Genomic DNA, 60948 nt, shown 5'->3' with positions numbered 1-60948 from the left:
ATTACATATTTCCTGTCAAATACATTTCATATTTTTTTGCCATTTTGAAATATTTCAACATTCAATATAATATATTAAACATACAACCACACGTTTTTGTACTAAATGTTTCACATTAATAAAACTACCATTTAGTCCCTATACAGGCTTATACCAATGAACCCTTTCATGCATAGAGGTCACTACAGTGGACAGCTATTGTTAGTGGCTGATGTGCAACTATGCCATCAAAACCCATGCACATGCAAGAAAACAACATTTGAATAGCTGTCCACTGTAGTGACCTCTATGCATGAAAGGGTTCATTAATTCTCCTTCCTCTTATTTATCTGATTTTGTTCACAAAATCCCCAAAACAAAAGCACTAATACTTTCTATTATTACATAGATTCTGCCTGGAAACTTTGGTAACAGCTATTTGCAGTTGTGCAGTGAGGAGCAGCCTGCAGTGATGGAGCCCGTCGGGCAGTCAGGGGAGTTTCCCTGTTGACAGCAGCAGACCTGACTGACACTCTCATTGAGCTAGCCTGCCAGCTAGCTAGCTAGCCGCATCACACCTATTGGCCGCTTCCAACCCAAGCTAACTACTCTGTCCTCCGATTGCCACCATGGATTTGAACACCATCTTGTCACAGCTTGAAGCCGACGACGAAGAGGAAATTGAGACGTTTCTGCGGCAGTATATCCGAGAGGTAAAGCGCGGCTCTGCTCGTCTTTATGTCAACCATAACAAACTGCGGCGCTAGCGTTAGCCAGCTAGCTGAACAACTAGCTGTGAGTTAGCTCCACATCTCACCAGCCGACTCAAATAAGGTGTTGGCACTGTCATGTGGGAGCTAATATTGTGTCGTTTAACATCTCACATCAAACCTATGAATGAGACAACGAAGACCTTGACACGATGTTTACAACACCCATTTCCTGGTGCTGATCATTACATTACATTACATTACAGTCATTTAGCAGACTTACAGGATCATGCTAATGCGCCTGTTACTGCACCTAGAGTTACATAGCTATATTAGCATACTTTAGCTATTTGTTGGAGGTATCTGGGAACTAATTAAGTCCTTTTCAAAGAGGCTTTTTTTCTGATAACGTCTGTGACATGTCAGGCTGTGTGGCTTGGTGTACACAATGAACATCTTCTCTGTTTCAGAACAATCACACTTTCAGTTTTGACCAGAAGGAGGAATCCCTGCGCGTTGTGAGTACTAGTTATCTGAGCAGTTGGTTATTATATGATCAAGGGAGCCCAGTGACGTTATTATCTGTAATTGTTATTATTTCAGAAGCTGTGCCAGAGTGTGTTGGCAGTTCTTGGGAGGAAGGTGAAGCCCAGCTGTCAGAAGACATGTCTGGAGACACTCCGCATCCTGTCCAGAGACAAGCGTGTCCTCGCACCTGTAGCCACCAGGGAGGGCATGCTGATCCTGGGAGGAATGGCGAGGCTGAACGCCGGAGAGGAAGGCGATGACAACCAGAAAATCTCTCAGGAAGACACCCAGTCAGAGGAGGAGGAGAGGGTTGTGGTGGAGGCCTTAAAGTGCCTATGCAATGTGGTGTACAATAGTCCTGCTGCTCAGCAGGTTAGTGTAGACATGCAGCTGGTTCATGGCCTTTGTGCCACCCTGCGTACAGCCCGTACATGGCACCATGAGGTGGGCCTCTTCACACTGCGCCTTCTCTTCCTGGTGTCTGCACTAAGACCTGATGTGAGAGGGGTTCTGATAAGAGAATGGCATGCTGTGAGACTACTGACGGAGGTCCTGGAGCACACCCTGGATGTGAGCTGGGTTGGTCCCTATGAAGCCACCCGTCCAGATCCACAGGCTCTGCCCATGCCTGCAGAGGACAATGAGAGAGCAATGGAGGCGCTCAAAGCCTTGTTCAACCTCACACTGTCTGACACTGGTGGCGAGGTGAGTGTGTTCAGGTTATGTGTTGTGATTATGTTGCAAGCTAGTCATTTGGGTTTGCTTTTTGTCTCTTTATCTTGCAAGTATGCATTAACAGAAACGTCCGTTTTACTGGCACAGTAATTTTCTTAATTACAGATCAGACTGTCCCACAACAGACAAATCATACCTATATTGAACTATTTCAGTGTAAATGTGACATAAAATAAATAGTATCTTGATTATCAACATCACTTAACATCATCAATTTACAATGTCAGGAACACAAATGCACTTTGTGATGAGCTGTGACCAGTGTGGCATTCAATGGGCCAGCATGAGAAAACTCAAAATGTCCTTTGAGCTCTGGCATTCCCAAGGCTGTGATTGAATAGTCAAAGATTACTTCCGTGTCTTTTCCTAACCACTTTTTCTTGATGGAAAACGTCATGAGGTCAAGAAAGTTGTGAAGGACAATTCATAAGGATTTAAGAAAAGGAAATCCAACTGCACTTACACGTTGGCAGACGTTTTTTGTTTGTTTAGCAACTTTATGTATAACTCATAGATGATGAGTAGGCTACAGTGACAAACTCAAATCAAGTAAGGATTCCTGTCCAAATCACAATCACATTTCTCAAGAAGGATGTTTTATTTTAATTTATCCATAGTGTACAATTTAACAGCTATAACAAATGTTTTGAAGGCTGAATTGTGCATTGCTTTAATTGTTGCTGCTGCAAGGACGGCATCATCTCCCTTCCTTTCGTAAAGGTTAGTGCAGTGTACCCTACGCCAAAGGAAGGGTAAGAAAGGTAGCATTGAAGCACCTTTCCTTAGCATTGAGATAATTCAAACAGCACATATCATTGCTGCCACTTAATTCTTCTGGGTGATTTCACTCAGGAACATACCTCAGCAAAAAATACTTTCCCCCCGTTGCATTAGTTTTTATCAAGCACTGAGCCATCACTTATTTTATTCTTTAAACCTGTGCTTTTTCTACTGTGACAAAATGTCTCTCTTTTATAGGCTACACACATGCCAAAAAACAGTATCATCTTATCCTGTAAATGAAATGTGAAGATATTTGGTACATAAGTTTTACATGTGGTTGTGATAGATCTCATTCATGATGTAGTTACCATGTAATAGTTTGTATCTTTGGCTGATTTCTGAAAATTACTGTCAAACATTTCATGCAATTTTGACTGAAGGGGACACATGACAGCAAGTGCTGCATCTGACACAGTGTAAGTCTGAACATCACAAAATGTAGTCCTTAGTTCTTGAGTTAGACCCTGCTCTCCTCCTTGACTGTAGAAATCCAAACTTCCTCTTCCTCTGTTTTTGGAATCTAGACTTAAAGCTTTGATCTCACTCCATCTCTTAGCTCTCCTCTTTTTGCTCGGACTGGAAGTGACCGATGTGCATAATCCCCTGTCGCAGTCGGGGGTTGTCCTCCACCTAGTGCTTCAATAGTACGCTGAACTAGTGCACAGACTCAATATGGACCTCCAGGATTTCATTGATGAAAGCCGAGGCAATCAACTAGGCCAGACACAATTTGCACAGACATTACCCAGGCTAATATCGTTACAACAAGGCCACTCCCACAACCATGCAACTATGCCCTGGTGCAGAATCAACACATTGGTATCCGACACACGCACACTTGTCTCACTGTACAGACTTTTATCTTATGCATAGCTGGTCTATCACAATTCAGTCACAGCAAACATAAGCTAGATATCTTACTTAAAAAATGTATGGACCACAAGTAATGAACTTTGCTTTCTCTTTGACATATTTCCCAGACTTGATTCATACCTCATCCATATTTTTAACCAAGTATAACCATGATGTTGAAACAGAAAAAAAATCCACCGCATTTTAGCTTGCACCGAGTGACAAATGGTAATAGAGTTTTCTAAACTATACAACATTAGTACTGCGGACAATTTGCAAAAGCGTCAACGATGTAGAAAGGCCTCACCAGGAACAAACGGGTGATATAAGAGGAAACACCACAATATGAATAAGTGTTTTGCAGTTTGAATTATGAATACTGTTTTGAAAAGTAAGCTTTTAAAATATATTTTTATTGAAAAGTTTGCATATGAAAGATTTATTGTTTATAGATTATTCCAGAAACCTCCCAAAATGCAGCTGTTAGGCTTCCAGGGGGTGTCTGGTGTTGATCAAGTATTCCCAAACTGGTTGTGACGCCTCACTGAATTTAAAAGAAGCTAATTTTGTAGTTGGGGATTTGCTTCCAGGTCCCTGTTCTTGTAGCTTGAGTTTTTTTCTGTCTCATTGTTTTCCTTTATCTCTGAACAATTGAACAGTCTGCATTGGAATTTACTTTTATGTACATCCTTGAATTAATAGGAGGATGACCACCAGTTCCGACTCATTGCGGCCATCCTGCGTCATCAGTTGATGCTGAAGACTGAGACCGAGGAAAAAACAGAGGAAGCACACAGGTAAGAAGTCTGTCCTTCACTCTTAATATTTTTTTATCTCTTTTAGTAAGCCTCACATTAAACACTGAATCAAGGCGCTCTGCGCTTTGCAACCTGTGTATCTGAATTGCATAGATTTTTCTACAGTCTACAAAGTGCTTCCCCCACTCAGCAAAATAACTTTTGTCCATGTTCTGTGTTAATCTGCTGTGTTTTGCATGTAAGCACTGCGAGTGGGGTAGGTGCTTACTGCAAATTAAGACTGATGGCACATGAAGCAATAGCAGACTGGGGTATTGTGGGAAAAACAGACATGTTTCTTTGGAGCTTTAATGGGTATTTCATCTTCTAGACGCTCTAAGCTGTCGTAATACTGCAGTAGTATCTTCTTCTCATGGTAATTTAATGCAGGAATGCCAAGAATCCCGAGGCTGAAATTTAAACAGTGTCATGTAAAAGAGACTGATGTTTCTCTTGACCTGTAAAGTCAGCGACTGAACTGGTCATGGGTGTTTGGCCTATTGACCAACCTAACTATTGTTATTTGTTTGAATGTGAGTATGTGACAGAACCAGTTTAAGTGGAGTAAAGCAGTGTGAATGGATAAAGTTGTATTTCAATAGAAAAAAGCAAAACAACATTTAGGCAGGTTTGAGGTGTTTTAAATATAGGTCTTAGGCGATTTCATCAGACATTATTGCATTATATTATAAACACAAAGAACGTATTTCTGTCAAGTCTTTAAACTTGATTTTCTAATGTTATCTTTATTGCCCAATGTTAACTACTTTTAGCACCGCTGCTGTTATGGTAAGTGAACGTTACACTTTGTGTCATCTGACAAATAGGGTCTATTATCTGTTACATTTGTTTGTTTTGAAAAAAATAGATGAATTAATACAATATTTAAATATTAATCAGACAAGTTTTTTTATGTTTACTTTGGGTAAATTAATTGTAATATAATTTTTTTATTGGAAAAATGTATTTAAAATATAATTGATCATTTAGTTGTTTGATTTATCCCAAAAATTTAAAAATGATCATCATATTAAACAATTAAAAAAAAAAAGTTAGATGCAGCCATATTTAAAATTGAGAACCAACATCAAATTAGTCTGCATCCATCACGCAAATAAGACATTTCAGATTACTGATATCTTCTTTTAAGGCGTAGCTACACACCACTTTTTTCTCCTCACAATTATGAGTTATGTACATAAGAAGAGCTCTGATATTTTGCAGTGGCAGTAATCACCATATAAGCTTTTTACTGTGCCGTCCAGGTGTTCCAGACACCAGCTTTTTGTCCATTCAAATTCACCATTTTAGAGGTTCTCTGTCCTCTAATATCTTCCTCATTATGTGTCTCTAGTTGGCTGTTGCAAGTTTTCTCACACATTATTAATGTAAATGTGCAGACTAAGTATATTAAACTCATTTTTCTAAATTTATTTCCAGCCATGCCATCAACCTGCTGAATAACCTGCCTGTGTCCTGCCTGGACGTGTTAATCGACTTGCCTGTCCAGGGCGGGCAAGAGATATATGGTGGGAGAAATATGGATGCAGTCCAGAAGTTAATAGACTTCATGGAGAAAAGGATGGACAAGGTAAAGTTCACCCTCTGTGGAAAATACAAAGAGAGCTGACTGTGGACACACTGAATATTACATTCAATAATGTTTAAATATTTTACACTATATGGCAAGTCATAATAGTGGAGTAAATGTACTCACTTCTTTTTTTTTTCAAGCTTACACATAAGCTAAGATGCATACATTTATATTTATATTATATTTATGGGTACACTCACGTGCAGCCAGTCATGGTACACATGTTTTTGTGACATCTTGCATTCATATTAAAGTATTTCTGGACCTGGTAGTCTTCAGATCAGAATGCAGCAAACAGGGAGGCTCCTTAGTCTGCCAGAACTAAAACACACTCACAGCTAGTGCAGCGACCGTTCGCAGCACAACATGACACAACGTTCATTCAGTTTTTAAACCACCAATCTTCTCTTTACCTCATTATTCTTCATGTTACCCATATGTGCTCCACTAATTAAAACGTATCCACAGCTTGTGAAGTGTTTGTGGTTTGTGTCACTCCAAGCAGGGCTCCAACTACAAAGAAGGTTTGACTCCGGTGCTCAGCTTTCTGACTGAAGGATCCAGACGCCACAGGGAGATCCGCAGATATATCAAAACTCAGGTACATTAACTGCAGACAGCTTTAAGATAGATTATCATAATAAAGTATGTGACATGTCTGATGTGTATAATATTTATCATTGAGTTGCTCTTTTAATGTGGAAGGCCAGCACCTGCCCTGCTGACTTTTTGAGAGAAGCACTGAAACCCCACAGGGATCCTAACCAGATATAATTACCTTATAGCTATTTAATAATGTGTGTGTACATGTGTGTGTTCATTAACCAGTTACTTTGTTTCAGAGGTTGGTTTAAGTGACAGAAAAACAATAATCTGAATTTTTTATGATGTCTACATCTTCAGGTACTTCCCCCACTGAAAGATGTAAAGATCAGGCCAGAGATTGGCACTACCACCAGAAACAAGCTGGTTCGCCTCATGACACACGTTGACATGGGTGTGAAGCAGACGGCTGCAGAGTTTCTCTTTGTCCTCTGCAAAGAAAGCGGTGAGCAGTGGTCAGGTCATGGGAGGAACATGGGGTTCAGCACATCAGATGTGAGAGTGAGAGAGCAGGAATGACGTCTCCAGTTGGGTGCAAATGATGAAGTAGTGAACTGCCAGATGCATGGTTGCTGCATAACTATAACAACAGCTCAGCTCATGATCACACATTTATATGTAACTGCACAACCTTTGGTGTTTGTGGTGTCTTGCAGTGGACAACCTGTTGAAGTACACAGGATATGGAAACGCAGCAGGACTCCTGGTGGCTCGAGGACTTCTCGCAGGAGGGAGAGGAGAGACCCAGTACTCCGAGGATGAAGATTCCGACACAGAGGAGTACAAATCTGCTAAACCCTTGTGAGTGCTCTGCACAGGTCTTAGAATAAAGCATTGACAATTCAGTGTCATAATGTTTAATATATCGATCTGTATACATTGATTGAGTATGAATCTGTCTGCAGCTGTTCATTAAATGAGCTGTATTCAACATTCTACACATTAATAAAGCAGCAAACCCCTATTTGCTTTGTAAAGATATAGTGGTGTAATGTGTAGCTGAGCAGAGAATGAAGTCGCTGTCCCTCTGTGTGTGTAATTATCCGAACTTCACCTTGCTTTGTCGACATAGTCGGTCTGCCGCGTGTGCATTTAGCACGTTAGTGCATGTGAGCCAATGGGATGCAATCAAAATACTCCCAATCTCAGATCTTGCTACTTTAAACTTCCTTATCTGCTTGTTCCAGCATCAACCCCATCACCGGTCATGTGGAGGAGCCGATGCCGAACCCCATCGAAGAGATGACCGAAGAGCAGAAGGAGTACGAAGCCCAGAAACTGGTCAATATGTTTGACAAGTTGTCAAGGTAAATACACAAATTACAAAGGACGCAAAGAGCAAATAACTCTTTAGGGTCTCCAGAATTTATTTCAGCAAAAATACCGTAAATGTTTAAAAAGTTATTTTAACAGGGGCACTTTAGTTTTTATTTTGATTGAGGACAGTAGAGAAATGACAGGAAATGGAAGAATAAAAGGAGGGACAAAATGCAACAAAGTTCCCGCTCTGAGAATGGTCAGAGTCTTAAACCCATTGGTCAGGAGGACATCCCATGTTCAGAACCTTTTAGGCCCCAACAGTATCCTAATCTTCACACATTATTATAATAATAATGATAATAATAATAAAATACACATAGTGATAAACACACAAAATAGTACCAGATTTCTTAAATTCAAATTAGAGTTGTAGTTCATGAATTCATTAATTTAAATATGTTGACAGGCTTTTCAGAGTTTTAAAACTCTACTTAACAGGGTCTGGCATCTGTACACAGAAATTCTATACAGTTTGATCAATAGAATTAATAAATAGAAATAAATATATATATATATATATGAAAAACGTCTTTGTTAACCGTCTAAACAACAAAAATGTTTTCACAAGGTAAGACACCACAGAAGTCTTTGCCCAAGAAACACAATTCATTATTTTTCAAAGCCTGGACCAAAATCATTAACTTTTTCAGTTAGAGCAACTTCCCCTGCTCAAATTATTAATATATTATTCATTGTTTCCTTTGCTAATAGTCATGCTGTATTTGTGTTGACCTTTCCTTAGTGAGCAGAGGCTCACGTTAGTCCAGCACAATGCCTGTACAAAGGTAACAGTGAGCTTGCTCCCTGCCAACCAATTCATCAAAGGAAGAATCTCTTGCCGTTAGCTGCAGCTTCAATTAGGCCCGGACTTCCAGCACGCCGCACCATTCAGCCGGAGTAAATGGAAGCTGCCGGCACGCCACCGCAGCATCATTACCACAGCTCCGTTAATTATCACCTAATTGGGACACACAGCCGGCTCGGCGGTCCTGGTTCCTTTATCTGCCACATTCAGGTTTTTGATGACAGATGTGTCCTGACTTTATTCTTGTCACTCTGACGAGCCAGTCATTGGCCAGACAGGGAGTGGGCTGAGACAGAGGCACAACTAACAACAAAGCAATTTGGGTGGAACGTGGACGAAGAGGAAGAGACACGGGTGAACAAATGTGCAGACATAAGTAAGCTGACCTCGTTATTGTTAAGCCAAATAGAGGGTTGAGCTGTAATGAGGCACGTGTGCCCAGAAGAGGAAGATTCCTTTCCGAGGCTGCAACTTCTTTCTTCTCGTCCTGATGATGACGGAGAGGTGCTTCTTCAGTACAGGCTCTAAGGAGATCAGTCAGAGCCCTGGAAGAATGTGCTCCCCTAACTGCTTAACTGGTCCTCCAATTAGCACATATTCGGCACCCCAACCCTGAACCCACCCCCTCTCACATCTGCCAGTCCTCTGTCACTGCTGAGTAGAAGAGGAGGGATTATTTTTACTCTAATTGGAAGAGATAATGTAACATGTTTTTGTTAGTTTTGTCTTGTTAGTCCTCATTTAACCTGCAGACTTTAACCAGTGATATAAGGCTGCGGAGTGGGGGGGCTCTCTGTAGGTTTCATCACTGAAAATATATATTTTTTCTAAACCGCTGAAATATTTCAGATTAAACCACACCACAGGTCTCCTGTCGAATTTAGAATTTAACCTGCAGTTTTCAAAGGATAAATTAGATTTAATTGGAGGAATCAGTAGGAATTACATGGCAATTTATATTTGAATCTCTTAATAAATGGATTTAAATCGGTCCTTTTTTATATCTGTGGAAGATAATTCTCAGATTAATCATTTTAGAGGGAGTGGTGACACAAAGAACAGGTATAATTGGATTAGGATGAAGGGGCAGCCGTGGCTTTGAGGAGATTAGTTTGAGCGCTGATCCTGTAATTAATCTGCCAGAATGAGGAGGGGAGGAGGAGAGAGGATGGCCAGACAGGGGCAAGTGTCTACAAGGGGAAGGGGGGAGGGTCCTTGAGTTTTGGATGTAAGAGAGTAAAGATGTAAAAGTAAAAGCCCTCTTAAGACTTTGTCTGTTGATACAAAGGGTCCTGAACAAAGTTGGGTTTTGTTTACATTAGAAATATTATTGATATGTTTTACCTTCTTATCGAACCTTTTTCTATCCAGCAGAGGGATATCTGATGTTTATCTTTTTGTGTCTACAGGCAGAACGTGATCCGGCCAATGGGGGTCAGGCCTGACGGGACGTTAGCACCTCTTGAAGAAACTCTCTGTGATCCACCTGAAGACTCAGGATCAGACTCTGACTAGTGCACGATACATTTAGGCCACATTTCCCAGGTTAAGCCCACTTGGCCCCAACACATCTGGAGCTGTGTCCTATTTCAAGGTCTGGACCTTTGAAGGAAGGTGCCCCCGACGGTGGGTCAGTCAGAGAAGATAACAGCTGGCTGAATCAGTCTGCCGTTATTGAGCAAAAGTAGAAGAAGTCAGTCAAAAGATCCACACGTTGTACCAATATCTCCCAAAAAATTTTACTTTATTAACTTAAACATGCAGATATCAGTACTATGTGTGGATCTATAGTCAAGACCACTTAAGGGTCGACCCCGAATAGTCAATGATTTGATCTTAGGAGCCTGGAGCCTTCGTTGTTATGGGAAAATGTGGTAGTGAATCAAAGGATCATTCATAAATTACAGAACATAGCACTATTAACTACTAACGATTCCCTAAAGTCAGCTGGTTGAGGTGCGTAGAAACAGCTGTTTGCGGCTTTGTTTCTCTCTCTACTGTTGACTGTCCCTTCACTGTCCCTCTTTTTATGCTGTGTGTGGTTTGCCACAATGGAGAAAACGAAATTAGGACCGAAAGTCCTGTTTACAACCAAGAAAAGGAAGGAGGATAAGAAACCATGTCTCTCCGCTCCGTGTCAGTCTTACATACAGCACCGCAACTACACACACACACACACACATAACAAACAGCGCTGTCCATTATTCTGAAACAGCAGCTAAACGAAAGTATCTCGGCCTATAATGTTTTTACTATATTTCTATAGATACATTAAAATTTAAACATAGTTGGATCAATAAGCAAGAAAAGAAAGACATGATTCTTCAGTTGACTAAAGATTTTTTTTGACAATGTAAATTCTAAGTCAGGGACAACCTTAAACTACTTTCACAGAAAACCAAAGTAATGGTAGAGTTTAGGATCTGCTTGTGAACTCCTCACCAGGAGTTCTAAATTGACAAAGTTTAAATACTGGCGACTGTGACAAGTTTTGTGATACCTGAGTTAGAATTTTAATGTTTTAGAGCACGAAATGCGGCACGACTGGCAAATAGTGGATCAGGTTGATGATAAATGTATCCATATAACTTCTATTTAGCTGCAGGTTTAAGTCAGGATTAGTTTAAGCAATGTATAATATATGTCGGCCCATTATTACGTATTCAGTCTAGAAATGTGACTTCGGGTGATCCAGCTCTGAACTGGGACACCGCTCATCATGTCCCAGGGAGCGCAGCAGAAAGTGCATCATGATGCACAGGAGGCCTCCGTGGTTACTGTTGCACCTTATTGTTGAAAAAAATAGAGGTAATAATATAATTATTTGCTGGATCATATGTATCTCACTGAAGGCACTGTTGTAATGGGTTTTTAAGTGTCACTAGGTCTGAAAATCATTCCTTCACCTGAGGTTTAGTTTTTCACTTCTTTTTAAGTTTCACTTTTTTTTTCCGCTACATGACGATTTTGTCCACTTTGTATTTCTATATAATTCAAGTGCACAATCTAAAAACACATTTAGACATGAAATCACTGAAAACTGTCCACTGTTTTAAAATCATGGGGCCTGTGTCCAGTTTGGATGGATATACAGTGTATTTAGAAATCAGGCAGTGTCCCTGTGGACAGATTTAACTTGCAGCTCACAGTATCGTTTCCATTCACATATTTTTATGCAAATTATTAATAATCATGTTAGAAAGGCTGGAAACAGTAAAATATGATAACACTTTTAAGTCTAAACTTTTTCATTTGGTTGTTTCTGCCTTTCTCGAGAAAGAGTTAATGTGATTAAAAGATTATGGAAAAGCTATTGCTGAATAAATTTTGACATTGTTAACATTTAACTTACATGACTTATGAGCTGTTTCCACTGTCGGCGTCTACTCGGATATTCCTATGGCGTGTTAATGCTTTAATCTTTATATGCGGACATCATAAAACATGGCCAATAGTAGCTGACATGAAAGAACAATTAATGCGTGCCCAACTAAAACAAATTCCTGTATACCATTCTCCATTTCCTCGTGTAGGTGGGCTAGATGGCCAAGGAGACTTGATTGGTTTCCGGTTCGCAAAACTCTTCTTCTCCTCCTTTTACTGGCAGATTAAAGCCTCGGGTAGCCTATAGAGAAAACCTCTGACCAAACTACGCTGTAGCCGAGTCTATTTGATACAAACCAGTTAATGGAAATAAAACTACGCTTAAAATTTTCTTGAAAATGTAGAGGAAACGGGGGCTAATTGTTTGGTTGTGTAATAATCAATTAGTCAGAAATCTTCTGAATTCAGGGCTTGGTGGTTTACTGTTGTGTCACTGAGAGTTGTTTTTTTTTCATTTATAATTATGACTATAAATAGAGAGATTCAGCATTTGTTGTGTATGATTGTGTACAGATTGTTTCTGCCTGTTGTGGACTCTCGACAAATAGCGTAAACTGCAATGATTGTTTTCTAATCCATGTTACTTTTGCCAAATCTGTATGCTGTTTCATTTCTCAGTGACTCATTTTCTTGATTTACTTTTTTTTGCAAATTTTATACGAATCCACAGCTTCATTTTCTGTATAAACTGATAAATATTTCTTTGTGTTGGTACAATTTCATTTTATGTAAAAGCTGCCAGTTCTGACAAAAGATGCACGGTTTGTTATAACTTCACAAGTTTGTTCTATTATTACAAATTGCTGATTTCAATCAAGAGAAACTAAATATTGCTTTTACCAGAGAACATGTGTCATTATTACTAATTATTATTAAGAATCTGTGACACTTCATTCGTTTAACGGTAAACGATCATGAGCTGAATTTTCAGCTGACCCGTGAATCACATTACCTCCTACTCACACACGCAATAACACAGTTAAGTAGAATAAAAGGAATATTTTAATTATCTGGAGTTGGCCTCACACAGGCACAAAAGGCTTTTAGAGTTACCTTCCTTAATTTCATGATTTAATGAACCTAATCACATTTTTATACATTCGCGACAGCCTTGGCGGGAGAAAAAAAACAATCATCTGTACGGAATTTCTTCAAATTTGGCACAAATGTTTGTTTCGACTCAATGATGAAGTGATTAGACTTCAGTGGTCAAAGCTTAAACATTAAGTCCTATTCTCGTGAACGCAGTATCTCGGGAACGCCTTGAAGGAATTTCATCAAATGTGGCGTTAATGTCAATTTACACTCAAAGGTAAACTGATTAGAAGTGTTGTGGTCAAAGGTCATTGTGCCCTCTCAAAACACATTTTTGGCCATAACTCAAGAATGAATATGCTAATTATAACAATTCCACACAAATGTCTGATAGGATAAAATGATGAAGGAAAGACATTCTGGACAGACATGGATGCAATCTGCAACTTGACTGGTATGCGAAGGCATCCAGCTGTGAGGTGGTAATTCTATTACGACTTCTTTATGACATACTATACTGTGTTTTTGACATATAGTATGCTCCTTTTAATAACATTTCCCCCGTTTATGACGTTTTTGTGACTTTTTAAAGGTCATTTTTTAATAACATACTAAACTGTTGTTTTGTATTATTACTTTTTTATAAAATACTGACTTTTTCAAATCTTTTTGGAACATACTATTCATGTACATTTTTATAGCAAAGCATTTTTTATAGCATAGCATTTTTTCCCAAAATATTCTACTATAAATTTATCTTAACACTTTTTATGACTTTTTTGTGACATACCAATAACCTTTTTGAACACTTTTTTATGAAATACAATACTATGACTTATTATGGCCAACTATATTATACTATGTTAAACTACGACCGATATATTTTGACATACCATAGTATGACCTTTTATACTATATTTCCTCAAAATATCTAGGGGTTGGAGCACCGTAAAGGAAGCGTCGATCCCCCTAGCCGCCCAGAGCCACCAAGCCTCAGCTGCCCAGCTTCCATAATGAACACCCAGCCACAACCAGGTTCTGCATCGGGGGTCCCAGACGACACCAAGCCAGTTCCTGGGTCAGGGGTCCGGCAGAAGCCTGTTCTGCTGAGCTGCAGCGGTCAAAAGTTCCCTTACTGCCTTTTCCTGGCCTCAAGTCTCTGTTGCCGAGTTCCTAAAGTGCTTCACTGCTTTGGAGAAGCTCCACACTAAAATTTTACTTTCACTTATTTTATGTGACCGGGTTCCACTGAAAGGTTAATAAACTGGACATAAAAAGGACAAAAGATTCAAATAACACAATACTTTTATTTAATATTGTTTAAAATACAGTGTTGTTGCAGATATAAAACATTAATAAGTTGACTGAGATGGGACATAAAAAAACACCTGAAGAAACATCAGGATTTTTGTTACAGGACCTCATATATATATTAACTAGTGTTCTGGATGGACCCTACCTCTATAATAAGTGCCTTAAATATGGTTGTTGAGAAATTGATAAACAGATCATTTGGTTTACGTATGAACATTTATAACCATGACACACTGCGGCTCCCAGATGAAGATGACAGATGTATTTCACTCCGACGAAAACATTTTGCCACTAGCAGAAAATAACCAAATGAAAAGTAACGGTTGTATACAATTACCGAAGAAAAGTCTTAGTGTGAACTCAGGAGAGAAGACAGCTTCTCAAACCTTTCCAGTGCCATCGTTTATGCAACATGCAGCTGCATCAGTTGCTCTGGCAGGATGACGCAGAGCTCTTACTGTCCGTCTCTGAGTCTGTCTCCTCGCCGCCGCTGGATGCTCTTTGACCTCCTGGTCTGGTCTTTGTTGAGGTTTCTATTCCACCTGGGGGCTCGGGAGTTCCTCTGCTCTGACAAGATGTTTGTCCGCTCTCTGACAGGCTGCTAATCAATAAAGGGTTGCTCTGCAGAAAGGGAAATGACTGCCATAGTCAGCTAAATTGTTTTAAAACAGGGCCCAGAGACCATTAAAGAGAAGCTCCACAGATTGTACTGATCAAAGTCTGTTAGAGAGTACTACTGAATAAGTGAACAAAGTTGAATAGAGCTTTTTGTGAAACCTTGTTGAAATCTGATACTTTGCCTCAAGAAATGTCAGTTTACTGTCATTTGAGCCTGAAGACTACAAGTTTGACAATGAAATAAGTGAAGTACTGTTAAGTATCTATATCTATGCCTGTAAACATCACCAGTGTGCTGTGGTCCCCACTTTACCTTTGGATTTCACAAAAGGTAAAGTTAAGAAAGAGCCTAGAGACTTATAACTAAAAAGACCTAGTGTTTAAAATGTAACCCACCAGTGTTTCCTGACTCCTCATCAACTCCTCAATCTCATCGTTCCAGCCGAGCATTTCAGCAAACCTCCGCACTGTGTCCTCCAGGTCACCAAGCTCCATGTGGTCTCCTCTCCGCAGTGGGACCTTCTCAAAGGGACCCACGGCGTGTCGGTTCAGGAGGAGACGTGGCACAGTGGAGCGTACCGTGTTCACCAGGCTGGCAAATGGCTCAATCTGAAACAATTACATTTTGTAAAGATTTTTTATGAGCTTATGGGTTTATCTGCTCAACAAATGTACTAGAACCAATTTATAGTACTCAATACAGATATTAACAAATGTTGACCTGTAATGAGGTGCCCATAATGATTAGCAGGTCTGCTTTGGGGAAGTCTTTAGTGTGGAGGAAATACTTCTGAGGAAGGTCTTCTCCAAAAAATACAACATCAGGTTTGACTGTTGCAGCACAGAATGTGCATATGGGGACGTTGTCATTCATTATGGCATGCTGCAAAACAAAGAAAAGGATAAGACGTTACTCCTGCATCAGATTCAGTGTAGAACTGTATTCAATTTGAATGTTTTTGAGCATGGGTTCAGACATACCTTAGCCTCCTCAGCAGGGTACGCAGTGTAGCACAGGTGACAGGCAGCCGTGGCGAAACTACCGTGAGCTTCCACAAGTTTGTCATCTGGGATTCCACATACTGTGAACAAAGTTATTAAATATAACAACGGACGTTAAGAGCAAACAAGGAGATTCATTTTGAGAAACAAAACGGACTAACATGGACAGGGTAGCTGTCAGTGCTACACAACTGCTGGATTTGGAAAAAGAAAAGCTTTGCTCTCATCCAGTACGTCTCCTGGTGTTAGGTTTAGGGACCTACTGTACAGAGGACTGCTGTCATATTTTCATTATATTGATGGTTATTAACTGTTATATTGTCCCTGATAAATATAGGTCATTATTTTCAGTGACATTATTTCTGTTTGGTTACATGTATGTTAAAAATGTCACTGTAGATATTTACTCAAGTGATGGCAATTCTTTTGGATCTATGTTTACATTGTGCAATGTGTGTTCGTACACGTAATAAAAAAACGTAGGCACTTTCAGCTAATCTGGAGTTTAATTTGATTTTAGTTTTCGTTCCTAGTAAGATCTCACTCACGTTTCTCCAGTCCGTCGATGTTCTGGGTGTACATTCGGAGCAGCAGGCCTTTGTGATGAAGCATGCGGACAAAGTAGTGTATGTAGTTCGGTTGGTGGCTGCCAGGATACAGAGCCTTTGCCAAGGAGAAAAAAGGTTGCGGGTCGTTGGAGAAGTAATCAATGTTGAAAATGGCTTCTGGGTAAGGGATGTTGTACTTCTCCAGGTTGGCGTAAAGACCTGTTCCTGGAGTTCTGAAAACGTAGAAATACAGGCATTTTGGGAATAATGTTGATGCTTTTATAAAAAAATAATGGTAAGTGTTTTTTTTATAATTTTTTCCTTGACGGTTGCTATATCCACTTAACAGGATTACACTTAAGCTAGAAAGACTTGTATAAAAGAAAAAAGAAATGTGAGGATCAGGGTGTAGAGAGAACAAAATCAGACACCGACCTGAAGTCTGGGATGCCACTGGCTGTGCTGATTCCTGCTCCGGCCACCACCACCACGTTCTTACAGCGGCCGAGCTTCACCAGTCGAGCAACAGAGGCTAGACCGCCCCGGGAAGAGGACTTGGCAGCTAATTCAGGCGCACTGCCACGACCAGGTCTGGACCCAGAGGACTGACCAGCCTGCACAGGGTCACTGCTACTTATGGACGTCTTTCCTTTACTGATGGGCAGGACATGAAAAATAATAAACATTTTGATCCCATATGGGACGGTACCTGACTTAATTACTTTATATTAAATAGTTAATGTATAACCAGAGACATCTTTTTTTTTTTTTTCAGATACTTGAAAATTAGGGATTGCACTGTATCAAGAAGGGTAGAACATTACTTGCTGATGGTCATACTCTTCCTGTTCAGATGTAATCTGTCTGTTAATCCCTGCTATGACTACCCCGGTACTGCATGACCAGCAACAGTTTAAGATAGATTTGGATGAAACGAGTTAAATATTCAGATAACAAAAGAGATTGGGAAAGATGCCTGAATGAAATCCACTCCTATAAAAGTGTCTCTAATAGGAACTGGTTCATTTATCTCTAAATCAGTGCAGTAAATTGAAGGCGGACTCCTCATCATATCACAGACAGTTGTAGCCTCACAAATAGAAAATAAAGTAAAAGTTACTGCATTATGTCCCCACCTTGTAGGTAAACTGTCCTGTCTGCTCACACTCATCTGACTGAGGTCCTGGGCCAAAGCAGAGTCTGTCTGCTTCCTTCGTTGTTTTCCATAGGGACCCGGCCCAGCGTCCTGGGTCTCTGCAGGGTTGGTGTTACTGGTCTGGGAGCTGGAGCTGCGTGTCATCCTGGTGACTGGAGACTGGGGGACTTTTTTATCCCAGCTGGACCTGGATCTGTTCATCCCAACACCTGTTGACGGCAATAAAAAACAAATAATTCAGCCTTAATTAAACATTAATTACTGTTTATAAGTTGTTTCTTTCCTAAACTAAGATTTGTGCAAATGACATTTGCTTTGAAAACTTTTTTTTTTTTTTAAGATTCTAAATGCCCTTTTTTTCTTCTAACTCCACTAATTGGATATTAAGTTGTTTTCAATGATTTGCTTTCCACTTGCTCTCCCTCCATCCTGTGTCCCATATTTAAAAAGCTGTTACACTGAAATTATCCTTTTCTCTTCACTCCCTTTGCACAGAGAGGAGCCGAAATGTTTTAAAACTGTCAACAGTTGAACAAAAGGTAATGGCTGCAATATATCTAGCAGCCCCCCTCTGCTCCGCAGCAGCTATGCTAATACAGTCCACAGCTGTGGCAGCTTTACTGTTCAGGGAAAGCGGAGGGGAGAGCTGAGGGGTGGGGAGTTAAAAAGAGGTGGCAGAGGTGAAAGGGAACCGTAGATTGACTGTGTGTCAACAAACCCAGCTGGGTGAGAAAAGAGGATGCCCCCTAACGGCCCCCTCAAACTGAGGAAAAAGGGGAGGGGGGTCTAGAGATAAATGATACAGAGGCGGGATTCAATAAAGATGGAACAGAGGAGTAGGAGAAGAAGAGGAGGAGGGGGGGCGGGGGTTCATTTCCAAAGCTATTCTAGGCCTTCAAACAACTTCCATGAGGAATGAGTGTGAGTGATCAGGGCCGAGGGAGCGGACAAGGAAACAAAAGAGCTACAACCCATAAAACATGACTGCTTTAGAGGGCAGCGGGGAGATAAGATGAGCTTTTTCCTCCAGAAGTACCTTATCGCCCTCCGGAGGGGACAAGAGAGGAGAGAGGGGTCACTGAAGGCTCACGGAGCAGACGAAGAAAAAAAAAAATAGGAGAAAATAGCAGCTTCTGGGACAATGTAGTCTCAAAGCTTTTCTTCAATTGCTCCATCAACATTTGAAGAAAACCTGTTATTACCAGGCTTAAAACTGATGTAAACCCTTTGAACATTCTTAAAAAACATCTAACATTCTCCACGCTACTTTTATTTTAGGCACTCAATCTTCTTTCACTTTGCCTCCTTAAAAGCTGAGGCCCCCACATTACTTCTGTTTTTCCCTCCCTGCGCATCCTAAAGAACTATTAAAACAGCGGGGTGAGGGTCTCTGCTTTTGTCCGCACTCCTCTCAAAAAGACACTGCTGAGTACAGGCAATAAATCACCAGCCTAGTTATTAAGGTCTCACACGGATGTTGTAGTGTAGCAGCAGATCCTCTAATGCGATCTTGAAAAGTTACAAATGCAGAAAAAAAGTCATGCACAGAAATCACCATCATGAACTAGAACAACAGATAAAGAACACAGGTGTATTCCTTCTTGGATATCATGGATTTACTAAATAAAAACTGGACTTGAAAAATGGGAAATTACAGGAGAAACTTAAATACCTAGAGAAATACCTAGAGCCAGTGTGGCTGCAGAAAACTGTAGTGGGGCAAAAGAAGCAGCAGGTTTTCAGTCAAAACGGAGCAGCAAACAGTAATGTTGGCAAAACGGCGTTCACTTCGACAACAACCTATCACTAATGAAAGCTGACAGTGTTTGATTTTTTTTTTAAATTTACATTAAAAAGTCCCATTTACAGATGCACAAAAGTGTATTTTTACGAGATCAAACTGCTTTTCAGTGTGTTAAATGTCCACTCCTTTAATCTGATAAAAGTCTAGATGTGATACTATTATCATTCTTTAATGACAAATAAATCCCTGTATGAATGACAAAAGGCTTAAAAAGGATTTGAGAGCCCCCCCCCCTTTATTTGGCCTTTCACACTGCTCGGTCTCGCAGCTCTCCCCAGGCTAAAAGATGAGTGTGTCCCAGTGCCAGACCACCAGGAGTGTAGCTGCTCATATGAGGGTTACAGTTATCTAATTAGGACAGTCCTACAACACCGGGCACACCTCGGTGCTCGCCATTACCACACCAAAAAGTCAGGATAATGGATAATCCTTTTACAACCTTAGAGGCTGGAAGCCAAACACCAGCTAAGAGCAGCAGGAGAAAACTTTGTGTAGAAACCACAAAAATGCAACAGGAGTTTCCCCATTGACATTTACCGCTCAACAAGTGGCAGAAGAAGTTTTATTACATTTCAATACCTATTGAAATGCCCATTACAATTTTCCAAAGCCCAAGGTAACATCTTAAAATTTGAAATGACTTGTTGCATTTTGCTTTGATAAACCCAAAAATGATTATTTTTTAAAATTGTTAAAATAATTTTCTGTTGATTGACCAATCTAAATGATAAACTTTTTGGGGTTAAAGTAACAACAACAATCATGATTTCAACAATAAATCCCAAGGACTGCTTATTGGAAAATAAAAAACAACCAAAAACAACAAAAAAGTGCTCAGTGATCCAGTTGCTATTCTGTTTACTTTCTTTTTATGTTAATTTAAATCAACCATGTAGTAAAAAAAAATATCTGAGCACCAAAGCAAATTTTTTTACACTTTGTAGACCAGTGCTATAAACCTATAAAATGCATTATTAAACTGAAATAAAGAGTTGAGACGTCCAAAAATCATATCCTTATTACTAGAGTTGAGTGAGTCCGTAACACAGGTGGGTTGTGGGAGAGTTTATTTGGGTCAGTAATGAATTTGCAGAATCTTTAATTTGTAGCCTTGTAATAACATTGAATCTAATATGAAGGCTAGCATACATTCTGTTTGTTTGGCTGATGAGAGGAAAAAAACAAGAGCCTGTTAACTCTGCCTGAATGCATTTCAGTCTCATTTATAAAGTACTTAACATGTGTATATGTTTTCAATAACACATGCATCCCCCCCATCCAATGACACAGGGATGGCAACAGGCAGCCTGGTCGCCATGGTGACCTCTTCATAGTTGGAGAGGCAACAGCTCGATGTCGTCCTTCCCCACCTGCTCACTAATGACATATCAGTCTGTGTAGCATCTTTGTTGGACTCTCAATTGACACAAAGCAGTGAGTCCTAATTTGTGTTAGTATATTGTTTGCTCACACAGAGGGGAAGGTGGGTGGTGGAGAGTTAAGTCTGCCCAGTGGGTCGATGGATAACTAATGTCTCTTCTTGTCCTGTTACTCCTCTGAGGACTTTACCAGCCCTAAATTAAACACTATTCTACTTATAATGGGGTGTGATTTTAACTGTGCAACCGTGTAGATTCATTGAGAGAACTGAAAACAGACACTGAAGGCACAGGTCTGCTCTCACCCTGACAAAAACCTTAAGCTGCCACCCATAACAGTAGATAATGACACACAACAAAACAAGCAATGTAACAGGGACAAATTAAAGCTGTCAAGTTAATTAAAGGTAATCAAGGGCTGCAACAAACTTATTTTTCATTAGCAATTAATCTGCTAATTAGTTTTTAGACTATTCGAGTAACCGTTTAGTGTCAGAATGGCAGATGTTGCTTGTTTTGTAAAGAACCATGATATTCATTGATAATTTGTATGGTATGAAAACAGGATAATAGCCACAAATCATTTGAGAAACAGCAAATGTTTGTAATTTTGCTTGATACACGCCTTTAACAAAAAAGTAGTTATTAAAAAAAAAAATTATAGTTGGGTTTGAGTTGTCAAATGACTATGAGGTTACAGAATGAGCCTTTAACTGTTTTAACCTTTTTTCTAAGATAAAAAGGGTCATTACTTTGCCTGCGAGCCAAAATTGTTGTTGAGGACATAACAGTGTTTCTTAACTATGTGTGACCAAATCTTGTTTTTTAACAAAACTTTTTGAAGTGCAGTGCTGAAAAAGACAAAATAAGTTGACTCGCAGTCAGTCTCAGGTCTTACAGATGATTGACAGTGAAGTTACACTGGCACCTGCTGGAACCGAAATCTCATTACACTTAAAAAACTGATACTCATTTTGGAAAACAACCAATCCCACATACAGTTACAATTATACACATGTGATAATTGTAACTGACTTAAATATGATTACACCATTCATTACACTCAAAAACATCAATACTTTCAACAATCTGTACAGTTATTATATTTCATACATCTTTAGGTTAGGCCAGTGATTTAGGAAGACCATGTGCATTTGGGACATGAGTACAAGCATTACTGGATCCAGTTATATTAAAGATCCCCTCCTGACACAGTTTAAGACATAAAACATTTTTTTATAGAATAATTGTTGTCTGATATGTTTTTCATCAACAAGTAAGATTAACTTGTTAAGATTTCTTAAGTTTACATCTTCTTCTATCTCATTGAAAAATCCAGGATCTGAATATGCTGTTTAATATTATTTAAAACGTTGAATAACTGGACACAAGATGTCTCCATTCTCAATGTATTTGCCTCCAGTTGTGTCACAAATCGTGCTTATGCCTACACGTCTGATATTTATGTCTGATATTTAAGAGAAACTTAACACTTTCAGCATGCAGCTTAATGTGAAAACTGTCCTCTAATATCAAACTCTGCTCATAAAATCTTACTGCACAATGAAGCTCAAAATCCAAGTGAAATAAAAAATAAGATAAACATATATTTCGGACTGGAGGGGCTTTAAACTTAATGGGATACACAGCAGCCTGTTATTAGAGGAAAAACAGCCTTCTGAGGTAAACAGACTCAAACAATCAAAAAATTGAAATAAAAATAATTTATAATAACAGGATCTAGGAAAACGCCTTTAAAGATGTATGTGGGCTACTGTGAGGAAAACCATTGTTCATTGTCACTTAAAGGCGGTGCCTATGATAACAGGTAGGTACAGATAAAGGGGTTAACATCATTGTGATTAGCTACCTGTCTTTCCAGACGGCGGTACTTTTGAATGCTGAGCAGACGACGTCGTCAGACAGACAGACAGACAGACAGACAGCAGACTTTTGGAGCCACTCGAGATGTTTCACATCCAAAAGGAAACTCGCTAAACTTCTTTATCACTAAACTGTGAGCTTGTAGCCCTGCAGCCGCTGCAGCCAGGTCAACATCTGATCCAGGAGAAATCAAGGAGTCTCATTCTTCTCCCATGCATGCACCTCATCTGCATGCTGTCTAACCCGGGAGTTTCACAGGAGGGAACTGTCACTCTGCTGTTATTTCCGGGTATGAAATAAATCGTTGCGAATACAGGCGGGAAGCAAGAGCTGGGGTCACATGGTGCTGTGTTTCCGCTTACCTAACCTCATATAGGCCTTTTTGTCATTATATGAAAGGCATATTAACATTAATTAATTTCATATTGTGTATTTATTTTTTATATAATTCATTGTGTACATTTTCTATAAAGTGTGTATTTCATTTTGTGACAATAGTGTGCAATCTTAGGGGGTATGACTGAAACAATTTCAATTCAAACCAGATTTATTTTTAGTTTAGGGGGTATGATTGAAATTTTGTTTCATATTTATTCTCATTATTATCTACCCAAGATCTTCCTTGTTGCCAGTGTTTTTGGTACTTTTTGTAAAAAGAAAAAAAAACAAGTTTAATGAAATCTTAAGTAAAGAGGTAAAAAAAAAATGAAACACCAAAGTATGGTTTACATTTTGTACTACCTTGTCATTTGCAAGTGCCTTCATCATTTCAAGTGTTGATTGTAGAAATAAATGTTATGAAAATACATTCTACATATCAAGATGTTTTTTGTTTCCGTTCTGTTTCTTAAATACTATTCCGTCACGCCTCCTAATGAAAGAGGCGATCTTTGATATAGGACGAACCATGGAGGGTGTACGTCACTTCCTCTTTGGAGGGGAGGATGTTGTTTTGGTGTTTTGGTGTTTTCTGTCCAGTGTCCCGCCAAAGTGATGGAAAAAGGCCTTTTACAAAATAAAGCTTTTATTTTCTGCTCACTCACGGTTTACTACACTGATACTTTCCACAGTTGTTCCTAATCACCACCAGGACGTCTACACTCATTCTGAATTAAAAACAATAGAATAATAAAAGGCAGAATGTAAAATACTGAACAATAAAAGGCTACTCCTATAAAGGGCTTAAATGAAGGCAGCCGGCAGCCGGAGCTTCATCCTGCGTTACCTCTGTGTGTTTTTATGGGTGGAGACTGAGGTCCTCCCTCAAAATATATAGTCAGACAACCAAACTCCATCAGCCTGACCACCAGCAGCTACATCACTAGAGGCCGTGTAGCCCGAGAACTGTTTTATTTGAGCGCACAGTCACGTCACATTGGACCAGTCTGATTACAAAGTAAGGTAAGTGCAACATAAGATAGTTTTTGGTGCAGTTTGTGTGCTGATAATCCGCAACGAGAGCTTACAGAACCACTAAATACTGAGCCATAGTATCTAGATCGATAGTGTGATCGGGACATGGAACGACTGATGACTGTGCACCGAGCAACGGTTGAACAAAAGCCGTTAAACCGCCGTTTTGTTTCTAGGGAGACGTGACGTGTCTCAGCGAGAAGACCGTTGAAAATACGTTGAACATGGCGACTAAAGGCAAAACAGCCACCAGTCCGACCATTTCTATCCCTCACAGTGACACAGCACCCATGTTGCCATGTTTATATGTTATAGTCATTCGACCACTTTTAAGCAGATATCTTGTTTTAACTGGTTGGCGTTAGCTCCAGTTAACGTCAACGTGAACGCTGTAGTTCGCCTACGATGCGAGACTCCGACGCGGTACCGCGGGCCTTCAGATACCTGCTTGTGTTGGCTCACCTAACGGGAGAGACGTGGCGATAACGCTGTTTACCCAGCAGCTGCCCGGCTCGGCCCTTTGTTCATTGTTTACTTAATAAACGCTACGACTGAAGGAACAACGCTGTCGTCTGAGCAGATTGCATCACTTCATAGCAAGGCACCATTGAAAATAACCCCATTACAAATGAACAAACAGTTAATTTAGGTAGTAATTTGTGTGGTCACTCCTGCTTAGGGATATGGAGTTTATTCCATCAAACTGTCAGTTCATGTCATTGTTCATTTTTCAGTTTCCCAAAGTCTAGAAGACTACTCATATATTTTTTTTGTTTGTTTTTCAGCATCAGTTGTCTAAGCTTAGATATTCAGTGTTTGTTGTGTGTTTTTAACCTGTTGTACAGCCCTGTGGCAGACCATGAACAGGTCTGCCTTGTTTTAGGATCAGCAGCACACCCAAAGCAAGCTCCTGTTAGTGTCCTTACACACACACATACACACACACACACACACACACACACATACACACATTACATTACATTACATTACAGTCATTTAGCAGACGCTTTTATCCAAAGCGACTTACAGGAAGTGTATTCAACATAGGTATTCAAGAGAACTACTAGTCACCAGAAGTCATAAGTGCATCTCCTTTCTTACACACACTCCTAGCTTTAAGAAGGCTTTCTCTACTGACTGTCAGCATTTTTTCTGACAGACGAGAGTGTAGCCTCGTCCTAATCATAGTGTGAACGCCAAAGCAGCTCATATATGTATGTACCAGGTAGAACAAGGAGCACAGTTTAAGGGATAAAATTAAATTATTGTTGCTTTGTTCTGCTGTTGCTCTCTTATCATACATCAGACATAAATATTCAGAAAGATTTGCAACAACAACACAGGCACATATATGTGACTGTGTGTAGATCATAACAGAAATTACATAAAGATGCCAGGAGGAAAACTATTTAATGTTACACAGAATCCCTTTCCCTATAGTTCCCGACACTGCATATCTCTGTTGATTAAGTCTCTGTTAGTGATTGTGTCATTTATTTTTGCAGAGAGATGAGTCAGGAGGAGCAGGTGACTGAGGACATGCCTGCATACCTCAATGATGAGCCAGTAGCTACAGGTAAGTTTAGTTGCAAAGGTCCTCTGACAAATTTCTGTCTATTGACCCCAATTTGTTGAAAGGTGTTTGATCCTGTTTTCAAACAAAGAACTAGACGTGGGATAAATTATATGGAATCACGATTATGGATTTTACATAGGGATTAGCTGTTTCTGCAGTAATCAACTTCTGGTAAACTTATCAGTGCAGATTCAATAGGTTAATATTCATATGAGGCTTCCTTTACCAAATACATTTTAACTGTAACTGTTCTGCTCTTTGGCATCTTATACATGGATAATGAAAATAATCGTAATTTGCAGCCTTACACGACTGATTATTACTTTTGAAATGTTTTTATACATTCATGCTTTTCTCTTTAGTTACCGATTATATTGTAGATATGGTCTATTGTAACAAGCATGCAAGCATCTAAACTGAGTAAAGATAACTGAGTAAAAAAATAAACAACAACTTCTATTATCGATTAATCATGAAAGTCATTATTCAAGCAAAAGTATTATACATTTCCAGCTTCTCAAATGTGAGGATTTTGTTACTTTCTTCCTTTTACATTATTGTAAATTGAAAACCTGTTTGGAGAATATCGGTCCTCTTAGTTATTTAGCAGCGAAATATTGGATCTTAAAATGTTGCTTTTTTTTGTTTTAAATCAGATGGAGACGACAACAAGGACCATCCGCAGGCGCAGCGAAGCATGTTAGGCAGGTTTGCGGGGGGCTTGTATGGCGCCACCAAGGGAGCTTTAGGTGCGACTGTGGGCGGCGTGACTTGGATAGGAGGAAAGAGTCTGGACCTCACCAAGACCACGGTCAGCACTGTAGTCGCTCTGCCTGGGATGGGCGTGGGTCTGGTTAAAGGAGGAGTGTGTGCTGTAGCCGGAGGAGTGACTGCTGTTGGTTCTGCGGTGGTCAACAAAGTTCCCATAGGAGGGGGCAAAAAGAAGGACAAGTCTGACTGACGGAGAGAGGAGGAGAGTGAACGCGCACAGCTGAGGTGTTACGGCTCGCACTGTGTTGTTTCCTGTGTTAAGCAGGAAAAGAGCAACAGAGGACTCAAAAGTTTAGTGTACACATTTTTGGTGAAGGGAGTCTTTGTTTTTTCTCCTTTTTAATGTGATTGTTGGTAAACCCATGTTCATATATGTAAGTGGCTAAGACCCACAAAGCATGAACTAACAAAGACTCTCCTGCTGTGTTGTTAAAGGAAACACACTATTGTCACCAGTGCCTGAAATTGTTCAAATAAAATGTCCATGTTTCATTTTTGATAATAAGTGACTGTTGTACTTGCCACATAGGTTAACTTTGATACCAGAGGAGAAATGCTCCTAAAGACTGTAAATGTACTTACATTTCACTTGCAAGACAATCATTGATCAATGGTGATCTGTAACTGACAAAGAGGTGTTTCACTGTCAACTGACATGGATCAGAAAATGTGTACATTGTGACTAAATCAGCTCTCCGTTCCGCTCAAAGATGTGATCTTTAAAGTACAGTCTAGTTTAATATCTAAACCCCCTGCTGACTTTGGACTGTACATATGTCACTGGTGAATTTTTTTGACAGTTTCAGTTTTCCTATGAATTCACATTGCCCTCTTGTGGCTATATTGTCACCTCAGTGGAAGGTGACTCATACTTTTGATACAGAATCAGATTTATTACAATAAAATATTGCATCACATTATGAACGCTAGAGTATTTTGATTCCAATCAAATTAACTTTCGGTTGTAGTTGTAATTGATTCACTATGAATAATATTTTATACATGACACATATTTTGACTAACTGTATATTTTGATAGTTACCGTGATATGTTGTTTAATGTTAACTCTCAAAACAAAGTATGTCAACCTCTCTCCTTTGGACACAGATGGTTCATAAGGGCATAATTCTCTCCCAATGTATCAAAGCATTAGTTCTCAACCGGAACTTCCCCCTAATGCTTCTCCATAGGAATCTGATGGCTGTAGTTTTGACATTAGATTCTGAATTTCAAGTGTCAAGTGCATTTCAATCAGATAAAACTGGAGTTCATATAATGAATAAAAAGCCTTTTTGTAAATAGTAAAAACTTTAAAATGCCATTCAAGTCTTGTATGTTACAGAACTAAGCTTTCAAAGCTTTTTTTTAATCAGTGTTGCAGGATGTTTGAAAGTTTACTGAACAATGAGAATTGTTTGAAACATGAACTTGTTTAAATAAAACATGCTGAAGGCTGTATTTGTATTGTGTTCAATCAGACACAAAACAAGTCTTATGAAACCAAACAGTATATTTACACCAATTTACTTCTGTTTTTTCTTTTTTAACATTTTGATTTCACTATGTTATATGGTTCTTTACCTTAATAATTCACTGTTCTGCATTGGACAAAATTGAGATTTGGAGTTTGAGACTTGAGATTTCTTTAAAACACAAACATCAGTGGCTTTTGGATAAAAATCAGTTCAGGAAGAATTTATTTGACCCCAAAAAAGATTCAGTTAATTTTAAGTGAAATGAAAATGTGCACAATTGATAATATGCTCGGTATACTGTATTTATTGGAATAGTGAAGTACAATTTGTTTAATGGAGGACCATTGCTATTTGCAGGATTAAACATCCTAAATACAATTAAAACTGCAAATATATCAAACATTTTGTTACATGAAGTAAGTACCTTACAACCCCTCACAAGATAAAGCTTTATCCTAACATCTATGGATTTAATCAATAAGCTGCACGTCTTCTGAACAATGTGAAACAGCTACAGTACTGGGGAGAGAAAATTAATCTATAAAATCAGATTTAGATCTTTTGAAATCTTTTACAAAATGTTCTCGGCCAAATACTTGAACTAGGCTCTGTGCTGTTTACTGCGCAGAGGCACCCATGTTCACTGGAGATTGCAGGGACCTCTGGTTGCTGTGGTTGAGGGACCTTCGGCTTATGATCACTGAATACATTAGAATATTGAGGATACTTTGGCTGTGGAACTGGTTGGACTTTAGGCGCTTGAGGATATTGAGGAGCCTTTGGTGGTGGTGGAAGGACCTGTGGTGCTTGAGGACGTGGGAGAACCTGTGGTGCCTAAGGAGGTGGAGCGCCCTTTGACATCGATGGTACAGGCTTCTGCCATCTTGAGTCCTGAGCTAACTAAGCACCCTAGCAGTGCTAGTGCCACTAAAGAGGTGGCACTCCAGCGCTTTGCCATTGTTCAACAGCAGTTTGACCTGGACAGTCCCCAAGTGTACTACTTATGTTTTATATGCTGTAACATTTATATGTGACCAGGCATGATGTTTTAAAACCCCTCCAATTACAACTTCCCAACTTTTCAATAGCTACTTACAAGCTTCAGGGGTGTATACTGTCATGTTTTTATATTATTCAAGGGGATGATTTGAAAAGTCTTTTTGACAAGATCAGACACGTGTCCTTTTGGATCAGGTCAATGTGTTAAACAATCTGACATTAAATTATTTATTGACAAGTCTTACATTTGGGTCACAAAAAACTTTTTAAAGGTCCTTGTGGCCTCGAGACTTATTTGACACCAAATGTTTATTTTGTTGTGCCAAATGGCAAACGTATTGATCTTTTCTCTGGCTCTTTAACAGAGTTTGCCTCTAATATGTGCCTCAGCCCAATTGGTTTGTTCATGTGTATACCTTGCTGCTGTACCATTATGGACCCATTATTTTTAACATAACCATGTTGCAGTTTCCTAAACAGAGGAGCTTTAAATCCACTGCAAAAACATGCTCTGAAGGTTAATGCCAGCCAAAATACATCTTAAAATCTAGGAAGACTTTTCTAGATGTATTACATAATAGATACATACAGTATTACATAACTATACTAGCTTGGGAAGTAACAAATGAAAAGGGTGAAGATCCTTTATTATATAGTTACAATAACTGGCAATTGTACAATCCATCCATCCATCCATTTTCATCCGCTTATCCGGGGCCGGGTCGCGGGGGCAGCAGGCTAAGGAGGGTCCTCCAGATGTCCTTCTCCCCAGCAACACTTTCCAGCTCCTCCTGGGGGACCCCGAGGCGTTCCCAGGCCAGACGAGATATATAATCCCTCCAGCGTGTTCTGGGTCTACCCCGGGGCCTCTTACCAATTGTACAATGGCATAAGGAAATAATTATGATAGGGTAATGGTTTGTAAATACTTGCAGCTAAATTGATTTAGACTACTGAATTAATTTGTTAGCCAACTTCACACTAGACCCAATGCTATTTTACTGATATCAATTCCACCGTTCTTTATCGTTTACTATCCACATACCTCACTGTGTCGTAGCCAACTGATTTATGGAATTATAATTGTGTCAGTTCTGACTGTGTGATTGGAAAAATATTTTTTTAACCAACACATACATTTTCTTTTGTTACCAAATTTTTATGCTGAAAATAATTGAATGTGCATAAACAAAAATTAATTCTGTCCAATACATGAGTATTATCCTCATAAGTGCAAAATAATAACCGTAGCTTTACTCAACCTTACACAATGTTCAGGAAGTCGACAGACAACCTAAAGATTGGACTAGGATAGAAGAAACCTACAAAACAATGTGGTTAGTTAATAATGTGCTCCACCTTGGCTTTGGATGTAATGCTCAGTTAATACAGTAGCTTGGTTAGCTAGATTGCTGACTACTAAATAACGACCTTATTTTGGCTGTTGCTAAAAGCCCGACATGATACACTTTTAAAATGAGATGTAACATACTCTGTCCAACAAAATCATGCATTCGATTTTGCCATAGTTTCAGACAGGATTCAGTGTGTCTTTGTTATTGCAATAGTTAAATAGCTATTTACAGAAACTATAAACTAGGCAACCTATGTGTATCTATGTTGGTCGACCTTTGTATTACTGTTCATATGACACTGTTTCTCTTTTGCATTTGACTAACTGGTTTCTCTACTGCACTTTTATTTCCTTTTTTGCATTTGTGGCATCATACTTACTAATATTGCACTTTAACTGTATTTCTGCTCCATTCCATTTGTATTTGACTTCGTTGTAAGTATTTTATTTTATATTATTCTTAAGCAGGTTTTATGTAGTTTTTAAATGCTAATTATTTCCAAATGCCATTCTTATGCTTTCCGTGTGCTATAAAGTTGCCTTGCCTTGGCCTGACTACAAGCAATGGCATTTCTAAGGGGATAGAGCAGTGCCCCATAATATTAAGCCTGGATACCTCTATAGCCCCTGTAACTGTGGCGAATATTTGCTCACATTTCCCCAGAGAGTGTAAATTGTAATTATCTATTTAATATATAATTAAAAATGGAAATAATTTATCATATAATGCAATCCAATGCAACTTCACAACTAACTACAACCTCGAACATTACCAGTTGAATCAACACTTTGCTGACATAGTATTAAAATAATAATAATAATGAGCTCTAAAATATGATTTATTAAGTGTAATTGTATTGCATTGATTAGATCATTATGGTGTGTCTAATAAACTGTTAAGCTTTTGGGGATCTTTCTGCAGTAAACCAAAACATTTCAAATAAGTACATTGTCATTTTCATTTCACACCACTAATAACTGAACCATCTTAATGTTCCAGATCTTTTACAAAATTTTCTCGGCCAAATACTTGAACTAGACTCTGTGCTGTTTACTCGGCAGAGGCACTCATGTTCACTGGTCCAACAGAAGCCACAACCTTCGGCTCAGTCGTCCTCTGGCGCTCATCCATGACAGCTCTCCCTAAAAACAGACAAACAAACGTGGTCAGACTTGATGGCATTTTGCTCCTTTAATTCTGCGGATTATAAATTCATCTCTTACTTTTTCTGAAGCATGATGGTTCACAGGAGTAGCCTGGTACAGGACTGCACACAACTGTACTGCAGTGAATGTACAACTAAACAAGGAAAACAGTGTAAGCAGAGCAATACAAAGACATTTTTTGATTCAGCAGTTTATCATCAGTGGATTTAATCATTACCTCTTCCTTCAGGGGTACCATTGAATTGGGGTCCACAAAGGTAAACATTTTGAAAAGGAAACGCCTGTAGTGACTGGGGAAGTCCAGACCAGAGGAGGGACCCACTGAAACCAGTGAGGACAAGTAGCGATCATCACTGTATGGACACCTGGATGACAAAAAAATAACTTGAAAAAAGTCCACTTTAAATATATAAAAAACGATGTCAGTGTTTTCATAGCCTTCATTTTCCTATCACTAATTGTAAATAGCGGGCCTGAGAAAATAGTTGAATATGTTGTCATTAACAGGGCAGTGTAAAATTAGTGTTTTAGTTACCCGTCTATCAGAATGTCCCACTGGGGCAGATTGTGAGGGATGGGGCTTGTGGTTACCCAACAGCGATCAAGAGTCAGGACAAGGTTGGGGTCTGTCTTTCCAAGGAGTTCAACCTCCACGTACACAGCCTCCCTCAGTATTTTGGTCACAGGATACATGTCCTCCGTGTAGAACGAGGAATAGGCCATATCAACTGTTAGAGCAGGGACCAGTTAGTATGACAGCCATCTACAAACACAGCAGCGCTGCCAGGCAGACATACACTTACCTTCATTACAACCCTTTGAATTGCATTGTCCGTTAGCCAACCTCAGGTGAACACTGATGGGTCCCATAGCAGCAACTGGTAGAGGAGGATCTAGTAACGGTAATACTTCTGCAACCACAGTTTCAACAGAGGTGCCGGTGTATCTACACTGGAAGAGCAATCTGAAAAGAAAAATTGGCATTATGTTGCTTGTTGAGATCTTTTATTTAGATATTACAAAATGATCACCTACTCAAAGTGGCTGTCCCTCGTAATGACTCCAAGAGGCCCGACTCCCACTTCATATGAGGCGGACATTCTGTTCTCATAGATTATAACTCCAGGCTCTTCCTATAAAATGTATTTTAAAAAAGGCTGGTAGGGTAACAACGTTTTAAAGTTGTCTTTATTAGGTGAGAAGAGAAAATCATGGTCTTACCATAACAAGGGAGCCGCAGGAGGTAACAGGGAAGTTGTAGATGGCAAAGCCTGAATTAGAGTCCACATGTGTACAGCCTTGACCTTGTCCCAAAAGTGAGATTGACTCAAGGTCAATGTTGGGTAGAGTGGCATCTCTGGCCACTACAACAATAAACTGGGCATCCATGGTGCACTGGACGGTCACTGGTGGCACAAAAACAGATGTTGACAAGCCGAATCGTTTAATATTACAGACCAAAGAAAACTGTTGACATGACAGTGGGTCCAGAGCTATTCAGTGAACTATTTGAGGTTTCACTTAGGGTACAGCTAAGCTAAATCAGCAAGCTAAGATACTCATTATGAGGTACGCATTTTATTATTTGGACCAAAATGAAAAATTGACCATAATGCTAATGATTACAATAGAATTCATTTCGGCAAATAATAATCGAAGTTAAACATATTAAAGAATCATTTAAACATATTTTCTATTGTGCTGAAGGATGCCCAATGAATTGACATCTTGGCCTTATTAGTAAAGTTACTGATATCATGAGCACATTATGGGACGTAAGTGAGTTAAGGGTTGTATAAGCTAAACCTTACTGCATTTTATCTTTGAACAAAAACAAATACAGCAAATATTTGAGTTACATAAGTCAAATACATGAAAAGAAAATGTCTACCATAGTGTTATTCTATCTGGGTCATTTTACGGGTAAGTAAAGTCGTCCATTAAGACACAAGGCAGTATTTACTGAAAAAAAAAGAGACAAAGAGACAATAAGAGCATCGACAAAAACCCACCTGCTTTTCCAAAGTAGCACTGCTGGCCATTAAAGCAGCAGCTAATTGCTTCACATCCAGCAGCAGAGATATCAGCAGATCCACATGGGACTTTTTGGCTCACTGCCACCTCACAACTCTGGAAAGAAGGCTGCAATGGCACACTGGGCTGGTAAATGGAAGGTGTCTGTGGCACTGAATGTTGATTTGGTTGCTGAAGTTGTTTCGGTTGCTGTGGTTGATATGGGTCCATTGGTTGCTCCGTTTTAGAGACCTGTTGTTCACCAGGAGACTGAAAATTGGGAAATGATCGTGGATATGCAGAATACTTTAATGATTGTGGATCCTGCGGTGGAAGAGGTTGGACCTGGGGCCTCTGAGGGTATTGAGGAACCTTTTGCTGTGTAGTAGGAAGTTGAACCTGTGGCCTCTGAGGGTATTGAGGAACCTTTTGCTGTGTAGTAGGAAGTTGAACCTGTGGCCTCTGAGGGTATTGAGGAACCTTTTGCTGTGTAGTAGGAAGTTGAACCTGTGGCCTCTGAGGGTATTGAGGAACCTTTTGCTGTGTAGTAGGAGGTTGAACCTGTGGCCTCTGAGGGTATTGAGGAGCCTTTTGCTGTGTAGTAGGAGGTTGAACCTGTGGCCTCTGAGGGTATTGAGGGTATTGAGGAGCCTTATGCTGTGTAGTAGGAGGTTGAACCTGTGGCCTCTGAGGGTATTGAGGAGCCTTTTGCTGTGTAGGAGGTGGAACCTGTGGCCTCTGAGGGTATTGAGGGTATTGAGGAGCCTTATGCTGTGTAGGAGGTTGAACCTGTGGCCTCTGAGGGTATTGAGGAGCCTTATGCTGTGTAGGAGGTTGAACCGGTGGTATCTGAGGGTATTGAGGAGCCTTATGCTGTGGTGGAGGTTGAACCGGTGGCATCTGAGGGTATTGAGGAGCCTTATGCTGTGAAGGAGGTTGAACCGGTGGCATTTGAGGGTATTGAGGAGCCTTATGCTGTGAAGGAGGTTGAACCGGTGGTATCTGAGGGTATTGAGGAGCAATTTGCTGTGGTGGAGGTTGGACCTGTGGCCTCTGAGGGTATTGAGGAGCAATTTGCTGTGGTGGAGGTTGGACCTGTGGCCTCTGAGGGTATTGAGGAGCAATTTGCTGTGGTGGAGGTTGGACCTGTGGCCACTGAGGGTATTGAGGAGCCTTTTGCTGTGTAGGATGTTGGACCTGTGGCCTCTGAGGGTACTGAGGAGCCACTTGCTGTGTAGAAGGTTGAACCTGTGACCACTGAGGGTCTTGAGGAGCCATTTGCTGTGGAGGTTGGACCTGTGGCATTTGAGGATGTGAGAGTTCCTGTTGTGCCTGAGGAGGTGGAGCACCCTTTGCCATTGATGGTACAGGCTTCTGCCATCTTGAGTCCTGAGCTTCTACCTCTGTCCCAACTAAGCACCCTAGCAGTGCTAGTGCCACTAAAGAGGTGACACTCCAGCGCTTTGCCATTGTTCAACAGCAGTTTGACCTGGACAGTCCCCAAGTGTACTACTTATGTTTTATATGCTGCAATATTTATATGTGACCAGGCATGATGTTTTAAAACCCCTCCTTTGAGGCCAAACAACCACCAATTACAACTTCCCATCTTTTCAATAGCCACTTAAAAGCTTCAGGGGGGTTTTATGTCATGTTTTTTTATATTATTCAGGTTGATGATTTGATAAGCCTTTTGACATCTTCACAAGATCAGTTGTATGGGTGAGACAAGGGGAGTAAATGCCCTGTCAAATCAGTCCACTGGGGTGACAGTTTGACATTAAAGTATTTATTGACAATTTAGGTCACAAAAACCTTTTCAAAGGTCTTTGTGGCCTCAAGCTTTATTTGTCACCAAACGTTTATTTTTCTAGTGCGCAATTTGCAGGTTGAGTCGGCAGTTTTACCTATAACTAAACATTCAAAGGTTTAGTAGATCCCTTCTTCAGAATCTGAAACCAAGTTTTGCCATACTAAAAGTGTGCAGCAGCTTTATTTGCAGTAATAGACCCTAATATTTGAATTGAGAATGGCATTGCTGGGAGTGTCTTCTGAAAAGAACATTGCAGAGCCTTCCTTCAGCTTGCTAGATGTTGTTTCGTTGGGAGTAAATGGAAGGAAACACAGGCAATCCAAGCTGACCAGTCAGAGTTCTTGCAGCAATCTAGAATCCATAATTTCTAAAGCGGTATCAACTGTTACGCCATATAAGATCAGTTTAGAGCGCAGCCGTGAGCTAATCAGTGGGACAAGCTCACATGCAATAACATGCACTAAAAGCATGAGCATCTGGCCTGGCCAAGTCAACAAAACAAGGAGAAGCTTGAGTAACAACACAAAGAGGGGGAGCACCACTCTGCTTAGGTAGACATTACTTCACTATATCTTTACATTGCAAATAGGTGTTTTCTGCTGTAATAATGTTTAGAATGTTAAGTACAGCTCCTTTTTTTGTAGGGATGCCTGACAACACAAACCTCTCCAACTGTTATTGGTTAAAAAAGGTTCACTTTAAAATCAGGTGTTGGGGAAAATATTAACCAACCTGAAGTTTATTGTGTTTTTAACAAATCCTCTTGAAAAGTAGTATTTTAACACTGAGTCACACTTACTTATATTCTCTATGCAAGTAGTCCAAATTATATTAAGACCATTTTTAAACTAATATGACATTTCAACCAATGCCTCTTAACTTCAGTTATGGTCTTAAAAAGTGTTGACAATTTTTTCTCCAGAGGCCTTCATCGAAAAGGTTGCTTTATGATAAGTTCCAACTATTCCAAATAACTTAACTAAAAGACTGTGCAGCTGTCTACAAGGTGTAATTACAGTATAATGTTGCATTTCCCCTCAATTTAAAGATTCTCTGGTGTCAGTTGCTAAAAGCATGAAGCAAAGTGACTGAGAGCAAGTGGACAAAGACCACAAGCAGAAAACAAAAATATGTCACCTGCTAAAGAACAGTTTATTTAATTTGTTTTACTTTTTTGATAACAGCAGTGAAATAACTATACGTTATGCTAAAATGTATCATAACAGTAGTGCAAATATAGAAGAGTCAAAGTCAGCAAACCTAGTCAGTAATGTCTGTAACTCATCAAGATCTATCTGAAAGTTGCTAACATTAGCACACATTAGCCATAATTATACCAGACCATGTAAGGCTTTAGCAGAAAAGCCTCTGAGTGTCTTGAATTGAGCAAAGGGTTGTATAGCTTTTCAACTTTTCATTTGTAAGAAACAGATTATGCAAGTGGAGGATCCTTCTAATGTCTCAGAGGATAATAGGTGGCATTATTGCTTTGCAGAAGTAGACAAATACAATAATACAAATCAAAAATCTACTTAAAGGCACAATGTGTACGATTTGGAAGCCTCTAGAGGTGTGTCTGCAGATTACACAAGGTGAAAACCCCTCAGCTCACTCCATTTCCAAGACTGCTGTAACGTGAGTCACCAAGTGCAAATCTGTGGTCGCATTGTTTGCCTCGCTCACAGGTTATTCTTACAATAATAACACTAATTAAGGGACAACAAAAGGTGGCAGGCGGTATCACGGTTTTGCACTCCGCGGCTCACGGTACTGCAGTTTCACACACACATTGGAGAACTACAATGACCTTCAGATAATGCAAAAACATAGTAGGCACTCTTTAGGGCCAGTGTTTGGTTTGTCTGTTCTGGGCTAATTAAAAACATAGAGGTACAACATGGTGGACTTCGTGAAGAGGATCCAGTTATAAGCCAATGTAAGGTTATTTTACAAAAAAACAACAATTTTGAGTAGCATGTGATTATACATTAATAAAACATACAGCCTATTATTGGATCATTATTATTGATGTATTGATATGTAAGTGGTTCTTTAATGTTGCTATTGGTCAAGGGGAGGCTGTTTTAATCTGATTGTCTACTTAATATACTTTTGGTAGTTTAATCTGAAACAATGGATCATATTTCATAAAAAAAAAATATATATATATTATTTTGGTGTAGCGTAACTCACCATTACCTCAAATATATGAGCTAATCTCACTTCTGAAGTTATTTTTTATTTTTCATTTTATTTTCCCCTTTCTCACACAAGAATGGCCTCGTTTCACAACTAAGGTGAAACAACTGCTTATTACAACAAAGCAACAGTCTAATTTCAGAACATAGTCCATAAAGTATCCGGGAGGTCTAAGAACCAGAGCCTCGACCGGGAGTTTAGAGGGGACTGGTTAAATATCACTTGGCCTGATGGGGGAACAGTCGATGGTGAGTCAATAGTGGTGGGTGTGGGTGGGGAGAGAGGGCTGGGAACTGTGACTGTCAGATCGGAGGGGCCAATGAGAGGAAATTGCTGCAGCCAGGTATGTGTAGCTCTCCCTTGCTGTAGCTCTTCCTTGTTGCAGACTTAGTAGGTTTAAATGGCAAACCATGCACAGGATGATCATAATGGACACTCTGGCACTAATCCAAGAGGTAATGAATCTTGTTTGTCACTCCAGGAGAATTTACATCAGATCCGAGGCACTTCAATATTTCAAAGGGGCCTTTACAGTGAGGAGCCTATTTTTGTTTGGCTGTAGTGGGGTCATTTAACCACACGAGGTCTCCAGAACCACAGGGAGTGTGCTTGACACTTTTTTCATACTGTTGTTTCTAGCCACAGTCCCAGTCCCATGCAGAAGAACCAAAGGCTGACTGAAGTTTCTAGGTCAACTGCGCATCATCAGTCAGCAGGAAAACCTGGAGTAGATGAAGATGGTGTGTTGCCAGGTAACAGCAGGTTGGCAGGCATCCTGGCTTCATGACCATGTGTTAGGTAGGATGGAGTGAAACCTGTTAAATAGTGAGGGCTCGTGTTCAAGCCAAAGCAACTGGGTAAGGCAGTCATCCCATTCACTAGGCTGCTGATCAAGTGACTTGGCTTACTGGTCAATGAGTGTTCTGTAGCATCTCTCAATCATGCCTTAACACTGAGGATGATTCGGGCTGGTTCATTTGTTCTGGATGCCCAGCAATTAACACAGGTGTTTCACCAGGCCAGACTCAAATTTATGTTCTTGATCTGTGAAAAGCATTTCTGGAATACCATGTTCACAGATGAAGTGTTCTAACAAACATTTTGCGACTGTTGTGGGGAGCTGGCTCCTCCTGGCAGCATGTCCAAGTGGTCTTGAGCAAGACCCTGAACCCTAAGTTACTCCCCTCTGCTCCTAAATGCTTAGGATGGGTTGAATGCAGGGCTCAAATATATGAATGCGCTTCGATGTATAAGTCAACTCAAATAAAGATCCAATTTGAAATAAAATTGACCCTTGGAGAAACAATTGCAACAACTTTTGATGGTGAAATCATGTATGTCAGCTCTGACCTTTGGAAAGGGAAGCAAGAGTGACACTAGTCACGTTTGTCATTGCTTTCCCACTCAGGGTATCTCTGATGAAAAACATCTCTTGATTCATTTTTCAAGCTGGTTACAGTGACAGTCATCTTTTGTCATCAGAGGCTTAGGTAAAATCATATCCATCTGTTCTGATGGTAGAGTGGGTGACGATCCTGCAGTGGTCCGTTGCAGCGCCGTGCATGCTCTCTCACAGTGGCTAGCGCTGCACACAGTTTCCTCAAGGTTGACATTATTAGCAAATTTTTCGACTGCAAGTGCAAGGCAAGTGATGTCTGGACTGTACACACCCGAACTTTCACCTGGTTTATGAGCATTGTATGAGCAGTCACATGAGTTTGGAAGAGAAGCAAGGACTATTTTGGACCAAAACTTCTCTGAGTTTCTCCTTTACTAAATCATAGCATCCCTGGGTAAAGGGAGGCCGACTGCAGCATTACAAAAATGCAGCATTAATAAACAAGTAGGGAGAACGGAGGCCGTCCCTGTAGATGTCCCTGTAAAGCCATACCCTTCTCTGCCACTTAAAAATGACAAGACCAACTTTGAAATACTCAGTCCAATCAGTGGGACATTTCAGAGAGACAAACTGCAAGAATCCTTATTAATATCTCAAAAACCAAGAACTTTCAGTTCATGACCTGCTCACCAAAATAACACCCACCAAATGTAACGTGAGGGTTTAATATGTGGTGGTTGAATCACTCTCGTTGAGCGAAACAGCCGGATGGAGACTAAAAATCTTTACTTTACTGTTCCTCACAAGTTTGCCTTCAAGACTTTCTGACAGAAATGGTTTATTTAAGCCTTACCCAAGCCACGACCTTTACCTAAGCCTAACCAAGTAGGTTGGTTGTCCAGACCTAAGTAAACTCCTTTAATGTGCATATTTGGTCAGCTTTACAACACTTAAAAAAAAAAACAGCACAAAGTGGTTTACATTCGAGTTAAGGGTGGGTTTTCCCTATTTTGGGTTCTCAACCATCGAGGCCTACATTTCCCACAATTCCAAGCGGTCTAATCCTGAGTCAGAGCGTCTGCTTCACATGAGCGCAGTAAAGGGGACGTTGACAGAGATGAGAACGAAGTGTTATAAGACATAACGGGGGAAGTGTCTTAACGAAGGAGATGTCTCTGTCGGTCGCACACAGCTTGGACACCAGCAGCCGGAGAAGGAGGCCGGCTGAGCAGACACAAGGTGACCGGCTGAGGCTCATATTTAGCTTGTGGTACTAAAAAAAACTTTATTTGTAACAAGCAGAGCGTGTCCTTAACAGCGCTGTGAATGTAATCTCCATTTTAAATCTGACAACATAGGCTGGTTTTCCTATTCAGCCTACAGTGATATCATCCTGAGAACAGAGTAAACACGGTCGCAGAGAGGGCTGCTGCGTGTCGGACAGTGATGTCGTATTATTTACACACTGCGTGTGTGCGCGTGACTGCGCGTGCCAGTGCCGTCTCTGTTTGTGTCCCCAAATCCCCATGTTAAAAGTGCACATAATAATAAAGGGACATTTGATATAAAATATTTGTTTCCTTTGCTGCTATGTGACAAACGGTAGTTGTGGCAGCAAATATTGATCATTTACTACATTGAGTGTGTATTATTTTCAATGAATATACAATAATAGAAACTAGGAAGTTTAACATATTACAATATGACATCTTCAGATTGCTTGTTTTATCCAACCAACAGTGAAAAAACCTAAATACATCGCTTTTACTATAATATAAAAAAGCAAAAAATCCACCTCACTGTTGAACCAGGGAAGGTAGTTCAGAGACATTCTCTATCTCTCCATGTCATCAAAATGTATATATTTTGTCAATCTAGCTAAAGTACCTACAGTAGGTTAATTAAGTATATCTTGAATCAACACATTTTCTTTCATTCATGCCTCACTTTATTTAGGTTGTACTAAACAAAAGTTTTGTCTTTCATGATGAATGCTTTAAAACCCATAAACATCCTTCCTTTAGGAGAAAGTTATTAACTGTCTATTTTTATCCCTATTATTTCATTGTGAACCTTAATGTCTTCCTCTTCTACACTGATGGACAAAACTATCAGTAATGATCTAAAAACGTACAAACAACCTCCTCTGTCAGTGCACAATCATTAACACGGTCACTAGTAGTGCTTTTTTAACTATGTTTGGGCTTCAGGAAGCAAATACTAAAACAGGAAGATGAAAAACAAACGAGACTCAAAAGTGGGAAGTCGCTAATTCAAACAGCGTAAAAGGAGAAGTCACGATAATTGTGCTCTCATGTTTCATGATGCCAGCTGTTTGTCAGCACTTATTCATTCATTAGGTTTGTGTCTTGTAAGAATGAATCAATGGAGGGGCGTTTTTACCCTTTACTTTATTAGTGTCATGCCTCTGGTTTCCCCACAGAACAAATACAGCTATTGTCAGGCTGTCTGAGGCAGTGATCAGTTCAAAGATAGAAAGAAAGATAACATTTCTGCCCATGAGGCAAGACATCACCATCAACAAGAAATCAATATATAGGACAATACTCTTGCCAAAATGGTCTTTTCTTTTAGTTTTAAAGTCCTTAAATGACTGTGAAAAATGTATGACCAAGGTCATGTGCTATTGTGAGTGTTGTGAATGTGATGACTCTGTTGTTGAAGCCAATACAAAATGTATTGTACATGAACTGCTACACCAAAACAATTAATTCAAATACATTTACACTTATTTAATAATATTTTTCAAATTGCCTGAAAATGAAATATATGATTCTATACTCTTTCTACAGCCACAAATAATGAGACGTGACTCTCTAATGATACAGTGACCTTATGAGTAACACACAATAGTTTCAGTACTTGCTGTTCTTGTACTTTCTTTAGTGTAATATTTTTTTTTGCTTGGTGTTGCAGATCCTCAGGATGACCGACTGTGCGGAGAACCACAACTTAATTCAACAGACACTCTATCTTCACATCAGTCAATATGTCCTGCCATGTGCACAACAAAATGCATGCCTGAACATGCATGTGAGTACTGACTTATTCACACTTTTTTTAAACAGCAATACTGACATGTTTTCAAACACTTATTTGTCATCTTTGTTGCTTGTCAATGTAGGTCCGAACCATCATGCTTGTGATGATAGCTGGGAGGAGATCCAAAGCAAGAGAACCATCAGAGCGGAGAACGAAGTGGAAGCCAACAAACTGGTCAACAACTACAGGGTAAGTCGTCCAAAGTGGTTTGAATGCAGCAAGCAGAATGGCTCATCCCTACAACTCAGTATTTGGTCTCTGTATCAGTTTGGTTTCAGAAAATGGAAGAGCCATGTGACGGAGCGTCCGTTTGAAGTCAGGTCTGAGGTTGTGAAAGAGCTCTACTCTGAACTGAACGTCATTAAACCCCATGCAGGTACAGGTACACGTTATAGTATTATTATTATCATTATTATTATAGTATATATAAGTAATGTGTCAAGTATGTGTTGGAGGATAATTCTGATTTATCTCAAATTGGAAATGATTGATGAGACGAGCATGTGAAAATGCCAACAGTTCAGTTATATCACTAACTGCTTTATTTGGAGGTGAAACCCAAAGCGAGCGGACCAAAATAACAAATAATCATAAATCACAAATAATCCCCCATTTATCAAAAAAACTGTGTGTGCACAACTAAGGCAAGAGGGATGGGTCTAAGTTGAGACCAGATGATGGAAGTTTGCAAAGGGTTGTTTGACTTATAATTTTACTGTAATTTTACTTGACAGTGTGTTAACAGATCTAAGCAATTAACTTGATGAGTGCATCGTTGTTATTATTACCGAGAGAAAGGAATGACAAAACCACAAAAATACGATCAAAGTTGTAATAAACTAGCATTATCCTTTACATACAAATAACATGGAAACAAAATGATACTGTGGCTGCTGGAGAACTTGTCAGCCTTTCACTAATGATTTTGTCTGTCTTTTTGGTGTCAGGTCATCTCATCACATGCGGAAACGTAGCGTATGTGCTTCTCTTCGGTTGGTGGGTCTCTCTGGCGTATTTCTTGATCGGCCTGCTTATGTTCATCACTATTACTGGTGTACCGTATGGTAGGTGAGCCAGCTAACAAATATTAATGATCATGGTTTTTTTGTGCATATATTCAGTTTTTTCTCTCACCCTTTAGGCAAACTTTGCTGGAAGTTGTCCTGTTACTTCCTGTGGCCATTCGGCAAGTCAATCCATGAGGTAAGGTTTGGTTTCAGTAGATTTTTGGGATGTTTTAATTCTTCTACAAACTAAAATGAGGAAGGCGCACAGTCAATCTTGTAGGTTCCTCAATGTCTTTCACAGACTTGTGGCCATGAAAGCAGAGGTCTTGCTTAGGAACACCACAAGTCTGAAACGGAACACAGTTTGCTGCAACTCGTTGTTGCACATACATCAATGAGGTTAGAGTTGATACTCTGAAAACATTTAAAGAAATCAACATAATATTTTTCTAAGTGCTTATTTATAATAATTAAGCCTTTATTAGTCCCACAATGGGGAAATTATTTCTCTGCATTTAACCCATCCCGGAGGAGCAGTGGGCTGCAAATGAAGCGCCCGGGGAGCAACTTGGGGTTAGGTGTCTTGCTCAAGGACACCTCGGCATGTTGCCGGTAGAGGGGTTTGAACCACCAACCTTGTGGTTACGGGACAAGCGCTCTACCTCATGTGCCACAGCCGCCCCAGCCTATTTCAAGATAGGCTTTAGAGAAGAGGAAGATTTGGAACAATAAGGTACTTACAGTACTTTAAAGTTTAAATGTATGTATGAGTGGCTTGATATCAACTCCAGTGACTCAGTTGTTACTTTAAAAGGGGCAGAAGAATCCTCACTGAAACATTCCTGCTGACATATTTTTGTCTAAGTGAGGACAGAGGGTGAGTAGGTGTTTGCCTCTTGAGTACATTGTGTAGATTTGCCCTGTTGTACGAATAGGAATATCAATTTGTGTAAACTAAAGACTTCAAGCTGTGCCAAGAGTCACGTTAAACTAATAAACTTTTTGTGCCTGAGGAGGTGGAGCGCCCTTTGAGCAGTTTGACCTGGACAGTCCCCAAGTTTACAACTTGTTTTTTATATGCTGCAACATTTATATGTGACCAGGCCTGATGTTTTAAAACCCCTCCTTTGAGGCCAAACAACCACCAATTGCAACTTCCCATATTTTCAGGAGCCACTTAAAAGCTTCAGGGGTGTTTTATGTCATGTTTTTTTATATTATTCAGGTTGATGATTTGTTAAGCCTTTGGCAGCTTCACAAGATCAGTTGTATGGGTGAGACAAGGGGAGTAAATGCCCTGTCAGATCAGTTTGACAATAAAGTAAAGTCACAAAAACCTTTTCAAAGGTCCCCGTGGCCTCAAGCTTTATTTGTCACCAAATGTTTATTTTGCTAGTGCACTATTCACAGGACTTCTCCATTTTGGTTTAGTTGGAAGTTTCACCAATAACTAAACAAGGTTTAGATCAAAGTGATACAAGCCAAAAGACAGGGGACAAGTAGATCCCTTCTTCAGAATTCAGAACCAAGTTTTGATATACTAAAAGGGTGCATCAGCTTTATTTGCACTAACAGATTGTCATATTCACAGTGAAAATGGCTTTGCTAGGGGTGTCTTACTGAAAATGTTGTATTCACCATTAAGAATAAAAAGTTTAATGGAAGAAAACACAGGCAAACATAGCTGATCAGTCAGAATTCCTTCAGCAATCTTGCATCCATAACTGCTAAAACTCTTACAAGTAGCTACATTCTAGCAACACCTTGAGCAACAACTCACATGCTGCAAACCCTTCACTGGTTTCCTATGGATTTTACTGATTTTAAGTCAGGAGCGGGCCATATTTCTGAAATTGTTTTACATCTGCACCCATGAATGCATCTCTTATTTGATCTATTGCTGGTTACTTGTGTGTGATTTCCTTTTATGGTGTAGTTTGACAACAGATTTAATTGATTCATCGACTAGAGTGTGTTTTATCTTCCAAGCAGAAATGTCAAACATCCATGTCCTCAAGTTTCTCAAATGTGAAGATCAGCTGGTTTCTCTGTTTTATATCACTCGAAACGGGATCTTTGGGGTTTGGGCTGTTGCTCAGATAAAACACAGAACAGACTCCACTTTGACTTTGGGAAATCGTGATGGGCATTTTTAACTACTTTCTGACATTTTATACACTAATCCTTCTTTATTTTCAATACTTGGGGGAAAAACAGACAGATTTCTCCAATCTGTAAATAATAATTACTTACAGCAGGCAGCCCATGTGATTGAGATCACACTGGATGAGTTTTAAAGTTGGTGCTCTAATGATTCCAGATATAACACTTTCCTCTGGTTGTGTTTCTCCAGATTGGAAATACATTGAGGAGATGTTGTGAACAAGCACCAGACTGTGAGTGCAACATAGATGGGACGGAAGATAATTCACCAGTTCTGTTGCCTTCACCCACAGAGGTGTTAATCCCAGAGCTGCCAGGACGACCTCTGCGTACTCCTTACTGGGTAATTTAAAATGTAAGTATGGAACATGTATATATAAAATGAAATGTTGCTACATGGAAATCATTCTTTTGATACACAGCATCGTTTCTCCACTTACGTGTGGCTGCTGCTGGGATATCCTCCTCTGGTGGTCATCCACTCCCTGGCCTGTTTCCTCTCCTGGATCCTGGTCTTCACTATCCCTGTTTTTAAGATGAACGCACGGACACTAGGCGTCATCCTTCTCTTGGCTCCTGAGGATGTCTCTGTCTCCACCTGCTCACAGAGGAAGGCAAGGGAGAGATTTATTGTTAATCACCTACAGCACATAAACCTGGAGATATTATTCAGTGTTGGTTTAACGTGCCAGCTTCTTTATTTCCTACTTGACCCTTAGCCTCAAGTCTATGAAACCAGAGCCCTGCTGTGCTGCTACCATGCTGCAAACTGGTATTACTACAAATACACTGTTGATGGGATCAATGTGTTCGCCGTCAGTATCCTTTACCGGTGTGTACATGAAGTCTGTGTGTCAGTGTGTCAAATGGAGACCTGTTATTATCTTTGACCCCCCCCCCATCTCAGACCTCCTCCCTCTAGTAATAATTGCCATGGTAATTGGATATATTGACCGAGAAAACCAGTACGCCAGCTCTAATGTCAAGTTTGCCATAGCAATCTGCTCCATCATACCTCTGTCTTATTATATTGGTATGGGCATTGCCAGGTGAGTTGTTCTTGATTTGAAATACACCTTTAGTGTACCCACATTTTTTTAAAGAGTGACAGATTTTCCGTACAAAGCAGCTTCTGATGTTAACTGTCAATCGTTTTTGACACTTGTAGTATCTCAGCCCAGAGTAACTTTGCAGTGGGTGCAGTGGTGAACGCCACCTTTGGCTCCATTACAGAGTTGACCTTTTACATCACAGCCCTGCTCAGAGGTCACCAGGCCGCCAACCCGTGTCTGCAGGAGGTTGTTAAAGCAGCACTGACTGGCACGCTGCTCGGATGCATCCTCTTCATCCCTGTGAGTAATCAGTTACCACACAGTGGAGACAAAAGTCCCATTCAAAAACACAAGTCTTGCAAGTACAGTATGAATGTGGCCTCCTACATGTCTTTTTCTTAGGGCATCTGCATGATAATCGGAGGGTTGAGGCACAGTGAGCAAAGATTCAACAGTCGCTCTACAGGAGTGAGCTCCGCATTGCTTTTCATCTCTGTGGGAGGCAAGTATTTCATTGATGTGGACTGTATGCTTTCATTCAGCCAGACGTTTTTCAAAGTATCTCACACAGGTGTTGATAACAATTCAAAAAAGTTACAGAACTTTTCTATGAAAATAAGAAACTGTTCTTACTATCTTTTTTTTAACTTTTCTAACTGTATTTTAAGATGCAAACCACAAAATGATCTGCTTCAGTTTTGACACTTGCTCCACCTGCAGGCAACAAATGTTACAACTACAGTTGTTTTTTGCAGCTACTGTTTTCATTGTGTTTGAAGGTGTTTTACACTTAACACTTGCACATCTGTTAGCTGAAATAAATATTACAGATTTAGCATAATTGTGTCACACAATTCTCCAGTGGATATTTAATTATCAAACAAAATTATTCAACTAGTGGCTGTAAAACATCAACTGTTAAATGTTGAAGAGTTTGTAAATTAATTTGTCCTTTTTATATACAAAATATTAAATCAATAAATAAGAGATGTGTAGATGTTTCAACAATGACCAAGTTCAAACATATGTCAAATATTCAGCTCCAAATGTCATTACATTTTTATAGATACATTTTTATAGATATTCAGTTGATGGTGGCAGCAACAGAACTAACTGTGCTAAAATGTAAAACCTTTACCAAACCCTTTTACACTGACTCATCTCCCTGATTGTCAATGGCAGGTGTGTTTGCCCCAACGTTGTTCTCCAAAGCTTATGGAAATCTGGTGTGTGACGCCTGCACCAACTCCTCTGCAGGAAACAGCACAACCGGCGGTCAGTTTGTCTGCCACAACTGCCACTACGATCTGGTAAGCATCTCATTGTAACAAGCACATTATAACAATATGAACATATAAGACATAGACTGTCTTATGTATAATATTTTTATTTTTCCCAACAGAACAACGGTACATTGTTCCGCAACCATGTTGAGTAAGACACTTTTTTATTTTATATATATATATATATATATATATATATATATATATATATATATACTGACTTTAATAAAAAGGACATTTTTTGAAAAGTCTTCTCATTTGTGCATTTAGTGTCAAGAGTTAACGTTTCCACAATGTCCGTGTTTGTTTATTATATGTCTTGGTTTAATATTGAGCAGCAGACTCTAAAATTGACTCTAGAGCTGATGCACTTACAAAGACTTTTCAACACATTTCTCTTAAAGTTGATTATAATTCTAGTGAAACAGTGAGAGAGTAACTGTCTGGAAGACAATCAATCTAAAAGTATTCGATTTTGTGGAAATTTGTTGGCGTACATATAAGGTATAAATAGACCAGAGGCAAATAAGCTACAACCTACTAAGCCATCAAAGTCTTTTGAATTTCCCTTTAAATTTTTGTTTGTGATCTTTTCGCCAGGCCACTGGTGTACACAGTGTGTATCCTCTTGCCAGCCGCCTACATCATTGGTCTGATATTTACGCTGAAGACGCACTCCCACATTTATGACATCCATGTTGGAGAAGGACAGGGTAGGACTCTCCCTCTCATGAATCACAGCTAAGGGCATAGTTTGGTTTATTTTTAGGGGGGGTGGTACTAAAAGTAGGTGTATTACTTACAGTAGACGGCGGTTGGGACACTCCCAGTTTTGAGAAACAGACAGAAGTACCAACACAGAAGCTAAGTACCTGTAAAAAGGCCCACGGAAAAAACTCCTGAAAAATATCAGTGTACACTATATTAAGAATATTTTCACTGCTTTACCTTACTGTCAGATAGCCCTTTTAGACAGCTAATTGAAGCTGTTACTTATGATCTCTTCAAAGCCTCAAGAGTCCATTGACAAAAACAATAATTTTTCTGTCACACAACACAGTAGTTGCTGGTTACCTCTGCCTCGATCGGTTCATTTGTTTATGTATTTGTCTGACTTTGGTGTTTTAAAGAGTTAGTTTTGATTCACCGAAGTCCCACAATTACACAGACAAACTAACCGATTGAGGCAGCGGTAGACCAGCAACTTCTGTAAAAAGATTACTGTGGCTTCGTTAGGAGCATAATTGCCTTTGTGTTGCTCCTCTGCTGGTATTGTTTCTCTTAATTGGGGACATGTCTACTGTAGGTAACACACTGACTTATAAGTACATCATACAACCCCACTTCAAAACATCCAAACTATCCATTTAAGGCTAACACAAAATTGTACCTCACATTATTCCACTACAAGGCAGTGAACAGTTGTCTAATGCTAATATAATCTCTCTTTTTGTCTGCACAGTGACGGGCCACCATGGCGCAGTAGTCCACTGGTCACGGTGGAGGTCTCTGCTCATCCTCATCATGGCCACCGTCCTCACGTCTGCTTGTGCTGATCTTGTTACCGAGCACATCCAGCCAATACTAAACCAGCCCAACGTCTCTCAGGTCAGGACGTGCATCTAAAAAGGTGCTGAGTCAGATGTTATGTGGTCGTTTCCTCCAGCTGTGCTAACGTTTTACTCTCTTTCTCCAGTATTTCATTGGTGTGACAGTTCTCGCAATGGTTCCTGAGATCCCAGAGATTGTTAATGGGATTCAGTTTGCTCTCCAAAACAACATCAGTCTTAGGTAAATCCTGTCATATTAAGTTGTTTCTCTGCACATTTTAAAAAGTGAAATGTATAATGATTTGTCTTTTTTTCAGCTTGGAGGTGGGAAGCTGTATTGCTGTTCAGGTCTGCATGCTGCAGATTCCAATTCTCGTCTTATTTAATTCCTTCTATGTAAGACACCCTACGGTTTGATCATTGATTAATTCATATAAATACCTACTGTTTAATGTTTCAAAGTTTCTGTAATCATCTCTGTTTGGACAGGATGTGGGATTTGTGCTGTTATTCAGTGACATACACCTGTGGGCCAGTATCTTCAGTGTGATTCTTGTCAACTACATCTTCATGGACGGCAAGTCTGATTATTTTCAGGGTAAGTTTAGTTTGTTTTAAGTTTTTTTACAGAGATGGAACTTAAATTGGAAAACATGACCGCAAGGCGAGTCTTCAACCACCATCGTTGCTATCCTCCTGTCTAGTTGTAAAACATACTTCATTCAAACTAAAAAAACAAGCGGCGATGGATGCAGGCAATCTGCTCGTAGTCGTTATATAAGAAACGGCATACACTCTTGCCAAAATCAAAATTAAACTCACCAAGCTGTCTGGCCACGAAGAAACCAGCTGAGTTGAGTGCCAATAGTGCCTTTAGCTGTTAACGGTTTACCAATTAAACTGTTAATAAAAGCCAGCCGGTCCAGCAGTGTGTGTACTGATAGGTCCGTTAATCTAGCCAAACACACCGCAAAGGTTATCAAAGATGCTCTATTACACCAGTGGTTTTTAAATGGTATACACCAAGTCTCCTAAGTGTCATTGCGTGTTCAAAAGGTTTTTGATTGATTCCTTTGATGCTTTGAAAACAAACTTTTATTCACCAAAGGGGGGGAATAAAACCCTGATTTTTTTTATAGACTAAATAGTGAATTAGTAAATAGAAAAAAATGTATCTGCACAATAATTCATAATGTAAGCAATGCTTAGTTACAGCCATTTAGCACAAAAAAACCTTGTGATGTAGATTTCTTTCTCATCCAGTGCAGAAAATAAATCTGCTGACCAAGTTAGATGTAGACATGTGCAACAGACAATTTACTAACCGGAGTGACAGCAGCACAGTGAAAATAGGCTGTTTCTGGCATGGCGGCCGGCAGCTGGGTCCACTGAAATGTCTGCAGGTTGATTATCCAACCAGTCCCTGGGGATTTCAAAATATACAACTAAAAATATTAACATATATTTATAGTATAGTTAGTTTTGTTTAAGAATAGCTGACAGCAAATCCAGTATGGTGGTTTGATAGAATGTGTTCTTAGACTTGTTTAACCCAATGATGTGATGTTTCCTGTCCTCCCTTCCAGGTACAGCTCTGGTGGTTGTCTACCTTATTCTGCTGGCTCTGTATTACTTTGCTCCATCTCCACCAGGCTGCTGACTGGGCAACTAAAAGTTTTCAGCCCAAGTAACATTTTTTTGTCTGAACATGCAAATTCAACATCACTCCCTGTTAAGACTTTTTCCTGAGAGGGTCATGACTAAATATTTGTGTAAGAATCCTGACATAGGCTTTTCATTATGGATTTTATTTCTCATGCCGTTTTGTAAGCTAACATACTTAACTATGTGTCCTCAGACTCATCATTTCTTATGATCTTTGTAAACTGTTTTGAAAGAAGGTAAAAAGTATTTTTACAATGCAAATTAATATTATAATGTTATCTGCACTGATATTTTGGTTAAGGAACTGTTGTAATATATTTTGTATACTGTTTAATTCAACCATGTTAAATGGTACATGTCTGTTAGAGATAATGATATAAGTGACATTATTTTAGATCAAATACTGGCACTCTATGTTTGGGAGATGTGGCATGGCTGGCTGTGCTAAGGAAGAACAATATTTGTTAAAACAACAGTTTGAAAACCTGTCTGCCTGTGTTTTTATTGTTTGTACTGTCAGGAATTACAAAATATAATGTACATTACAGCCATAATTGCTTTTGAGGAGACATTTAGCTTTTCTCCCGAGAGTTTATATAAAGTGACATGCACACCATACTGTCATGCAAGAGATAATTTAACTTTCATTAACATCCCAATTGATGTAAATATAAACATCTCAATCTTAAGCAAGGCAGTACATTTATCAAGTCTGAGCACAAAATGAAGCTGTTGCTTCATAATAAGATAAATAAGGCCATAACATGTCAAACATAAGAAACTAACTGAGCAGTTTTGAATAAGAAAATGGGCATTATGATACAATACATTTGAGAAGAGTTAGCTTAGTATTGTACCGGCAGTTACAGTGATCGTGTGTGATAAAAGGTAAAAGTTGACAAAATAGGAGATAAAAATAGGCAAAGATGTGACTGAATACAAGCAGCTGGTGCGTTACTACCGTATTTAAGATTTACAGTCAGCAGTTACCGCAAAAAGATTTGGTTCATCAAAGTCATCTCTGCATGCATAAATCTGCTTTTACAAAAAAAAGACTTGACATTTTGGCAATAGTGAATGTTTATGGAGTTCTTCAGACTGAGTCTGATCACAGTATTTCACATCCTGAGTACACCTCAAGACTCTACCTTGTTTCTTGTTAAAAGTACCACAGCACAATTCTTCTGGAAAAACAAGACCAAAAGTAAAACAAAAAAAAACAACAGAGTCTATGTTACAGTATAAAAGGTGAAAATGAAGTTTAGGCATAAACTGAACTGAAATGACAATGAAATAATGGGAAAAGAAAAGAAGCTTCATGTTTGGCTACAATTCAAAGTTTTGTAATAAAATAAAACAGCAGGAGAGTGATTCAAATAAATAGGTAACAAATGTGTATTTAAGTTATTGTAAAATCGTTAGCTGTAAGCGGCGGCTGCTGATTACTCGTGAGCAGAAAGGTTCAGCAACAAAAGGCTCATGTGGCGAAAACCAGGTAAAACACATGGGGGGAAAAAAGCTACATGTACATGCACTGAGAAAACAAACATTCTAAGAAAGGTCTGATTCACTGATGTGTAAAAACAATATGTGTGACATTTAGGAAATTCAGAAGGCACCGAATGTAGAAACAAAAAGGCTTAAGAATCACTGTGGAGCTACAGGTGCATTCATTTATTTCTAATGTTTCCTTAAAGAAGAAGAATAACCAAAGAGGCACTAGAAGATTCACAGTGATGCCATGTCACAGATGTTATTATTATTATTTTTTTTTATGATCACAAGGCCTAATGTGACCAGTGGGAGGAACATTTAAAATTTGTATTGTACATTTACGATCAAAGTTCGATATCAGCATGCAATCAGAAAGCCCTGGAGGCTGAAACATGATGCTTTAAATAATTGACCTACTTAGACTTTTAGGTATCACAGTTGTAACGTGCCGATGCTTAATCAGCAGTGTGCCCATTTAATCTGGCCCATTTCTCTCTAACTAAATGGGAAATTTAGGTTTATATCAGCAATGTTTGATCTAACCTATGTCTGAACAGTGAAACGAGCTGAGCTCCGTCGCTGAATGTAATCTAAAATGACACTAGCAGAAGAAACATTCAATTTGCCTGGGACATTTAGCTATTCCAGCTCATACGACAGCAATGTGTGGTAAAAAAATTAAATAGAAAATGGGGAATGCAATATGGAGTTGACCAACATTTTTTTGAGTGCAAAGCAAAAGAAACAATGATTCAGGTGTCCACACTGATTCATGACTTCTGATGGATTCATGCAAACTCAAATCTGACCCACCACATACAAAGAAAGTCATTGCAGAAAAACTTTTTTTCCCTTTACAAGGACATTTACATTAAACTAAAGTTAAAAGGCATTCAAAGTTTTTCAGAAACTTCTGACGTCAGACTATCTTTTCCTAGTCATCAGTGATTTTAGAGTCAGTGCTGTTTCATCACATACCACTTCCTTCAGTCTCTGTGCTTTGTCTATTTCAGCCGCTGAATTAGTGTGTGCGTCAGTCCCATGCTGAGCAGCTGAAGCGTGGACAGCTGAGCTAAATGAGGGAATGTTTTCAGCAGCTTCTCCCAGGTCAGCTCCAGCAGGCTGGGCACCACCAACCACAGTTTGTACAAAGAGCCAGTCCTTCTGTTCCCAGACATGTTGACGACACCGCCGTGAACATACATGCAGCCAGCCTAAAGGAGAGAAACAGTTGCAAAAATTAGAGCTGCAACATTTAGTTGATTCATTATTTAGTTAATCAACATAAAGTTAATGAGAAACTATTTTGATAACTGATAAATCTTCTGTCATTTTTTTAAAGTAAAACCCCCAAATACTCTCTAGTTTCAGCTTTACCAATGTGATGATTTGCTTTTTTTTTTAGGATTGATAATTGAATTTTTTTTTATAGACTAAATAATTGATTTGTAAATGTAACAAAAAGAATCTGCAGATTAATTCATAATGAAAACAATACTTAGTTGCAGCCATACAGCAAAATGGTGATGTAGATTTAATTCCCATCCAGTTGCTGACGAAGTTAGATGTAGACGTGTGACAGACAATTTACTAACCGGAGTGACTGCAGCACAGTGAAAATAGGCCGGTTCTGGCATGGCGGCCGGCAGCTTGGTCCACTGAAATGTCTGCAGGTTGATTTTCCACAGGTCGGATAGGATCAGCTCTCCGTTATAACCCCCACATATAAACACCTCTGGAGGTAGAAACAGAACAACACATGGTAAAAATAAAAACTTTTCCGACAGTTGTGTCCAGAAAAAAGCCGTGTTAAATACTCCTTACCATCTTTGACCTGCACACAGCTGTGACAACGGCGAGCAGCAGGATATCCTGTCATGATAATGACAAAGTAAATTCAATGCATGGTCTTTTCATACTTAATTCAGCAACAAAAAAAAGATACACATGGATCACAAACCTATTTTTTCGTGGGGTTTGCTGACAATCTCCTCCCAGTAATTTGTCTCCAAGTTATATGCGTGAATCTGATGAAGAGAAATGGTATAAGTAAGTAATTAGTAGTAAATAGTAACACATTATTATTACACTATGTGCCTGTTTCTCTCACCTTGTCCAGGGGATATGACGTCCAGGAAGTCCCACCTCCTAAAATGTATATTCGCTGTCCATCATGGGCTAGTTCATGTCTGTACCTGTAAGATCATGCATTGATTTTCAGTCTATTCTAAAGTTACTGTGAGGAACTTTAACTGATTATGAAACAGTGATTGGTCAGATTCGATTCGATTGCTGTCTCACCTCTCCTCTGGTAGATCTGAGGGTGCATTGTTGGGTTTGAGGTGGGTCCACTCTCTGGTGGTCAGGTCCAGCCTGTGCAGGTCTGTACTGTAAAGGTAGCCTGTTGTCCCGCCAAACACGTAGAGGTAGCCATTAATGATGACCATGGCCTGGAAATGGAGAACACTTATAGATGTTGTTTGGTGGAATACACAGATATATGTTTGAGCCAAATATTCTTAAACAAATAAAGACAGAGAATAACATTTTAGGACTTCAGCTTTGTGTCTAAACCAGCTATAAAGAGACAAACACTGTTACCTGTCCATAGATCTTGTTGGGTTTCTTCCCTCTGCAGTTGAGCAGGTTCCATCGTTTGTACTGAACATTGCAAACATGGACGTCATTGCCGTTGTTTTCACCAAATGGAATCCCCGTGCCACCAAACACAAGAAGGTTGTTGCCATGTAAAACAGCTGAGAGTGAAAGAGACATGAAAACAACCCGTTTCTACTACAGTTTAACATCTTGCTTAGAGTCCCTTACAAGGTTGGTTCAAATCTACACACTGCAACATTTTGCTCCCTGAAGCTTGGAGTCGCAGCTTCAAAAATACAGTATTAGAAAAAGTATTAAAGGTCTGATGTGAATTTTTTTTTGAACTACTGACACCATATCTGCAATGTTTTAATGAATTGGTCCCCATGCTGTTTGTTATTCATGTTAAACCAGCATGTATATGATGCAAATGCATGCCACTAGCACAAGGGGGACTTCTCTGCTGTCTGCAGTGACGAATAACAGTTGATGGCAATAACACGCATTGTAAAAAGGTAAAAATTAGCCTATAAAAGAGAGAAAAAGACCACTTCTGTAGACAACACAGTCAACATTTAAAAAAAAAAAAATACTTACTTGCATGTTAAAAAACTGAATGTTTACACTGTGGCAGCCAACTTAAGAGTTTTCTTGTCAACAACCAAAGTTTCTGTTTACGTTCAGTGTTACTCACCAAAACTCAGTGTGGACCTTGAGCTCTAACAATCATGTTGATTACATTTGCTTGCTCATTAAACATTTAAAAAGCAAATTTTTAGTTTTAAACCAGTATTGTTTACATATTAGGCAATAGCAGTCATCGTCTTCCCTGCCTTTGTTGGCGCTTGGTAGTGTTTCTTGGTAAATTACTGCCACCTGTAGATCAGTGGAATAGTTTGAAACCACTGGCTGGATTAGTAGTGTGTCACCTTTGTGCAGATACCTCATGAAACTTCCCGCCCCATAGTCGTATCAGTGGTCATAAACCTATCAGGGTACCTTTAATAAGACCAGTATATGGCTCTGAAAGGAAAAGCAGTGGTTGTGGGCAGGGGTTTCATTTTGATAAGAAAGGAAGGGCAGCACACCAATCCTTACCTGACAGAGAGGCCAGCTCTGTCGGCATGTAACCCTCTGTGCGGACCTGCTGCCAGGTGGCCGTGGCAAAATGAAACCGCCAAAGCTCCCTGAAGAGAGGGTAGTCTTCATTCTCTGACCCGCCTGCCTCGTCAAAGTCTGGGTTGTAACCTCCAAACACATACAGGTTGGTGCTGTCTGCCACACAGCGGTGTCCGCTCCGGGCTGGGGGTACACAATGTCCTGTGGGAGGAACAGGTTCAAGACCAAGTCCAGGATGTAGATGGGAAAGGAAATGGAGATGATGTAAGCAAAGAACATCATAAAGCATAAATATCAGAGAACTTGATGCCTAAGTACTTGAAGTGAAAGCAATTTGTGAGCAATTTGTGGGTTTTACAACTTTACAGTTACAGCACACAGTATTTATTTAACATGAGCGGGTTCACCCAGTCACACAGTCAATATATCTTTTTTGAGGTATAACAGTCTGATGGGGAGGTCATACTTTCAGCACCTTCTCTCAGAAACCTGTTGGGGATCCGTAGGTTGGGGCAGGAAGGGGCGAAAATGCGCCGAGCCTGAAGCCACCGTGCTCGCTTCTTGGAGCCTGTCAATAAGTCATCATACAACAAAAGTGAAAAGACAGAGACAGACAGAAATATTAAGAGTTAATGCACTTCCTGTATGTCAGATGCTGGACTGATGACATGACCACATTCTGCAGGATTTTACCTTTTTAGGATAAATCTGTTGTTTATCATCTAAACTAGTAGAAACCAGTAAGAGTGGCTTTTAATCACTGTCTTGGTGTTAATATTGACTATTTCTTATCTCCAATTGAAAACTTTGTATTAGGCTTATTGTCATTTTTTATGCCAGTTGTCATTTCTGTCTTGGCACACATTTGTTGAGTTGCCATGTGGAGATGAAGGCTGTTTGACACATCAGACATACAAAGTTTAACTAAAAACTGAGTATTTTCTAAACTGTATCAGTGAGGATTGAAGCTGACGTTTACCGTTATGTGTCCTCTATGAAGCTAATGCTAGGCCCCCTCTCTCTTTACATCAGTCTCCAATATTTTAAGCCCCATTTAAATGAAATAAAAGTTACAATAGCGCTGTAGAAACCTGCTGGGTTCACTCACTAGTTCCTGCTGGCTTCCGTAGCCACGTTAGCTAGCTATGCCCTGGGTGCTGCAGCGGTGGTACATCAACCACATCGCTGACTCTCAGACAAAACTCAGACGAAACTGTGAACGCGAAGACGAAATAAACGACGACTAATGTTATCCACATTGACATTGGGTGTGCTGCTTTGCTGCATGTACCAGGCTGCTTGTTCTTGCAGAGCGGTGGGCTTTTGTTTACAGACCTGGGTCGCGGCTGAGGGGCCTCCACGACAGTTTCTCAAACTTATTGAGCTGACTGAAGGTGCCGTCATGTTCAACCGACGACATCTCGACGAGGCTTTCAAACCCGGAGCTGGACCAGAACCCGCTTCAGTGTGACCACACGGTGTAGCATTGGCCCACAAGCTCCAGCAATCACACCAAAATAAAGAAATAACACTACGGACCGTCCACACCTGCTGCTGCCCGCCGCGTCACAGCCAGCTGGCCTGAACTGACCAATCAGAGCAGCGGAGAGCCCTCGAGTCGTGTTCAAGAAACACACGGTGATGTTTATATGTTTGGAAAACCTGCAGCGGCTCCAAACAATATATAAAGAACAGAAAAACTATAACCGTGCTTAAAAAGCTTTGCATTCATGTGGTCAATGAGTATACAAAGCCTTCACTTACCTTTAGTACCAAAAGTAACAGACAGAAGTACTGGATAATTAGAACTAGAAATTCACTGTAGATTAAAATAGTCTTTTCCAGACAAACTGGCTTTAATAGGAAATAGTTAAAATGCCCATCACCATATCTAAAGTCCAAGGTGATGTCTTTGAATTGCTGGTTTTATCCAACTAACAGTCTAAAATCAAAGGATATTACATTTACAATCTCAAAAGACAAAGAAAAACAACAAATTCTCACTAGTGAGAAGCTGGATCTAATAAATCAAATTGACCAAGACAATTAAATGATTATCATGTATTAATATTATGTATATTTTATGTCAGATAACTGCATCTGATTAAACGTCTGGGATTTACAAGGTGTGGGGGACCACCTTCAATTAAACAACCCTAAAGTGAAATATAGGGATCAAAACAACGTGCTGTGAGCACGTAAAGCCTTGATTTTGTTGTCTCTAAATTACTATTGCACCATTCAGATTAATGTCACAGGACCGTTTCTAACTGTTATGTGTCTACTTGAGGACTATAGCATTAAGTCAAGAAATGAATTCTCCAACAAAATGTTTGAAGAAGTATGGTGACTAATATTCTGCCAAAACTCATAAAAACTTCTCATCAAAGTACAGTTAAGATGATGAATGACTGTTCAGTTACTTTGAGAGAACAAGTGGTTGGAGTGACTCCTTTTGATCAACTGAACACAGAGCTAACCTTTACCCTAGATCTTCTTGGTCTGCTTTGCTGACATGTGGTAATCTGGATTTGAAGCTCATTGGGATAGGCTGAAGAAGCAAAAAAGATCAATCCCACAAGATACTGTTTTGGTCTTTCCCACATAGACTATGTGAGAATAAACAATGTATAATCAAGAGTTGTTATTGGAAGTTGTATCAGTGACTGTCACAGTTTAGATAGTGATCATTAAAAGATTGGATCAAACACACTCTTTTATTTGTCTTTTCAGTGTTGTGTCCCTGTGTTCGCAATAATGTTAATGTTTAACATTTGACACCCTTGCTGCCGGTCGAGACCCTATAGTTGTTACGATAAAATAACTTTTTGTTTCTGCTGAGATAACTGCCCACAATGCACCAATCAATCAGCAAGAGATCCAAGTCGATCACATGCTCTTTCACAAGCTTCCTTCTAGGGGTCAAAATGTTAACCAGAGGTCAAAACTCCAGTAACACTTGTAGTATATAAAACAACTTTATTGTTTAGACCAACTTGTTTTGTCCAGGGGCCTTTGAGGTCAGCAGGAAGAATCTCAGCCTCAGTTGTTGATGTAACATTGCTTCTCCAAATAATTCCTCAATAGACTGACAGCAAGTAGGAAATGAAGTCTATGAAATGTCACTGACAGGAAGAAGTTCCTGAACAATGGCGGCAGCTGTGTTGATGAGATTAAACAGGAGATGATTTGACAACTTTGGTTTATTCCAGTGATCTACTCACAGATTCATGGAGGTTATCACCTGAAAGCATCATATCCAAAGGGATGAGTCTGACTGATGCACTGCAGAACAATCATGACTCATGTTTGTTCATGCATAAAGAGATTCAAATAGATAACCAAATCCTTCTGAATGACGTTATTCAAATGTGCCATATAAAATAGGCTTAACAAAGTGTTGTTTTGTATTAACCTGGAAACATGGAAGGACAATAAACAACCTCTGGCATGAAATTATGGATCTGACTTGAACTTAAGAAGGCGTCATATTGTCATTAACTGAGACTTTTGTCATGTCAATGCAATATGGTGTCGGGCAAGCAATGTGGTGCCAACACGCTAACAAGCTTAACAAGGTTGACACACAAACAAAGAGTTTTACGGACTCATATGTAAATACCTACAGCATGAAGAACATTTGACAAAGAGTAGTGGCAGCTCTTCTGACTCAGAAGAAAAGCAGCTGGTGTGCTCCTCATTATCAAGTTAGACAGGTAATTTACAGCTTTATTAAATCAAGCCTTGTGGTGTGCTGTTTTTACATTTGTTTTTAAGATCGCCCAGACATTTGTTTGTGACAGATTAATTAATTTTTTTCTTGGCTCCACATAGCTGCAGAAAACACATGTAACAACATCAGGAAAACAAAGGATTTTGGTACTGCACTTGCTGTTGTCGTCTTATGACAAGTTGGGGTCTCATGACAAGTTGGGGTCTCATGACCTGAGGAGTTTATCATATGTCAACCACGATCTCAGCTCATGTGAGACTCAAGGCCTATGTGACATGCTTTTTCACTCATCTTAAGTGTGTTTTCACGTGCTGGATTTTTACATTCACAGGCATACATTATTGCAGACATGGAAGCATGATTTTAGATGCTATAGCAGAGTTCCTTTCAAACGGAAGTATGTGGGAAAGTATTTTAAATGACCTGAGCTCACTGACTGTATACCATTACGTTAAAATGATGTTATTTGCCAGTAGTCCAATGAAAATATACTTATGTAAATTAATCATAAAGATAATGGATTAACAAGCTTACCGTTCCCTGTACTTCATTTAGATTTACTTCCAGTCAAGCCAATGATGTTAAACAAATTCTAGTATTTTTATTGCCCAAAATCATAAATTCGCCTGATTGGGGTTTACAGTCTGCCCTACCCTCTTCTTTAGACTCCTGATGGTGTTACTAAAGTGTCATAAGTGGAGCAGATATCATAACAATATGAATAAACAGTATACAATACAAAACTTAACATAAAATATTAAGCAAGCAACATTTGCCTGTAGCTTACAAGTTAGGGAGCATTTTTTGATTTGGCTTCAGTTCATCTTATCTGGATTCATTAAACTGTATTTTATTACCATAATTTATTAATTGTTATCTATTTTTCTCTCATGAGATGTGCAGCTTTGGTTTATGATGGTTAATGAGAATAAACACTTAGGTGAGTTGGATTTCAAGGGGTTGAGTGGAACAGGTGTTTCTTTAGTTTTCAGCTTTGCACTTTGGTGCACTTTATGATTTTTTTTATGTTATTTATTTTTAATCCAGATGTGGGGCACACATTCAATTGCATATACCAACGAGGGGAGACTAAATATTAGAAATGCATTTTACTGCAATGCAATATAGAACAGCAACATAAACTATATTGCCCAAAAAATAACCATAAAGTCAAAACTACATTTCTTTGAAACAGTTTCCACAAAAACTGAACGCCATAAACTTCATGGACATCGGATGTATTATAGTAAGCTACTGTTGCATTGAACTGCA

At 39.5% G+C, this 60948-nt stretch overlaps 6 protein-coding genes across 9 annotated transcripts; 3 read left to right on the top strand and 3 right to left on the bottom strand.

Moving 5' to 3' along the window:
- Positions 1-438: 438 nt before the first annotated feature.
- ric8b (RIC8 guanine nucleotide exchange factor B) lies at positions 439-12925 on the top strand. 2 transcript variants are annotated; one of them, XM_054619646.1, is made up of 10 exons: positions 439-692; positions 1160-1207; positions 1293-1922; positions 4290-4384; positions 5825-5975; positions 6484-6579; positions 6882-7026; positions 7238-7382; positions 7769-7888; positions 10116-12925. In XM_054619646.1, the coding sequence occupies exons 1-10, from the start codon at positions 609-611 to the stop codon at positions 10219-10221; spliced, it is 1620 nt and encodes a 539-aa protein (XP_054475621.1). In that variant the 5' UTR covers positions 439-608; the 3' UTR covers positions 10222-12925. The 2 variants fall into 2 exon arrangements, with proteins under 2 accessions (XP_054475621.1, XP_054475620.1); XM_054619645.1 differs by having other exon boundaries at positions 6481-6579.
- A 1536-nt stretch (positions 12926-14461) lies between these two features.
- Positions 14462-23071, bottom strand: si:dkey-103i16.6 (uncharacterized protein LOC557125 homolog). The gene is made up of 8 exons (XM_054619647.1): positions 22817-23071; positions 17744-17972; positions 17043-17261; positions 16608-16840; positions 16039-16139; positions 15779-15940; positions 15454-15666; positions 14462-15060 (listed from the first exon to the last, which is right to left on the bottom strand). Exons 2-8 carry the CDS (start codon positions 17962-17964, stop codon positions 14863-14865), a joined length of 1347 nt encoding a protein of 448 aa, XP_054475622.1. The 5' UTR covers positions 17965-17972; positions 22817-23071; the 3' UTR covers positions 14462-14862.
- Positions 23072-24050: 979 nt separating this feature from the next.
- Positions 24051-28041, top strand: tmem263 (transmembrane protein 263). Of its 2 annotated transcripts, none has more exons than XM_054620390.1 (3): positions 24051-24226; positions 25749-25819; positions 26476-28041. In XM_054620390.1, the coding sequence occupies exons 2-3, from the start codon at positions 25753-25755 to the stop codon at positions 26778-26780; spliced, it is 372 nt and encodes a 123-aa protein (XP_054476365.1). In that variant the 5' UTR covers positions 24051-24226; positions 25749-25752; the 3' UTR covers positions 26781-28041. The 2 variants fall into 2 exon arrangements, with proteins under 2 accessions (XP_054476365.1, XP_054476364.1); XM_054620389.1 differs by having other exon boundaries at positions 24052-24231.
- Positions 28042-31419: 3378 nt separating this feature from the next.
- LOC129107843 (zona pellucida sperm-binding protein 4-like) lies at positions 31420-35068 on the bottom strand. The gene is made up of 11 exons (XM_054619428.1): positions 34847-35068; positions 34622-34753; positions 34052-34351; positions 33598-33745; positions 32807-32991; positions 32621-32718; positions 32389-32549; positions 32121-32313; positions 31803-31950; positions 31643-31718; positions 31420-31561 (listed from the first exon to the last, which is right to left on the bottom strand). Exons 1-11 carry the CDS (start codon positions 35066-35068, stop codon positions 31470-31472), a joined length of 1755 nt encoding a protein of 584 aa, XP_054475403.1. The 3' UTR covers positions 31420-31469.
- Positions 35069-40029: 4961 nt separating this feature from the next.
- LOC129108171 (uncharacterized) lies at positions 40030-51049 on the top strand. Its single transcript, XM_054619867.1, has 20 exons — positions 40030-40188; positions 41887-42003; positions 42095-42201; positions 42280-42388; positions 42960-43076; positions 43154-43215; positions 45373-45525; positions 45605-45796; positions 45902-46001; positions 46090-46231; positions 46351-46534; positions 46637-46736; positions 47417-47544; positions 47637-47668; positions 48118-48230; positions 48980-49125; positions 49214-49308; positions 49385-49463; positions 49557-49665; positions 50654-51049. The coding sequence occupies exons 1-20, from the start codon at positions 40119-40121 to the stop codon at positions 50725-50727; spliced, it is 2229 nt and encodes a 742-aa protein (XP_054475842.1). The 5' UTR covers positions 40030-40118; the 3' UTR covers positions 50728-51049.
- Positions 51050-51205: 156 nt separating this feature from the next.
- Positions 51206-57510, bottom strand: LOC129108172 (kelch domain-containing protein 10-like). Of its 2 annotated transcripts, none has more exons than XM_054619869.1 (10): positions 57279-57510; positions 56410-56511; positions 55923-56144; positions 54828-54982; positions 54528-54676; positions 54337-54421; positions 54187-54253; positions 54051-54098; positions 53822-53961; positions 51206-53440 (listed from the first exon to the last, which is right to left on the bottom strand). In XM_054619869.1, the coding sequence occupies exons 1-10, from the start codon at positions 57361-57363 to the stop codon at positions 53231-53233; spliced, it is 1263 nt and encodes a 420-aa protein (XP_054475844.1). In that variant the 5' UTR covers positions 57364-57510; the 3' UTR covers positions 51206-53230. The 2 variants fall into 2 exon arrangements, with proteins under 2 accessions (XP_054475844.1, XP_054475845.1); XM_054619870.1 differs by having other exon boundaries at positions 51207-53440; positions 56419-56511; positions 57279-57509.
- Between the last annotated feature and the right edge of the window lie 3438 nt (positions 57511-60948).

Source organism: Anoplopoma fimbria, chromosome 19, assembly GCF_027596085.1.
Source record: "Anoplopoma fimbria isolate UVic2021 breed Golden Eagle Sablefish chromosome 19, Afim_UVic_2022, whole genome shotgun sequence".
Taxonomy (NCBI): Eukaryota; Metazoa; Chordata; class Actinopteri; order Perciformes; family Anoplopomatidae; genus Anoplopoma; species Anoplopoma fimbria.
This window is presented reverse-complemented; position numbering and strand designations above follow the sequence as displayed.

Coding starts and splice junctions, on each gene's coding strand:
- si:dkey-103i16.6 (XM_054619647.1), bottom strand. CDS start 17,964: ATGAACAGATCCAGGTCCAGCTGGGATAAAAAAGTCCCCCAGTCTCCA. Junction 15,667..15,778: donor TTATGGGCACCTCATTACAG/GTCAACATTTGT, acceptor TAATTGTTTCAG/ATTGAGCCATTTGCCAGCCT. Junction 15,061..15,453: donor TGAGGAGTCAGGAAACACTG/GTGGGTTACATT, acceptor CCCTTTCTGCAG/AGCAACCCTTTATTGATTAG.
- ric8b (XM_054619645.1), top strand. CDS start 609: ATGGATTTGAACACCATCTTGTCACAGCTTGAAGCCGACGACGAAGAG. Junction 1,208..1,292: donor AGGAGGAATCCCTGCGCGTT/GTGAGTACTAGT, acceptor TTATTATTTCAG/AAGCTGTGCCAGAGTGTGTT. Junction 7,383..7,768: donor TACAAATCTGCTAAACCCTT/GTGAGTGCTCTG, acceptor TGCTTGTTCCAG/CATCAACCCCATCACCGGTC.
- tmem263 (XM_054620390.1), top strand. CDS start 25,753: ATGAGTCAGGAGGAGCAGGTGACTGAGGACATGCCTGCATACCTCAAT. Junction 25,820..26,475: donor TGATGAGCCAGTAGCTACAG/GTAAGTTTAGTT, acceptor GTTTTAAATCAG/ATGGAGACGACAACAAGGAC.
- LOC129107843 (XM_054619428.1), bottom strand. CDS start 35,068: ATGGCAAAGCGCTGGAGTGTCACCTCTTTAGTGGCACTAGCACTGCTA. Junction 34,352..34,621: donor TCCAACCTCCACCACAGCAA/ATTGCTCCTCAA, acceptor GCTCCTCAATAC/CCTCAATACCCTCAGAGGCC. Junction 31,719..31,802: donor TGGTACCCCTGAAGGAAGAG/GTAATGATTAAA, acceptor TTCCTTGTTTAG/TTGTACATTCACTGCAGTAC.
- LOC129108172 (XM_054619869.1), bottom strand. CDS start 57,363: ATGTCGTCGGTTGAACATGACGGCACCTTCAGTCAGCTCAATAAGTTT. Junction 56,512..57,278: donor GCCCCTCAGCCGCGACCCAG/GTCTGTAAACAA, acceptor ACTTATTGACAG/GCTCCAAGAAGCGAGCACGG. Junction 54,422..54,527: donor TCAGATCTACCAGAGGAGAG/GTGAGACAGCAA, acceptor ATGATCTTACAG/GTACAGACATGAACTAGCCC.
- LOC129108171 (XM_054619867.1), top strand. CDS start 40,119: ATGTCTCTGTCGGTCGCACACAGCTTGGACACCAGCAGCCGGAGAAGG. Junction 40,189..41,886: donor GCCGGCTGAGCAGACACAAG/GTGACCGGCTGA, acceptor TTGGTGTTGCAG/ATCCTCAGGATGACCGACTG. Junction 42,389..42,959: donor CGTCATTAAACCCCATGCAG/GTACAGGTACAC, acceptor TTTTGGTGTCAG/GTCATCTCATCACATGCGGA.